The 72,089-nt window shown below is 43.0% G+C and overlaps 1 long non-coding RNA gene across 1 annotated transcript; it reads right to left on the bottom strand.

Moving 5' to 3' along the window:
* Nucleotides 1–29,061: 29,061 nt before the first annotated feature.
* Nucleotides 29,062–32,794, bottom strand: LOC140219331 (uncharacterized). Its single transcript, XR_011895529.1, has 3 exons — nt 32,647–32,794; nt 29,287–29,376; nt 29,062–29,199 (listed from the first exon to the last, which is right to left on the bottom strand). It is a non-coding gene; the product is annotated as an uncharacterized lncRNA (long non-coding RNA).
* Nucleotides 32,795–72,089: the final 39,295 nt, after the last annotated feature.

Here is a 72,089-nt window from a genome sequence, read left to right as displayed (position 1 = left end):
CCCTGCCTCCGCCCTTAAAAGAAACAATAACAATACTTAACGGATCACAAATTACGCAAAAAAGCGTCCATGAAATGAAAGCAGAAACAGGAGCGTAGTCTAGCGTAGCGAGCGTAGCGGAGAAGTGATTCCTCATCTTGTAAATATATGAACACGTTTTGATGGTGTTGGCATTGTTCAGACACAATTTTTTGAAACCAATGATTATTCAAACAAGGCATATAATCTGAAAAAAGTGTAGAGGATTCTATAACGCCTTGCGGCTACGAGTGCAGGCGGAAATACTTGACCCACATTTGACACGCCAACGAGACACCTCAGAGAAACCACCTGAGAAAACAAAGCAATTAATTGGAGAGGTTATAGAACCGATGGTAGCATATGCTTTCTACACTTTATCTTATAACTCGGAGATCACTCAACTAGCCTAGAACAAACGGTGTAGTGACAGGGAAGCACTTCTTCATTCGCTCTTAATTCTCAAGACTTGCTGAAGTAAGCTTGAGTTCCTTATATGTGTGTGCAGAAGTGCGGTAAATGAAAATGCTTTCATCGAAACGTATAACATTGCAGAGCGTTGTCCTCAAGAACAACAGTCGACTTGCATGTTGTTATTGTGCCATCAAGCCTACTTCCCGATTTAGAGTATAAAAGACGTACAACAAGAAACGCGATTCATGATGGATAATGAGCATTAAAAAGCTTCTCCGCCATACCTATATGTACGGCGGCGACATTGTATAGAAAGCGAAAAGAATTATTCCGGAAGACGAATAGCCTAAGGTGCACACCTGAGATAATAATAAAGACTAGAAACGTGGCCCAGGGGGGTTTCTAGTTTTTTAACAATTTCGCTCTTCGCTTCACTGCAATGCACTGTATGCTTCAGCGCAAAGGCCTCAGCTCAGCATCTGAGATAATAATAAAGGCTAGAAGCGCGGCCGAGTGAGGTTTACAGTTATATATGCGTTGCTTACACTGCGTAGGCGCGCAAATTCTCGCTCGCTTCACTGCAATACAATAAATGCTTCGCCGAATTACAGTGTGCCGCGGGTTGAAGCTACCAGCGACTCCCCTTTTTTTCTTCTTAGCTGAAGAATTGTTAGAAGCTCGGTGTTTTAGTATACTTTCCCCCTTCATCTACGCTTTATTCCAATAAGAGACGAGACAATTACGTGTTGGCCACGCACTTCTCTTCACGCATAATGGGTATAAGAAAATCATATCCCAGGTAGAATGGGGGGGGGGGGGGGGGCGTCAGAGTTAAGCCGCACGCGCGGCAGCAGGAAAGTGTTTATGGTTTGACGCATGCTCTGAAGGCTTACGAAGGCACATTGGCAAATATATGCGCGCGTCTCATTCCGCGTGGCATACACTCAGTCTCTCTGTGGGGCGTCGAATTATTTTGGACAAGTGGGCGCTCGACGTAACGTATGCGGCGTTAAGTCTTACCTGATCGTACTAGCGTTCTCGGAAATATGCTCTCTGAACTGCAACAAAAACTTACCGTGTCGTCGTTATTGCTGTGGCCTCAACACATGGTTCCGTGATATGTCGCCACTGTCGTCTTCCTTTTCGATGGGGCGCGTGTCCACGTTCCCCATGAATGTTTTTCAGCATCGGTGAAAACGGAGTGACGCGGCTTTCGCAGGGAGGCGGGGTGTTGTCAAAGGCCTGCACGCAACCATTTCGAAACGTTGCACAGGCGTTTCCTGAAGCATTTCAAGTTGTTTCACGTGCCTCGGATACACCACAATGCAAGTGATGTGTGCTCCTGTCGCCAAATGGGCGTCAGTGTCCATTGCTGCATCGCGTTCACTGCGGCGGCAGCCCAGCGTCGAGCGTAAACACTCTTAAATCTCGGAGGCAACTTCAGCGGCCGTGACCGTGGTGTGGCTAGCGGATGTGGCCTGTGACGAGAGCCAATAGGCGCGCAGATCTGACTCCCCCCCCCCCCCCCCCCCCTTGCGCCCAGGGGATATGTTTTCCGTATACACAGCCCGGTCAAAGCTATGGCTCCGGCGAAGTCTATTGAGCGGAGCGTTTAAGTGCGTGTACTGAGTTGGGTCGTATTTGCAGCGAAACGGACTGGGCGTCTCGCAACCGTTCACACGTGGGCCGCTATTGCACGTTCTTACCATGATAGTATGCACACACGGGCAATAGCGCCAACGGTGACTGTCTCCAGCGTCAATGTCATTGTTGTCGCATTATCAAGTTGGTGTACATGCACGTATTTTGTCTGTCTGTTCGTCCGTCCGTTCGTCTGTCTGTCTCTCTGTGAGTCTGTTCATGCACCCGAGCGTCCATCAGTGCGTTCGTCTGTCCGTTCGTCCATCCATTCGTTTGTCCGTCCATCCATCTGTACTTGTATGTATGTATGTATGTATGTATGTATGTATGTATGTATGTATGTATGTATGTATGTATGTATGTATGTATGTATGTGCGTCCGTCCGTCCGTCCCTGTCCGTCCGTCCCTGTCCGTCCGTCCGTCCGTCCGTCCGTCCGTCCGTCCGTGCCACCTTTCGTTTGTTCGTTCATTCGTTTTTTCGTCCATCCTTCCACCAGTCCTTCCGTCTTTCTTTCTGTCTGTCTGTCTTAATGTGGAGACTGTGACGCTGAAAAAATACATCTCTTCGTAAGCATTCGCTCTCTTCTTGCATACAGAAACCACTGTTAAAAGAAAGCTGCTTTCCTTTCGGGGAAAAAGTCACGTGTCAAGTAAAATAGCAATAGCCTTTCCATGGAACAACATTAGATGTAGTTCCGACGCACCATCCATTAGGTGTGCACTCCCGCTCATTCTGTGCAGCATATTGTATTTCACCTTTGCCAAATTATTTTCTTCTTCCTTCATGATCGTGGCAGCGCAAGGCAATATGCTTTCGTCTGTGGTACGGTAATAATAGCAAATTGCATGATGGAACAAAAAAAGCAAATGCAGCGGACGAAAGTGATTGCACTAGCGTTTGTTAAACACAAATATTTCTCGTCCCCCCCACTTGTTATATTGATAACGAACAGGGAGAGGGGGGAGGTGTTGAGTCCGCGCTTCAACACGGAGCATAATTCATATTTGAGCCACACATCACGGCCAAACAGTTTGGACAGCTTCAGCGCATATGATAATGCGGTTTGGCTGATGCATGCGGAAACCATAGCGCACTCTATACGCCACAGTGAATTTCACTCGCTTGGTGGCCCGCCTTACGCCGCCGATAAGCGAAAGTCGACGCATTGCTCTTTTTATCCTCGAAGGAAATAAAGTGAAATAATATGTCTGCAGAACCAGGTTTTTAATATTGGCATTCCTTAGGCATTATTTTGGCCCATCAGCGATGTTCCCGAATTGGTCGATTCATTCTAACATCCCCAAGTAGAACGGCAGAGGCTGAAGTGTCTTCGTAGTCGACAGCATCTAATCAAGTTAGGCCACGCAAGGTCTAACTTGATTTAACCTTCCCCCCGTACTGCTGGTAGTAGTGTGTGTGTGTGTGTCTGTGTGTGTGAGAGAGAGAGAGAGAGAAACATCATTACGCTACTGTCATATTGCATCACATTGCGTAGCGCATAAAAGCGAATCACTATGGGGCGGCTAAACGCTAATGACGCTTACAGAGCACGCAAATTACCAGTTGTTGCCAACGGTTGTGCCTGCTACAGACGATGCAGAATTCACCTGTATCCAAATCAGTCAAAATAGCATAGCTGATGAAGCTGTTAAACTGACCTTGTGCTTTGCAAAAACTATCCATGTTCGCCGACTTATCTAAGAATCTACGGCACTCCTTGTCTCGCCAGGTCAGTGACTATGATTTCTTCTGCTGCCGTTCACATTGTTTCGGGATCTATTCGACGTTGTAGTGGCTGTATTCGGGTGGAACAGTATTGAAAAAAAAAAAAAGGTTCATGTGCTGAGCGAACTTTGGGTAAACGATCAGGAACCACACGTGGTCAAAAATAACTTGAAGCCGTCCACTACAGCGCCTCTCGTACCCACTGTGTGAATCAGGAACAAGGGGGTCCCTAAACACTGCCAAAAGTGTGAATTAAGAACCTAACATTTTAGAGAGGGCAATTGTGCCTCCTTCCCTCCTGTCTCAAAAAAGTAACAGTCAAAAAACAATTACAGCGGCGAGTACAGTCGTCGGTCATCGAAATCTGAACTTGTAGATTATGTACGTTCGGTATACGTGTATCACGGTGCATCCCAGAGTAATCGCTCGTGCTCGCGTGCATTCTCGTTTGCTCAAGAGCATTCGACGTTCGTTCGCAATCTGGTTCTACAAGACGCCTTCGCTATAAGCAACAGCATTTCAGAATTTTCGAAAGGAGTAAGCGTGCCTATGCCTATACGCTAATACGAATCAGGCAGAACACATCCTTCGGATATCATTACCTATGTTGCGATTAGCATTCTAGTTGTATTCTTGCTTTGTAGCGCGATGTGACACAGCCGCAGTGTGGATGAAAGCAGTACGAGCGCTTCTAGTCTGCGTCTGTGTCACTTCGCGGTAAAACCAAGAATATGTTACCGTAACAACTCGCCCAACTGTCCATCCTTTTGCATTACATACCACTTGCCTTGCACGGGTGTAACATGTTGATGAGAAATTAATTATTTTTAGCTATCTTATTCATTGTGTTTACGTAACTTAATTATGACAGTGTAAGTTGTCTGTTGAGCCAAAGGATGTTGCCTGTTGTAAGTTGAGGCATCATACCCTGTGACTGACGTTGTGTACTAGGCCTAACCCAGCAACGAATGGTCTATTCGGGCGCGTACATACCGAGCGGCCCGTGTTGTAGGCTCGGCAGGACACCAGCCAGCGCAGGTTTAAGCTACGCTAGACGAGTTTGGTCACTAGGAAGGGCAGCATTGAGAGGACGGACTGACGGACAGACGGACACAAATTCGCCAAGAAGGTAAAGATTGCTAATAGCTGTAACAACAATAATCTGGTGAAAAAAAAATCACGTGGATTCCACGCATTGTGGGAATGAATTTAAGCCAAGTTTGCGTTCCTTAGTGCAATCGGGGGGATGTTGACGTCATACGGCAGTCGCGGTATGATCGTAAACCTTAACTTACATGCTTTCTTGTAGTTTTTTTATATGTAATACGAAGAACACATAGTGGAGACGTGTTCCCTTGAGGCATTGTAGTGGACCATTGTTCATAACCTGCGATGCGGTTAGCACTCTCATTGCCTCCCACGGCGCATCAGATCACTGCAAAAATCTTAAAATGAAATAAATAATGAGGTCTTACATGCTGAAACCATAATCTGATTATGAGGCACGCAGTAGCAGCGGGCTCTGGGTTAACTTTGACCACCTGTGTTTCTTTAACGGGTCATCATCATCATCATCAGCCTAGTTACGCCCACTGCAGGGCAAAGGCCTCTCCCATACTTCTCCAACTGCCCCGGTCATGTACTAATTGTGGCCATGTTGTCCCTGCAAACGTCTTAATGTCATCTGCCCACCTAACTTTCTGCCGCCCCCTGCTACGCTTCCCTTCTCTTGGAATCCAGTCCGTAGCTCTTAGTGACCATCGGTTATCTTCCCTCCTCATTACATGTCCGGCCCATGCCCATTTCTTTTTCTTGATTTCAACTAAGATGTCGTTTACCCGCGTTTGTTGCCTCACCCAATCTGCTCTTTTCTTATCCCTTAACGTTACACCCATCATTCTTCTTTCCATAGCTCGTTGCGTCGTTCTCAATTTCAGCAGAACCCTTTTCGTAAGCCTCCAGGTTTCTGCCCCATATGTGAGTACTGGTAACACACAGCTGTTGTACACTTTCCTTTTGAGGGATAGTGGCAACCTACTGTTCATGATTTGAGAATGCCTGCCAAACGCACCCCAACCCATTCTTATTCTTCTGGTTATTTCAGTCTCATGATCCGGATCCGTGGTCACTACCTGCCCTAAGTAGATGTATTCCCTTACCACTTCCAGTGTTTCGCTACCTATCGTAAACTGCTGTTCTCTTCCGAGACTGTTAAACAGTACTTTAGTTTTCTGCAGATTAATTTTCAGACCCACCCTTCTGCTTTGTCTCTCTAGGTCAGTGAGCATGCATTGCAATTGGTCTCCTGAGTTACTAAGCAAGGCAATATCATCAGCGAATCGCAAGTTGCTAAGGTATTCTCCATCAACTTTTATCCCCAATTCTTCCCACTCCAGGCCTCTGAATACCTCTTGTAAACATGCTGTGAATAGCATTGGAGATATCGTATCTCCCTGTCTGACGCCTTTCTTTATAGGGATTTTGTTGCTTTCTTTGTGGAGGACTACGGTGGCTGTGGAGCCGCTATAGATATCTTCCAGTATTTTTACATATGGCTCATCTACACCCTGATTCCGTAATGCCTCCATGACTGCTGAGGTTTCGACTGAATCAAACGCTTTCTCGTAATCAATGAAAGCTATATATAAGGGTTGGTTATATTCTGCACATTTCTCTATCACTTGATTGATAGTGTGAATATGGTCTATTGTTGAGTAGCCTTTACGGAATCCTGCCTGGTCCTTTGGTTGACAGAAGTCTAAGGTGTTCCTGATTCTATTTGCGATTACCTTAGTAAATACTTTGTAGGCAACGGACAGTAAGCTGATCGGTCTATAATTTTTCAAGTCTTTGGCGTCCCCTTTCTTATGGATTAGGATTATGTTAGCGTTCTTCCAAGATTCCGGTACGCTCGAGGTTATGAGGCATTGCGTATACAGGGTGGCCAGTTTCTCTAGAACAATCTGACCACCATCCTTCAACAAATCTGCTGTTACCTGATCCTCCCCAGCTGCCTTCCCCTTTTGCATAGCTCCTAAGGCTTTCTTCACTTCTTCTGGCGTTACCTGTGGGATTTCGAATTCCTCTAGGCTATTCTCTCTTCCACTATCGTCGTGGGTGCCACTGGTACTGTATAAATCTCTATAGAACTCCTCAGCCACTTGAACTATCTCGTCCATATTAGTAACGATATTGCCGGCTTTGTCTCTTAACGCACACATCTGATTCTTGCCTATTCCTAGTTTCTTCTTCACTGTTTTTAGGCTTCCTCCTTTCCTGAGAGCCTGTTCAATTCTATCCATATTATAGTTCCTGATGTCCGCTGTCTTACGCTTGTTGATTAACTTAGAAAGTTCTGCCAGTTCTATTCTAGCTGTAGGATTAGAGGCTTTCATACATTGGCGTTTCTTGATCAGATCTTTCGTCTCCTGCGATAGCTTACTGGTTTCCTGTCTAACGGCGTTACCACCGACTTCTATTGCGCACTCCTTGATGATGCCCATGAGATTGTCGTTCATTGCTTCAACACTAAGGTCCTCTTCCTGAGTTAAAGCCGAATACCTGTTCTGTAGTTTGATCCGGAATTCCTCTAGTTTCCCTCTTACCGCTAACTCATTGATTGGCTTCTTGTGTGCCAGTTTCTTTCGTTCCCTCCTCAAGTCTAGGCTAATTCGAGTTCTTACCATCCTGTGGTCACTGCAGCGTACCTTGCCGAGCACGTCTACATCTTGAATGATGCCAGGGTTCGCGCAGAGTATGAAGTCGATTTCATTTCTAGTCTCCCCATTCGGGCTCCTCCACGTCCATTTTCGGCTAACCCGCTTGCGGAAAAAGGTATTCATTATACGCATATTATTCTGTTCTGCAAACTCTACTAATAATTCTCCTCTGCTATTCCTAGAGCCTATGCCATATTCCCCCACTGACTTGTCTCCAGCCTGCTTCTTGCCTACCCTGGCATCGAAGTCGCCCATCAGTATAGTGTATTTTGTTTTGACTTTACCCATCGCCGATTCTACGTCTTCATAAAAGCTTTCGACTTCCTGGTCATCATGACTAGATGTAGGAGCGTAGACCTGTACAACCTTCATTTTGCACCTCTTATTAAGTTTCACAACAAGACATGCCACCCTCTCGTTAATGCTATAGAATTCCTGTATGTTACCAGCTATTTCCTTATTAATCAGGAATCCGACTCCTAGTTCTCGTCTCTCCGCTAAGCCCCGGTAACACAGTACATGCCCGCTTTTTAGCACTGTATATGCTTCTTTTGTCCTCCTAACCTCACTGAGTCCTATTATATCCCATTTACTACCCTCTAATTCCTCCAATAACACTGCTAGACTCGCCTCACTAGATAGCGTTCTAACGTTAAACGTTGCCAGGTTCAGATTCCAATGGCGGCCTGTCCGGAGCCAGGTATTCTTAGCACCCTCTGCAGCGTCACAGATCTGACCGCCGCCGTGGTCAGTTGCTTCGCGGCTGCTGGGGACTGAGGGCCGGGGTTCGATTGTTGTATTCATATAGGAGGTTGTGGCCAAGTACTGCACCAGGGTGGCCAATCCTGCTCTGGTGAGAGAGTGCGTTACCGGTTCTGGTCACCGGGATCAGGCCGCACTCCAGGCCTGTTTGTGCAATTTTCTCAACACACGTTTTTTTTTTTTTTTTTGTATTTTCCGGTGGAGAATAGCGCGGCACCGGGATTTGAATCACGGTCCTCTTGCACTGGAGACGGATACTCTACCGTCCCCGTAGGAGTTAAATTAAAAATTAATTTATGGGGTTTTACGTGACAAAACCACTTTCTGATTATGCACGCCGTAGTGGAGGACTCCGAAAATTTCGACCACCTGGGGTTCTTTAACGTGCACTTAATTCTAAGTACACGGGTGTTTTCGCATTTCGCCCCCATCGAAAATGCGGCCGCCGTGGTCGGGGTCCGATCCCGCGACCTCGTGCTCAGCAGTCTAACACCATAACCACTGAGCAACCACGGCGGGTCCCGCAGGAGTTGTACGCCTCATTTAACCTACAGTGGTGCCCTACTTGGTCAGTCAAGGTGGACCAATCTGAGCTCGGTTATACCGCATGGATGGCACTCGGCTAGAGAACCTCGTATTTATGACCTGCACATGTGAGGCCTTACATATTTGAAGATATATATCTATTCTTTCTTTTTTTTAGGAGGGTTCCCGTACAGTGATAAAATAAAGGAAAAGACATTAAAAGAAAGAAAAAAAAAAAAGAAAGAAAAAGGGGCGGAAAAAAAAAAAAAAACGGAACATAACAGGTGATTTGAACTCGTGACCCTTCGATGTTGCCCGGAAAGATAGCTCAGTCGGTTGGTTCGTCAGGCCCCAGGCTACTTTCAAGCGCCACAGCTCCTCCTCCGAGCCTCACACTTACGTGGAAAGAGACTCATGTTGTCCGCGATAGTAGTTGGAAGGCATACTTTCTAGGAAAAATGGCCGCTCAAGGAGAAGAGCGAACTCGAGCGGCTTTAGAGGCTAGGAAAACTGCCTTAAAATATTTAGACTTGAGGGAAAGCTTCGTTAACAAACTATAACACGGCAATCAGCACTCGAATACGACGAGAGAAATTACTGAGACGTGGAAAATTCCCTTGAAAAAAATCTGGTTTGCTAGACAAATGCTCGTATGTATTGAACCTCTTAAAAGATGAGGGGTGAAATATGCGCTCACCGAGAGGGCATCTTCAGCGCGAGACATCCACAAGGCACCTTACAGAGATGTGGAGAGCTTCGCGGCCGGAACGAAGCATCCCTTCTCCGCCGGCCAAGAGGGGGAAACGTGCTTTCCGATCGCTCAAGGTTGCGCGGACAACGCATAGCTCTAGCGTCTAGGAAAAGCTTAACCAGGTGCGATGGCGGCACGCATAGCGTGGGAAGCTAGCCGCCAGAATAACTATACCAAGGACTGCTGCTGATGAGGGCGAAGTACCTTCGTGTAATTATAATAACCCTAATAGGACTACTTTCGAAAAAAAAAAAAAGGAAACGGCCCAGAGGGCTATACTACGAGAGCTATGACTGATAGTTTTCTATATATATATATATATATATATATATATATTCATCTCATCTATGGGATCGCATTCGCGCGCTGTTTCTTTGTCTCTGCGTGTAGTACAGTTAAGAGAGCCAGTTTAAGGGCGGAGAAGAAGAAAGAAGAGAAAAGCAAAAACTGCAGCGCCGTGGTTTTAAAGCGCACCCGTGGTAGAGAAACGGAATGCGATATAAGCGTGCGTAGCCATGATACGCACACGACAAACTGCCTTAAAATATTTAGACTTGAGGGAAAGCTTCGTTAGCAAACGATAGCACGGCAATCAGCACTCGAATATAATTATAACCCTAATACTAATTGTAAATATTCATCTCATCTATGGGATCTAATGCGCGCGCTGTTTCTTTGTCTCTGCGTGTAGTAGTTGAGAGAGCCAGTTTAAGGGCGGAGAAGAAGAAAGAAGAGAAAAGCAAAAACTGCAGCGCCGTGGTTTTAAAGCGCACCCGTGGTAGAGAAACGGAATGCGATATAAGCGTGCGTAGCCACGATACGCACACGACAAACTGCCTTAAAATATTTAGACTTGAGGGAAAGCTTCGTTAGCAAACGATAGCACGGCAATCAGCACTCGAATATAATTATAACCCTAATACTAATTGTAAATATTCATCTCATCTATGGGATCTAATGCGCGCGCTGTTTCTTTGTCTCTGCGTGTAGTAGTTGAGAGAGCCAGTTTAAGGGCGGAAAAGAAGAAAGAAGAGAAAAGCAAAAACTGCAGCGCCGTGGTTTTAAAGCGCACCCGTGGTAGAGAAACGGAATGCGATATAAGCGTGCGTAGCCACGATACGCACACGACAAACTGCCTTAAAATATTTAGACTTGAGGGAAAGCTTCGTTAGCAAACGATAGCACGGCAATCAGCACTCGAATATAATTTTAACCTTAATACTAATTGTAAATATTCATCTCATCTATGGGATCTAATGCGCGCGCTGTTGCTTTGTCTCTGCGTGTAGTAGTTGAGAGAGCCAGTTTAAGGGCAGAGTAGTTGGAAGGCATACTTTCTAGGAAAAATGGCCGCTCAAGGAGAAGAGCGAACTCGAGCGGCTTTAGAGGCTAGGAAAACTGCCTTAAAATATTTAGACTTGAGGGAAAGCTTCGTTAACAAACTATAACACGGCAATCAGCACTCGAATACGACGAGAGAAATTACTGAGACGTGGAAAATTCCCTTGAAAAAAAATCTGGTTTGCTAGACAAATGCTCGTATGTATTGAACCTCTTAAAAGATGAGGGGTGAAATATGCGCTCACCGAGAGGGCATCTTCAGCGCGAGACATCCACAAGGCACCTTACAGAGATGTGGAGAGCTTCGCGGCCGGAACGAAGCATCCCTTCTCCGCCGGCCAAGAGGGGGAAACGTGCTTTCCGATCGCTCAAGGTTGCGCGGACAACGCATAGCTCTAGCGTCTAGGAAAAGCTTAACCAGGTGCGATGGCGGCACGCATAGCGTGGGAAGCTAGCCGCCAGAATAACTATACCAAGGACTGCTGCTGATGAGGGCGAAGTACCTTCGTGTAATTATAATAACCCTAATAGGACTACTTTCGAAAAAAAAAAAAAAAAAAAAAAAAAAAGGAAGCGGCCCAGAGGGCTATACTACGAGAGCTATGACTGATAGTTTTCTATATATATATATATATATATATATATATATATATATATATATATATATATATATATTCATCTCATCTATGGGATCGCATTCGCGCGCTGTTTCTTTGTCTCTGCGTGTAGTACAGTTAAGAGAGCCAGTTTAAGGGCGGAGAAGAAGAAAGAAGAGAAAAGCAAAAACTGCAGCGCCGTGGTTTTAAAGCGCACCCGTGGTAGAGAAACGGAATGCGATATAAGCGTGCGTAGCCATGATACGCACACGACAAACTGCCTTAAAATATTTAGACTTGAGGGAAAGCTTCGTTAGCAAACGATAGCACGGCAATCAGCACTCGAATATAATTATAACCCTAATACTAATTGTAAATATTCATCTCATCTATGGGATCTAATGCGCGCGCTGTTTCTTTGTCTAAATATAATCTAAAATAAATATAATATAATATAATATAAATAATATAATATAATATAAATATAATCCTAAATCTAAATACACCAGACTTAATGTGTTTCACCCCCGAGCCGCAGTCGGGATCGAACCCGTGACCTCGCGCAAGGCAATCGCCAGAAAGATAGGGTGGCGGGTAAAGAATTGTCCTTTTTTTTTTTTGCTGGGGCGGCCGCTTGCGTAGTGCTGTCTTGGCGCTGCGGCACTTCAATGTGGCTTTGCGTCTGTACGCACTGCGTCAGTTGTCCACCGGACAAACTCGTCGACCCATCGTCTGCCTGCTCTCTCTATATATACTCTCAACCATTGCATTGGCCTCCCTTCTGGGCTTTTGGGCGTGAGTATAAAGATGAGAGCTGCCGCTTCTGCAATGTTTCGGCAGGAGCTTCATTCATATTCACAACCGTCCAGAGGGTATTGTAAGACGCCCAGGGAGCTCGAGAAAGCATTGTTGTGGCAACGCCTTGCAAATGTAATTTGTCCCCTGTGCGTCGCTCCTGTCATGTATACGCACGGTCGCCACCACCCCCTGATGCGGAGTGCCAGACAACAACAATAACAGCAGCAGCAGCAGTAGTAGTAACAGTAGTGGTGATGGTTAGTATATAGTTGTGGTAGTAGTACTAGTAGTAGTAGTAGCGGGAAAATCGAAGGAAGAGGCAAGAAAACCTTTGTTTTAGAACACTGTGGTATAAAGTTTGTAAACAGGGATGAAGTGCCTCAGACAGGCTGGCCAACGTTTCGATAGGAGGACCTATCTTCGTCAAAGGCCTTTGACGAAGATAGGTCACCGGTGGACCGAAGAAAGACACCGGTGGCGGTGGTGATGGCGGACAACATCGCCCGCCGAAATGGCTATTCGAATGAGCCCATGGGAGCTTGCGCTGTAAAAACAGAAGAGAAAGTGCTCAATAAAAAAGTTAACCATTGATACATCTCTGTATACTTTCCCGTTCGAGATCAGCTGAAGCAGTGGAGCATCTTTGTTAGTTGGCTAATGCTTCTGAACGTTCTGCAGATTTGTTAATATTTATGTTCTGCATTTTCCGAGTTCACTTGAAAAAGTTCCATTTTTGCTTTAAGCGGGTCTAAGTGTAAATAATTACGACATTTTGGCATAAAAAAATAACCTCTTAATGCCACTTTTTCTGAAAACTGCGAAATAGCTTTTTTCCGGCAACCTCTTATATAGCTCTACAGTTACCCATAGCTTCCCAGCTTTTTTTGTGTCCGTTTGACAAATTTAATTACAGAAAATGCATCGTAGTATGCCGCCTGAACCGTTGAGTATAAGATATTGGGACGTGTGTCGGGGTCCTCGTTTTCGAGCACATATTCAATACTTGTGTTCACTATTTATTGAAAAAAATTGGAAATGTCGGCATCCATAATACCCTGCGAGATTGAAACGTATGCTTCTACGCTGTACAGCTCAATAAGGTTTTCGGCAAAGCAAAAACAAATAGACAACGTACGTTCTTCACTCAAGTCGCATGAAACAGCACCTGCCACAGCGTCTTCTCTGTTGTAATTTTCGACCCATAAGTCGAAAACTCTATTAGAATACTCTCAAAGTCTCGTTGTTAGAGCGTTAATGATTTCCAAACAACCTAACAATATGAGTGAAGAGCAGCAAGCAACTCTGCAGTGTTTTAATCACGGTAACGCAATTTAATGTCAAACTATTCTTGCATCCGTGTATATATATATGTATAAACATTTATCTACACACACACACACTGCTGTCTCCATAGAAGACATAGCAAGCGAATCCGTAGAAAGCTTGTAGATAAATGAAAACGTTTACAGAATTATATATCATCGCGAGACGAGACAAACAAAGAAAATGCGCAGGAAATACTAACAATATTAGTTTTCAATATAGTTCCGGATATTTACTTCAATATATTTCCAATATCGTCCGTATTTATTATCCGACATTAACCTGCGCGTCAAGTTGCGGCTACATCTACGTGACAGAAGCGTGCATACATGCGCGGTAATCACTTCTAAATTTTACGGAATTTTTAAAAATCTTGTGTGGCAGATAAGATAATTCTTGTCCTTGAGCTAGAATACTCGAATGGGTGGATACTTCTAGCACTAGGAACTGAAACACATATTTAATTAACAGAAATACACTAGTTCATTTATTAGTTGTTACATTACGGCACATTGCAATCTCTGAATTGTAGCTGGTGAGTTTTCAAGGCGTATCTTGTCAAAGGCCTTTGACGAAGATAGGTCCTCCTATCGAAACGTTGGCCAGCCTGTCTGAGGCACTTCATCCCTGTTTACAAACTTTATACCACAGTGTGCTATTCCATCTGTCAGCCCCTTTCTTGTTTTTGGACTTGTTTTAGAACAGTCACAGGCAGAAGGCACAATAATGCATGCGCGGCACTATACGACGGACAAGCCGTTAATCTCACTCACTCACTCACTCACTCACTCACTCACTCACTCACTCACTCACTCACTCACTCACTCACTCACTCACTCACTCACTCACTCACTCACTCACTCACTCACTCACTCACTCACTCACTCACTCACTCACTCACTCACTCACTCACTCACTCACTCACTCAATCAATCAATCAATCAATCAATCAATCAATCAATCAATCAATCAATCAATCAATCAATCAATCAATCAATCAATCAATCAATCAATCAATCAATCAATCAATCAAGATAAGAGAGCCTCCACATGCAACCCTTCGTGAACACGGTCGTATCGAACCGAATATGTGCAGTCAGTCCAGTATCGCTAATTGGAACCGTACGCCACGACTGCGCGCGATCGAGCACCGAGTAAAGCGAGGCGGAGTTCGCGCACTGTCATTAGCGGTCCTTCGCCGAGTGGCCAAATGATCGGGACCCAGATAGTCAATGGGCAGCGAAGCGCTTGAGAGGTAGTGCGTCTGGCTCGGAACGCTCGCAATGCGAGAGCACTTTGCATGCCTGTAAAACGCACCGATTGTTTCAGGGCACACATCTACGGGAATTCCGGGTAACTCCGACTGACGCGTCGCAGAAGACCTCGTGGTATGTTCACCGAAGTAGTCGCTCAGAGGGGCGCCTGCAAATGAACGGATGTGTTCTTTATTTATTTACTGTAGCTTTTACAGAACCATTCGGCGCATTGAGCAAGGGGGTTCACAATATCAAATGGGGAGCGCAAGCGAGACTCGAGAGCACTCTATAGTTGGTATTCCATAACTAATAAACCTGAACGACAAATTAGAGAACTGTTTTCTTCTTAGCGCTTGAAGTCTTGCGGTTGACGAAAACATACAATGGAATCAGAATAACAATACATTGCCTAATAAATGGTAGCACATACTGTTTATTTTACATAAGTTAATTTATTTGACAATTTTGCCGACCTATTTGGACCATGCAGGAGTCAATACGCAGGTATGAAGTATGCAGCGATTGCAGTTGGAACAAAATGATTAATTTTTTTCGCCGGAATAACGAACAGTTGCATAGACGAGAAAAAGAAACAGAACAAGAATTTAGATCATCTGAGCCGTTTAACAAAGCACATGCTCTTAAAGAGACCCAACAAAATTTTCGCACTCTCAGATTGTTTCTGGAAGTCCGTTTCAATAGTGCCCAGGTGGAAAAGAGATTATGTAATGCTTTTGTTCAAGCAAACATTATTGCAACGAATGAGTGCCTATGTTTCCTGGCTTTTAATTATATGCGGATTGACCATTTTAACGTGTTAAGGTATTCTTTAAAGAATTCCCTGTTGCAGATGACATTATTCTAGACCTTGAGCTAGTTTATTTAGAAAGGCGAACATTGCTTGCAAGAGTAATCGAAACAGATATTGACCTATTTAACAATTATTCACTAGATGCCTTCTTGATTAAATATATTATGGCACAGAACCCAACTTAGGGAATTCTAGTCGATGAGCCTTCAAGGTGTATCCGCTAGGAATGGGTTTTAAGAATAACATTAGTTCGGAGATATGCGCTCTCAGGCTCACAATAAGATTCCACTGTTGTTACACTTACTTTTCCTTAACAAAAGGCTCTCTTATGCATCGAAGCACAAAAGTAACTGGAATGCACATATATTTCTTCCCTCTATTTCAGAAATAATATCTCTAAACTGGTGCCCTCCTGGGAACTTGATTTCTAGTGAATACGCCTTGAAAACTCACCAGCTACAATTCAGAGATTGCAATGTGCCGTAATGTAACAACTAATAAATGAACTAGTGTATTTCTGTTAATTAAATATGTGTTTCAGTTCCTAGTGCTAGAAATATCCACCCATTCGAGTATTCTAGCTCAAGGACAAGAATTATCTTATCTGCCACACAAGATTTTTAAATATTCCGTAAAATTTAGAAGTGATTACCGCGCATGTATGCACGCTTCTGTCACGTAGATGTAGCCGCAACTTGACGCGCAGGTTAATGTCGGATAATAAATACTGACGATATTGGAAATATATTGAAGTAAATATCCGGAAGTATATTGAAAGCTAATATTGTTAGTATTTCCTGCGCATTTTCTTTGTTTGTCTCGTTTCGCGATGATATATAATTCGGCAAACGTTTTCATTTATCTACAAGCTTTCTGCGGATTCGCTTGCTATGTCTTCTATGGAGACAGCAGTGTGTGTAGATAAACGTTTATATATATATATATAATATATATATATATATATATATATATATATATATATATATATATATATATATATGCACGGGTGCAAGAATAGTTTGGCATGAAATTGCTTTAGCGTACTTAAAACACTGCAGAGTTGCTTGATGATGCTCTTCACTCATATTGTTAGGTTGTTGGGCAATCATTAACGCTCTAACAACGAGACTTTGAGAGTATTCTAATAGACTTTTCGACATATGGGTCGGAAATTACAAGAGAGAAGACGCTGTGGCAGGTGCTGTTTCATGCGACTTGAGTGAAGAACGTACGTTTTCTATTTGTTTTTGCTTTGCCGAAAACCTTATTGAGCTGTACAGCGTAGAAGCATACGTTTCAATCTCGCAGGGTATTATGGATGCCAACATTTCCAATTTTTTAAAATAAATAGTGAACACAAGTATTGAATATGTGCTCGAAAACGACGACCCCGACACACGTCACAATATCTTATACTCAGCGGTTCAGGCGGCATACTACGATGCATTTTCTGTAATTAAATTTGTCAAACGGACACAAAAAAAGCTGGGAAGCTATGGATAACTGTAGAGCTATATAAGAGGTTGCCGGAAAAAAGATATTTCGCAGTTTTCAGAAAAAGTGGCATTAAGAGTTTTTTTTATGCAAAAAGGTCGTAATTATTTACACTTAGACCAGCTTAAAGCAAAAATGGAACTTTTTCAAGTGAACTCGCAAAATGCAGGAAATAAATATCAACAAATCTGCACAACGTTCAGAAGCCTTAGCCAACTAACAAAGATGCTCCACTGCCTCAGCTGATCTCGAACGGGAAAGTATACAGAGATGTATCAATGGTTAACTTTTTTATTGAGCACTTTCTGTTCTGTTTTTACAGTGCAAGCTCCTATGGGCTCATTCGAATAACCATTTCGGCGGGCGATGTTGTCCGCCATCACCACCGCCACCGGTGTCTTTCGCAGCTATCGCCAGGCTCCTACCCGCTATTGGGGATTACCCAAGAAATAGATGTATTGCGTTGAGGAAGTAAAATAAGATAGGGAAGACGTAGAGAAAAGCGTAGACTGAAAAACATTTACACAATACCTGCCTAGATCATATAGGCTAGTTGACTGTTTGTCATCCCCTTGTTTCAAAAGGGATGCCAATAAATCATCACCATCAGCAGCATCGTCAACATCGACTCCTACCACTTGGGACACGTTGTGAGATGCGGGCTGCGTAGAGTCTCTACGAGTGCACTTTGCAGTGCGGTTGCGTTGGACTGCACCGGGTGTCCCCACATGTACCAGACGCATGTAGCTGGACATGGTTAACTCGAGCAGGCTAGGTGACTATTTGTCACCATCCCGTGTCAAAGAGGATGAAAATCAGTCATCATCAACAGCACGATATCGTGCCACGGGGTAAGGGATGTGTCATGTGTACCGCGTAGTCTCGACACCTGTGTTCACTCTTTGGTACACGTTACGGCGCCTCCTCGGAAGGTACGAAGCGCTACTAAAGAAGCGAATCATAGAGTTAGCGCAGGCAAAGTCGGGGTCAGCCGACCGCTGTGAAGAGAGCTGCACAAGCCGCAGCTCACCGTCGACGCCGGACGGACAGTTCAAATCGTTCTCGTGAAAAGAACGCAAAAAAAAAAAGACTTCGCCGCGAATACCGACTAGTGCGTGCTTCCCAAAACGGAGCTCCTATGGAGCCGCTCCTCCTCCCGCTTACACTGTGACAGTGCTGGGTGTGCCGCGCAGGCTTGTGACTTGTTTTTTTGGCAACTCCTCCTTCAATATCTGAAACACTTCTTTAGGTCTACCTAACAAAAAGCGTGGCACCTGCGATTTGCGTCGACCCTACACATTTTATTGATGTCTGGAAGTGAATTACATCTATGAACTCTAATCACTTCAATGGTTTGGGCAACATCAGTGCCATTCCATAAATGTTGTAGCGGCATTCCTTATCGTCTCTTTAGCAAGCGTATGCAACTGCATACTGACAACGGGTGTTTTTACAGACGCTACGAAAACTGCGCGACTAAATTATTGCTAACTCATAAAAAGCAAGACCTTAACGACCTTAATAACTACACTCCTATTTCCCTATTCTCTTTTTCCTCCAAAGTCCTAGACCACGTCGCGAGATTATCAATTTTTGTCTGAAGCAGGGAGTAATTTTCGACCAGCAGTATGGCTTGCAAAAAGGCAAAACAGTAGAAGAAGCGCTTCTGCAGGCAAAATACATCATTGCAAGTAACTTATATTAGCGGATTTCAAACTGAAGGTATATTTCTGGATTTAAAGAGAGCGTTTAACATTATTGGGCCTTATATTTTATTACTGAGAACAGCACGATATCCTGTTCGAGGAAAAGCTCAGGTGCTGGGTTAGTTGTCGGATAACCAACTGCTGGGCTAGTTGGTTATCCGACATAATAAACTAGTTTGGGTCAAAACCAGGCACACAAGAAAGGAGAGAACACAAGCGCTTACTTGAAACAGTTGAAGTGAACAGTTGAAGCAAGCGCCCGTGTTGTCTCTTTTCTTGCATGCATGGTTTTGGCGCCAAACTTGTTTATTATGTAAGTACCGTAAGATACGGTGTACCACGAGGTTTGAACCTGGAACCCTTATTATACTTGCTTTAAGTAAGTGACTCCAATACCATTGCTTTAACACAGCAAGCCATTCAAACCGCAGACGAAATACAGTTTTCGGGGGGAAAACAGTCATAGCTTCGAAATAAAGCGAAACTCCTGGCGCGTGCACCTATCTGCACGAATGAATGCAAACAAACTGCACTTGGAGACTCGTAAAACAAATAATGTTTTGGAGTTTCTGGAGTTACGCGTGCTAAAACCACGATTTGATTATGAGTCATGCCGTAGTGGGGGATCCCGGAATAATTTTCACAACCAGAGGAGCCTTCACAAGCAATCAATGCAGGGGACACGGGCATTCTTGCACTTCGCCCGAGTCGAAATGGGGCCGCCGCGGCCGAAATTTGACACCGCGACCTCGTGCTTAGCAGTGCAACACCCGATTCGCTAAGCCAGAGCGGCGAGTCCATTTCAGTGCTATTGTGTTGAGGCAATGTAACCCGCATATACAGCATGGCATATAGCAAAGCGTGGCATGCACATATACATAAATATATGTGGGAATTTTAGATTACGAGGACGCCGACGCCGGACTTCGACACCGGAATTTCTTCGACATGGGGCGCTTAACGCTATCGCGTTATTACAGTGTTTTCGTGCTGCTGTTTTAGGGCGAATGGAGGACAGAGCTTTCCCAGAGCAAAAAAATAAAGGTGTTTCGCAACTATGTAGACTCGACTACCTCAGAAAGTACACAGAGCTCAGCTAAACCTTTAAAGCGAATTCTTCTTTGCCAACTGCCACTGTATTTGAGTATCGGTCGTCGGTGGCAATGGTCATCGACTTACTGTTGGTTTCTCGCCTGATAATAAGAAAATCTACAAAAGGCAAATCGACTTATAAGCCACATCATGTTCAAAGACAAGACAGTGTGAGTGAGCGCTGAACGTTTTTGTGTAATCAGTAAATAAACCTTAGCATAAAACCTCTACATGTAATATCGTCCCATATTTATCTCTATAGCACACAGACATTTCAAATAAAGCAAAAAGAAGGGCATGATGTTCATGAACTTCTTGACTTTATTGTGCTATCCCCGTGGTTGCATAGTAGATACGGTGCTGCGCTCTTAGGCCCGAAGTTGCTGAATCGGATCCCAGCCCCGGCGGTCGCATTTCGATGATGGGCGAAGTTCGAAAACGCCCGTGTGCTTAGATTTAGGTGGGCGTTAAAGTACCTCAGGTGGTTCATATTAGTCCGAAGTCTCCCACTACGGCGAACCTCATAATCAGATTGTGTTTTCGGCACGTAAAATCCGATAACCTAAATTTCACGTTACTGCAAAACATTCTTGACGAGCTTAGTCCAGCTTTCTGTAACGGGCACATGGCCGTTCTCGTGGGCCGTTTTCGAAGATAGCGCAGCCTAAAGAAATTTAAGTAGAGTCAATTGCAGTTGACACCTACGCAGTGAGAATGCAGAACACCGATATGGTAATGCGAAGCGCTACGTAGATTGCAATGTCTTCGCGACTGCGCAATCATAGACTACACAATCTTATGGATCAGCCCGCGAAACTAGCCAAATACCGGCCCTACACTCATTAAAGAAAACTGGAATGAACTCACATAGAATGCTTTGCATTGAAATGTCTACCAAACTCGAAGGTAGTGTCGTCTAAAGTTATGCACCGTTCCTTTGTTTATATCACAATCGCTAGGTGCCACTTTTCAGTGAACCTCTCTGACGACAACCTGAGTTACTCGCCATCACAACAACAACAAAAGACACACCGTAGGGCAGCTACCTAATGGAATTTCGTAGATGTCAATTTGATTCGACAAAACTTACATATTTCCTAAAGTTATTAGATTTGCATGTCCCCATTTTTTGGCTACTTCGTATGTGGTCATTTGTGGTCAAGTTTCGAGAATGCGTTCTGGCAGAAGGGGTATATAATCCTGAAATATATTTTAACATGTAGAACTTTCGTCAGAAAGTGAACCACTGCAAACCGCACAATATAAGCAATTAGTTTCAAGTTTAAAGAAAATTTACAAGAATACTCTCTACCACAATAAAAAAAAGAATCCGTGAATGATCCATGAGCAGAAGTGTTAAGAGAAAAAGGAGACATTTTCTGTTCACCTTGATCTCTAGCCCCTAAATCGAGTCAAAACTAAGATATAATAGCTCTAAGTTATATGCAAGTGTATAAAAAGATATAAAACATCATTTTTAGAAATTCTTTCTTTTCAGACACGGCGCTTTTGCATGCATCATGCATGACGCGCTGTCTGCGGCACTGCTTTGATGTCCCACGCCATATTCAAGGTGGTTGCCTTCTGACTCAGCGCATGGTTGAAATGTACCCTCTCTTCTTTCACCAATCTTAGGAGGGGATTCGCTTTCTTTTCAACTATATTACAAAGAGTGCACGTTGTATTCTTTTACCCGATACTTTCCGTGCGCTCATGACAAAGAAGACGGCAAAACCTACAAGCTAAATGTAGGCGAACTGTGATAAAATTTAGCAACTACGTGTTACGGCCTGACAGCGTACGCTGCGCTTTGTGAAACCGGGTGGTATTACTGAAACGACGTGTTAGTCATGGGGAAGAAACCAGTAGTAAATCTGTCAATCCCGAAACCAACTTTTCATTACTGGCGTCTGTGCCAAGAAAACAATGTGACACTTGAACGACAACGACAGCGGCGACCAAAGTCGACGACCGTAGAAATCTGGCTTGCGAATCACACGCACCTGCTATTTGTGAATGGCACCATGTACCTTCTAGCGTAATTGTTGGCGCTCGCGTAAGTTACAGAATGTAAACCATTATTCCCGTCACGCAAGGACTCGAGACTCGGCGACAACAGACACAACTGATGGGACGATCGATAAAATTCGAGACACATCTGTTACAAAAAGGCGCATCTTGCGCTGAAGCGACAACCTCTGACATATCTTTGTCCGTGAAAGAGGCTCACCAGATAAAAATAGAGTAGTATGCGTGTCAGTATTATTAATTTGGAGCCGAGACGTACTTATATAGGCGCTTTAAGTATGGCGTTTTCGTTACATACTGTTTTAGCAACCAACCACCTATGATCAGCGTCGAAACATATAGTTTCACGCGTGTTTGCTTTCCCTGCGGATGCGTTTTATTTAGAGGATATGAAGAAAGCTTGAAGATTACTTTCGGCACATGTTTACATTAGTGTTGTTTATATTGCAAATTAGATATGAAGGCAAAATCGGCCTACTAGTCAGAACAAGTCTTGGGGTTTTCCAATATATCCCATGTTGGCATTCACAGCTCAGTTGGCTCTAATGACGGTCGCACGGTGCACCTACTTGTGCGCGGTAATGTTTCCACTGCAACGCCTATTTCAGTGGGCACCACATGCTTAGAAATAAGCATCCCTTTCCGTCTGTTCTGTGTGACACTTGAACCTGCTTGCCAATATGCTAAACTGCATGAGTTGCGCACGTGCTCTTTTTGACACGTGTCAGCGCGACGGTAGTTGGTGTACCTAAATACTGCGGAGCACCCGAACGCAGAAATTAGACAAACATCTTTCGCAGATGTATGCCAATGATAACTGATGCAGAAAAGCGAAGCTGTATAAGTACACTTAATGCGCTCTTCTCTAGTAATAGGCTTCTATTAGTAGTTCCTATGATGATTCAACACCTGACGCCGCCCGCCCGTTATTAGCGGTTCAGTGCTCCTACGGTCGCTTCGAGGATTCCACGCAGGCAGCTTTGCTGAACAACGCCAGCGGCTTTCACTTCCGTAGCCCTACAGTGTCCTAGATGAGCTCCGACGTGAACGCGATAAAATGTTATGGAAGAAGCCACAAATACGTGTTACTGGGGGAAAAGAAACTAGCAAAGAAGTCATTGTATATAACAGCGAAGTATACGCTAGATAACTATTATGGCCTTGATATTATTTTACGACTATTTCACAATTAGGCTTTAAAGCCAGCTGGTAGCGACGGCTCCCGCATAATCTGCCGTGGCAGCGTCATGGCGTCAACGTTCACCGTCGTTGAGCGCTTCTGCGCAGTCGCCGTCGCTGTGCCATCGTGATGCCATTGTTGCGCCCATTTGTGCGAAGCCGCGGCAACGACAACCAAAGGACCACGACGAAACAAAGATTACGGTGTGATGGCGTAGGTATGAGGACAATTGAATCACCCCGACAAAATGAAACCCACGGAACGACTACGACAAAATGATGGTGACTCTGCGGCAACGGCACAATGATCGCAACTGGAAGATGGCGGGGTGATGGTTCGGCGAAGACAATGGAGTGGCAGTGACAGAGTGAAAACAGCGGATTTTCTGACAACGAAGGAAGAAGGAGGGAGAGAAAAGAATAGGTGAAAGGCCAAGGACAGCCACAATAAGTATCCGGTTGGGCGCTCTCCATAGGAAGATGGAGTAAGCGCAGAAAGGATAAGAAAATAAGGAAAGAATAAAAAGAATGAAGGAATGAAGACAATATCATCAAGGCGCAGAAAGGATGATGCAACGACGACGACGGCATGACATTGATGGCATGTGGGTGTTGGAGCCACGTGTTCCACTGTGCGATATGCGTATGTCCTGACACCTCCCTACCGTAAGATTTGGGTGCGGAGTTCCAGACTATCATCATCATCATCACCATCATCATTATCATCATCAGTCTGGTTACGCCCACTGCAGGGCAAAGGCCTCCCCCATACTTCTCCAACTACCCCATCTCATCCGCCCACCTAACCTTCTGCCGCCCCCTGCTATGCTTCCCGTCCGATGGAATCCAGTCCGTAACCTTTAATGACCATCGGTTATCTTCCCTCCTCATTACATGTCCTGCCCATGCCCATTTCTTTTTCTTGATTTCAACTAAGATATCATTCACTCGCGTTTGTTTCCTCACCAAATCTGCTCTTTCCTTATCCCTTAACGTTACACCTATCATTCTTCTTTCCAAAGCTCGCTGCGCCGTCCTCAACTTAAGTAGAACCCTTTTCGTAAGCCTCCAGGTTTCTGCCTCGTACGTGAGTACCGGTAAGACACAGCTGTTATACACTTTTCTCTTGAGGAATAATGGCAACCTGCTGTTCATGATCTGAGAATGCCTGCCAAACGCACAGTAGCCCATTCTTATTCTTCTGATTATTTCAGTCTCATGATCCGGATCCGCGCTCACTACCTGCCATATGTAGATGTATTCCCTTACCCCTTCCAATGCCTCGCTACCTATCGTAAACAGCTGTTCTCTTCCGAGACTGTTAAACATTACTTTAGTTTCCTGCAGATTAATTTTTAGACCCACTCTTCTGCTTTGCCTCTTCAGGTCAGTGAGCATGCATTGCAATTGGTCCCCTGAGTTACTAAGCACGGCAATATAATCAGCGAATCGCAAGTTACTAAGCTATTCTCTATTAACTCTTATCCCAAATTCTTCCCAATCCAGGTCTCTGAATACCTCCTGCAAACACGCCGTGAATAGCATTGGAGAGATCGTATCTCCCAGCCTGACACCTTTCTTTATTGGGATTTTGTTGCTTTTTTATAGAGGACTATGGAGGCTGTGGAGCCGCTATAGATATCTTTCAGTATTTTTACATACAGCTCGTCTACACCCTGATTCCGTAATGCATCGATGACTGCTGTGGTTATGACTGAATAAACGGTTTCTCGTAATCAAAGAAAGCTATATATAAGGGTTGGTTATATTCCGCACATTTCTCTATCACCTGATTCCTGATTGATAGTGTGAATATGGTCTATTGTTGAGTAGCCTTTACGGAATCCTGCCTGGTCCTTTGGTTGACAGAAGACTAAGGTGTTCCTGATTCTATTTGCGATTACCTTTGTAAATATATTGTAGGCAACGGACGCTAACCTGATCGGTCCATAATTTTTCAAGTCTTTGGCGTCCCCTTTCTTGTGGATTAAGATTATGTTAGCGTTCTTCCAAGATTCCGGTGCGCTCGAAGCCATGAGGCATTGCGTATAAAGGGTGGCCAGTTTTTCTAGCACAATCTGCCCACCATCCTTCAACAAATCTGCTGTTACCTGATCCTACCCAGCTGCCCTCCCCGTTCGCATAGCTCCCAAGGCTTTCTTTACTTCTTCCGGCATTACCTGTGGTATTTCAAATTCCTCTAGACAACTCTTTCTTCCATTATCGTCGTGGGTGCAACTGGTACTGTACAAATTTCTATAGAACCCCTCAGCCACTCGAACTATCTCATCTATATTAGTAATGATATTGCTGGATTTGCCTCTTAACGCATACATCTGATTCGGTAATTTGGGCCAGTTGGCAGGAATTCGTTTTTACTAAGGCGCACTGAACGAAGACGAAAGGCAGGCACGAAATCGGACAACCACTCGCATCTGGTCGCACACTATAAGACCTACACGCGCCAAGCGCAGTTCTTATCACATACCAGTAGTGTTCCGTGACAATGATGTGACAGCAAAGGAATTAATGGAGGCACTGTACATACCAAAAAAACAAAGGAGGAGCGCCTTCATAAGCCAGCCACCGCTGTCCCTTTTAGATAATGAACTTGCTCCTTTAGATATCTGACTGTTATGTTGATGTTGGTGTGTTTCATTTGATAGTGCTCTGAAGGCGTCAAATTCTGGCGATCCTTCACGAGAAGGAGCTTACCGTCTCTATCGAATGATTGTTTCCAATAAAACAATGGCAGCAAATCTGACGCGTCCTGTTGGATTATACAAACAGCAACGCTTACGAGGAATTTTCAAAACGTACTTTCTTATTTGGATCAAGGATGCACCGAACGAGAAGCTCTGCAATGAAACGCCGCTTGGAACGACACCCCTGTTGTAGTGATTGAAAGGGGCAAGATGGCTTTCTGTGCCGTTTGTTTACAGTACCGTACTTCCCCTAGGAGGCGCAGATGAGTCCGTCCACAATGTTGCCAGGCAACGCAAGGTATGCGCAACGTGAGTCCATCTTCTCCGGTGGACTGCCTGCCCTCTCATTACGGCTCACCGTGTCGCTGCTCCTTCGTCCCTCTCCACCAACTGTCAAGGAACCTTATGCGCAGACCCATTCCCCCCCCCCCCCCTCCTGCACCTTCTACTCCTTCGCATGACGTATTGCGAGCCACCACTTCAAGATGGCACCGAAGTCCTGCCACCGAGCTTCAGGTATTCGGCGATAAAGCACGAGCGGCAGCAGTAGGTGGCAGCCACGGTCACGAAAGTCCAAGATGGTTTGAAAAGAAAGCTCGATTTAAAATTGAGGGCGAACACATGTCATGATGACTGTCGACGGTAATACATCACCATTCATTCAATTTACCAAAGCAGCGCACTGCCACCGTCGTAACGAGCTAGGTATCGAGGTGTGTGTTCCTGCCGGACTTCTCTGTCGTGCTTCCCTAAGAACACTCGGCGCCATCTAGAGCCGCCGCCACGAAGCATGCGCATGGCATCCGAAATGCGTGGCGTGGTCATATTGAATGCGTATATTCGAATCTTTCAAACGACGACTCGAAAAGTGTCCTTTTCGATTTGGCCTTCGCATCGTCAATTCGTTATTAGAATTGAATATTAACTACCCGTAAAAGCGACAATCTTTTGGATACGTTTCGAACATTACAACACGTCAACAGCACTAAAGTAAGTATAAAATTTGAGCAAAAGTACGATACGTTTTCAATCCCATCGGCAACGCACAGAGGTAAAACATGTGAACTTCTCTAGTAGAACAGGCTGCGTCGTTTAGGTGTCCATACTTAAGAGTCTACACAGCGATCATTCGCGCTTACTTTGCGCTCCTGCTCTTGTGAACAAAGCACTTGTTTGCACCTAATGATCCATTTGTGCTTTTAATGAACAGCGCTAACTAACTTACTCTACATTGACAGGAACTTGGTAACCTTAAGAATACTACACTTCAAAAAATAGCTATAAATTTAAAGGCAGTTTGAAGAAAGTTGCAGTGAATAAGCTATGAGAGTAACATTCAAAAAAAAAAGGAAAGACAGGCGTTTTTTGTTCATCTTCATGTCTAGCATATAAATCGTTTTAAATTACTTTAAATGCCTAAATCATATAATGAGAAGCCAACAAATAAAGACACCAACGAAAACATGTACAAATTAGTAAGTAAATACTTGTGCTTATTAATTGCAATAATGAAATTATAAATTAATGGCAATGAAAATGGATGAAAAAGCAACATGCCGCAGGTGGGGCACAATCGAACGTCTTCGCAATTCTTGTTGTGGCTGCGAGAAAAAAAAAAGGCGTGCGTGAGTTCTGAACATAACTTACTCTTAGCTTGATCTTGCGATGAACAAATGTTTAATTTCTTGAAGTGACCGGAAGGTAGGCCTTTTCTGTTGCCTAATATTTTATTTTATTTTTTTGCAGATATGTGCTGGAACATGAATGCCCCATAGATGAGGGCACAAAGCGCCCAGTGTTGGGACCGTACTGATAGACCATTAGCGTCGAAACAAATAGTTTCAGGCATATTTGCCTTCTTGGGGAATTGTTTTTTAACGGTTATGACGGAAATGGGAAATCTATTTTCTGCGCATTTTTACATTCTAGTTGTTTATAATAGAAATTAATCATGCAGGTGAAATTGGCACACTAGGCAGCGCATGTGCGGTGGGTTTTCAATATATCGTAGGTTGACAATCTGCATATATTTGGCCGTGCCTGCACACTTGTGCATGTATCCGAGCAACCATTCCGCTGGATTACCGAATTTAGTGGGGACCCGTCAGTGGTATGTAATATATGAACCTGTTTGCCAATATGCTAAAGTGCATGAGTTACGCACGTGCTATATTTCACACGTGGTAGCACGGCGGTAGTTTTTCTCTTAAAAAAATATCTGAATGCCCTACGACAGAAAACTGTTAAAGGATAAACGCGAGATTTTCTGTTCACCTTGATCTCTAACCTCTAAATGGAATCAAAACGAAAATATAACAGTTCTATGCTGTTGTAAGTGCACAAAATAGCTATAAAAGAACATATTTTAGACACGTTTTTGCTTCACATATGGCGTATTTTTTTGCATGCATCGTTCATGACGCGCTGTCTGCAGTGATGCTTTGATGCTCCGCGCCATATTCAACATGGCTGCGCTTTGAGTCAATACACGGCTTAAATACCACGTCTCTTCTTTCACGATTCTTAAGGAGTGCTTTTCTTTTAAAGTACATCAAAAAGAGTGCACGACGTATTCTTGTACACGATACTTTCTGCCTGCTCATGACATAGAACAAGACGTCAATATCCGCAAGGACAATTTAGGCGAACCGCGACAAAATTTAACAACTACGTGTTTTGTCGTGTCAGCGTACATTTCACTTTGTGAAACCAGGTGTTATTATTGAAACCTAGTTTTTGTGATGGTGAAGTACCGAGTCGCAAATCTGTGAATCAGGAACCTAACCTTTTATTAGGAGTGTCTATGCCCGCAAAAGCAACTGACACTTGAACGAGGATGATGCCGGCGACCGCAATCAACGATCGTCGAAATCTGTTCTGCGAATCACACGCACCTGCTATTCATATATTGCTCAATGTACCTACCAGCGTAATCGTCGGTGCTCGCGCAAATTCTAGAATGTACAGCAGTATTACCGTCGCGCAAAGAATATAATCAGTCGAGTCTTGGCGACAATAGTGACAACAGATGGGACCATCGATAAAATTCGAAAAACTTCCGGTACTTACAGGCGCGTTTTCGCTGAATGATAACCTCTAACATTTGCTTGCCTGCGAAATGCTTTCACAGTAGGCCTGTCAATATCATTGATATGGAGCCAATACTTACATGTATAGGGACCTAAATATTTCGTATTCGTTACATGTGGTTTTAGCAAGCGACCACCTAGCCTGACCATACTTATAGACGGCTTGCGTCAAGAAATTTAGTTTCAGGCGTATTTACTTTGTCTGTAGAGATCTCCGTCACCATCTGCGGAATTCAAAATATAACGTGTTTCAAAAAGGAATGCATGGCTTACCAACATTTTGACGGACATGCAAAATAGTGGAGGCTTACGAATCAAAACGGTCCAATACATCCGGAGCATGAGAAAGTCAAAAGGAAAGGCTTGTTCCTTGTGTCGAAAGCTCCACGTATTATTTGCTCCTGTCATAAGAAATAAATGATCCGTTATAGAAACATTACTGGGACTTAATAAAACTGGCTTAAAAGATTGAGATGTATAGCCTCGTAAACTTCTAAAGCAATGGTTCTTATTAAACATTTTCGCGCACAAAGACAGGATGACGAACGAAGAAGGGACTCACAACATGTTGCGCATGTCATGTGTCCCTTCTTCGTTCGACGTCCTGTCTTTGTGCGCGCAAAAGTTTAATAGGAACCATGTACAACCAACTCGCCCAAAAGGTAACGCTTCTAAAGCAATCGCAGTTTCGTACAGGCTTCGAAGCATCGATATCAATATCACGGTTTAGCGCAGCGTTTAAACTCTTTGGCTGTTCTGAATATGTGAAGGCGCGACTATATGTGGATGTTAGATAGCCAGGCGCCCCGAAATTAATGACAAGTTTAAAAGCTTTAGCATATTGTGTAGGGCACGCTTCTCTGTACTGTGCTTAATGGAAATAAGCCGTAATCTAACAGTTGGCATTGCAATATGCAGGCACCACTGGCGCTGTCCAAGAGCCGCGCCAGTGAAATTACATCACATTTTGATTGCAATTGTAGTGCCGTCGCTTTTCGTATGTTTTATTTTGCAGTATTTCGAAAGTTACTATAAAATGCATGCGCTCTGACCTTAATGTCTCATGCCTTTTCGCGCTGTACTTCTCATCAGTTTTGAGAAAGAATATAGTCAAAAACATAAAACCTAGTTTGAGCAACTGTCATGGTTGAATAGTACAGCATCTATTTTGCATATGCGGCGTAGAAATGCATATAGCTTACATATACATAAACGCATACAAAACATTACGGAAAAGGTGGCGACGATGCGGACGGCGAAAATTCATCTACTGTGTCCAAAACATATGGATATTATGCGCTACACAACATATCCCATAGAAAGGCTACGCGTAACAAAGGCAAGGCACAACGCTTTCATTTTTCAGCAGATTATGGGAGAACTCCAGGGACATCAGAACAGCTAGAAACTGAGATAACAGTACTTGAAGTAGAGATGAGCAATTTATTTTAAATGCTAATACTTTCAGCAGATAGCTCCAGTCGTGCTATTTGTCCCGTCTTAAGGCGTTTAAGCTAGGTGATTTAGACAGTGTGCGCAAAAAAAAAAAACGCCCTTCGTAAGCGGACCGATGAGAAAGTGGGCCTCGTACATTGTGGAGCTGTGCACATGTTGAATGCACTTTGGCAATTTATTTTCATCATAATACGTATCCAGCAGCCACCTGTTGCGTTTGGAGCCAAATCCCCACGCTAAGCGAACAGGGATTCGATGAATAAACGGTATTGCAAGGTTGTTTTTTTCTGTCTTTCATTTTTGCATGGCTCAGCATACTAGAGAAGGTACTTGCTAATTTGGTGCTGCAAATTATATTCGTGATAAAAGCTATTTAACTAAAGCGTTACTTCAAGTTTGCTTGCCCTATTTAAGGGAGAAATAAAAATAACCTTGCAAGACAACTTTACGCATGAGAAGGAAAGAACGAAAGAAATTGCCGTTATGAGCTGGTTGAAATTTGTTTCTGTCTGCTCAACAAGCGCAAGCGTTGCGCTCGTATTTATATGCAAGCAAAATAAATGCGCGCGAGGATAATGCTCCGAGTAGACGAAGTGATTTACAAGAATTCAAGCGGCATTGAACGTCAACCAACTTCAATTTTCGTCGACGCTTTTGCTCGTGGCTTTCATCTTTTCCAGGCACGAGTGAAGTTATTGCACAAGGACGGTGACTTTATCACACTACAAGCGCATATCTCTGGGAAAACTGATTAGTTTCCCGTTAGTGAGAAAACGCAGGAAAAAGGACGAAGCAGGCTGTACATTGACAAGGACACTCTCGCACACACCGACTGCTATTAGCTGCATTCACGCACGTAAAAGTTCTCGTAAATCTACCAAATGGGGCCTATCTGCTTGCCGGCCTATTTCTGGTAGGCCGAGCGTAGAAGTAAAAGCTAGAAATATACTTGAGAAGCATACGCGCAGTATATACTATAATAAATTAAACTATATGCGGCACGAGTATTGGGTGACGAATTTTCTGGATGACCAATCATCTGGGTGTCTCGGTTCATGTGTGTGTCTGTGTTTTTGTGTGTCTCAATCCTCTATGTGTCTCGGTTAATAAATGTTGCAAAACCCTTTACGTTAGGCAAGTATGTAGAACAGTGAGTTTTGCAGCGCGAGAAAACCCTGTCCCATACACATCTTACATGGTCCTTGGCCGTACGACTTTCATGAAAGTCATTCAACATAAAATTGATTTTTCAAGCTTCCCACCTACACTGAATATTTTGCCTCAGCAAATCTATACACGTGAACATTGTCTCTTTTAGACCACATTTATGTGGACTCTCGAATAACCAAGGAATCGCTACATATTTAGAACACCCATGCTTACCGTACCCACATAATAAGAGCATCTCCTATTTTCAGAAACGCTGAGGGTTTCCATTGAACGTTTTATGCCCTCTACCCAGCAATGCTTCTGCAATGCCTACATTTATTCGGGGAAATAGCACCTGGAGATCTGCACAGTGTGTTTTTTAAGCACATTGTTTCATGCGCCACGAATTCAACAGCTCGTGTTTTTCGAAAACGCTCTTGAATTTCCGGAACTGGCCACTATTGTCGCAACAGCAATGTTTCCACAATGCAGAACAAAATAGAAGCTCTAAAAGTATAATTTCGGTATCCGGAAACTATCTGCACTGTGGTATTCAATACTGCTTGCGCTTGTGGCGACATTTCGAGCTTGTTCAAGCTTTACGTGCGAACCAGACATCTTTTTCTCTTTCAGTAAAGAAAGAACTGCAGGTGCCGGACGGTTCAAATTGCTTGGAGGGAGATTCCAGTAGAAATATATACGTAACAACAAAAACAAAGCTAGTTTTAAAGTTTGTCCGTTGATTTTCTAAATGTTTACAATGAAGCTTCCACTAGGCACCATCATGGTGTATATCTTCATCTGCCATATCACCGCTGACGGTAAGCCTGTTCTGCCCTATTTCCTGCCCTGTAAAATTGTGCATTTTTTCTTACTTCCTTGTGTATACGTAACACTTCTTTATCACAGTTCTAAACGAACAATTTAGGTGAATTCTAGCAGAGTTACATTAGGAACACCATCGCATTAGCTAAATATGTGAAGATCAAAACAGAATGGCGTTGCCAAAGGCGTTGTGGCATTCACCACCCCCCACCGCAAAACAGGCCACAGTACACTCAACTTACATGGATTGGTTTGTAACGAGAGTGCAATACGAGAAAATGAGCACAGTGCGAGCGATCAAGCCTGTTCACCTTCTATGGCAAAAGCGTGCTTTTATGACTAGGTGTGACTCCTTTTGGTAGGCTTCAAGCAGTGGGTTACTGTTGTGGTGGGCGATTTCCACAAGTGGAGGTCAGATTTGTGCTTTTCTTGACATATTACGAATCTTTCATCGATAAAAAGCGTCGAACAATATGCGATACAGCCGTCAGCAAAATTTACGGCCTAAGTGCGCGTTCGCAATATCACTACTGTTGGGTCTGAGTGACTGGCCAGATGCAATGCGCAAGAATTTAACAACTCGTGCTATGAATGAAAGCAAATTCGGAGACGCTTTTAGAGGTGCAGTGGTATGATATATATATATATATATATATATATATATATATATATATATATATATATATATATATATATATATATATATATATATATATATATATACATATATAGTAAATCATATCTGGGGAAGACCGCAAGGTGGACAAAAGTACATAATAGGATACATTGCAGCTTGATGATACCATTCGGGCGGATTAAAAGTTTTACTTTTCCTGGCACACAGTGGTTATGGTAAAGGTGGTTACGTTTTGAATTGGGCGAGTGCATAGGGCTCATATTTGGGAGAGTGCCCTTTTCATTACTTCCAGTGTGGCCAATTCCTCTAGTGAGTACGTGCAATGTTCTGAGGCAACATCAATAGTTGTACGATTTGGCAAATTTCCAGTGCGCGTATAAATATTCAATCTCGCTGTGTCGGGCTGGGAACAACCACCAGATTAAAGAAGAGATTTTAAATGCCGGTTGTATTGTTAGTCCAGCGAAGTTCCGTTGCCTGAGGGATGGTCACCGATGCTAACGGGACATTTGACCAGTAATAATTTACGAATCTGAAACTTGGAGAATAAAAAAGAATGTCTAGCGCTCGTCCTGTCTTTTTTCTTGTCTTCGTCTATGTCCCTTCGCCTTTTAAACTAAAGGAAAACAAGAAGCTTGAAATGAGAGGTTATCCGGATGGAGACTTAGTAAACACCGTACAAGATATCTTAAGAAGAGGCGTTATGTCGAATGTACAGAACATAAAATAAACCGAAGCGTGCTGTGTTCTTGGCATCTGTGTTTAGGGGCATTATGAGGTTAAATCACGAGCTAGATAACTGTCCTAAATGTGCGAAAGTGACGCATTCCTATGCTAACGAAAACTTCGTTCTAGGGCCCCTATCCAATATCTGATTATACAACACGAGGGCTTGAGACAAGTATACAAACGCACCGACAGGGTGCTATTTGTGCGTCTGCATGTTCATGCGCTCCTCTATGTCTCATTTGCCTTACATTGGTAATCTGAATTAGTTCACAAATTGCAGGTAAACTGTAATAACTGTATTAATTCTCACCGTCCTGATAATCAATTTTGTTCACTTTTTAGTATCACCTTTCATTTATTTGTACGTCTACATTGCATTTTTTTTAAAAAAAGGTTTGGTTATAGCAACGCTTCTGATTGCAATCGGTTAAGTGCGTACGTGGTGTTACGTTGTATCTCTTTATTGCAAAAGCCTAGACCAAACTTGCGTTGTGCACACGGACAGCAACGAGGGTTTATTTTATTGTGCATTCGTGGTGAAAGGCACGACTCTTCAGTGTTGCAAATAGCTAAAGAAGTCAATTTTGAAAACTGAATTGATTTGCATACGGGGACGATTGCCACTGTCAACATCTACAAACTTGAAGACAATGAAATTTTGATCAAGATATTTTGAATTATGATTAACCATACGAGTAGTGATGACATATATGTATGAAGCACATTGCACTACACATAGTGCGTTCGTTTGCTCGCAGATATGAAGTACACTTCAATATATTTTCACAAGCACACTGCATCAGTACTATTGACACCGAAGGCCCTCTTCCGTTGGGAATCTTAGCATGTGTCAAAATACCGCTACTAAATTTTAAAGCTTCGTGTTTTTTGTTTAATATATAGATTACTATGGAACAAAGCAGGCACTTTGGAGAGCGTCTAAAGGTGGGCATTATGGAGCTGCCCGTCTGCCACCAGCACCACCCAGTAAGTTCCATATGGTCCGTGCCATCAATAACATCGTTATTGATTACTATAAATTTGCCTGCAAAGCATTTATTGCCTTATTTAATAATCCACAAAACTACAAAGTGTGGCATTACACAAGTGCCCCACACATATACAGGGCTCAACTGTAATAATGAGTTGATGATGATCAAATAGGTGGTAACTGGCAAATTGAAGCACATACAACGAGTAAAACAATTTGCAGCGGTATTTCAGGCCGAAAGATTATTTCCGTCGCCAGCTGTCTGTCCAAAGGTGCATGTTAGCAACAAATGTCTCACTCAAGAGTTGCTTATCGCATGCTTATGTACAGCTCTATTATATAAACACAGAACGCAAGTCTCGAGTAAAATGATTTAACAGAGCATCTATCATTTAAGAGGAATGTGGCCAAACATACGTTGTTAATACTGCTAGGAGATACCACCAGTAGTGAATACGTGCTGATGTGCTTGAAAAAAAAAAGCAGAAAGTTTTCAGCGCAATCCAAGGCGGTTTCGTTTAAGGCGATCTGTAAATATTCAAGAGCGAGAAGGCATGCTCGGTAGTCACTGCTTCTCAAAAAACCTCAAAACTTCTCGTTAGATATGACCCCATGTACAATACGGCAACATTCGTTTCGTAATGAACGACAAATCTATGTTTTAAGGAAACGTATGAAGTATGACCGCAGTGTCATATTCATTCTAACAATGCGGAATCTATAGACTTCCCCCCGTCGCTGACGTCACCATTGTCGTAGCCGGCAAAAAAGAAGCAGAAATGTTGGGACTAGCTCTGTAATGGCGCTTGTCGACAATGCAGAAATAGGAGAAAATTTTTGCCTTTCAGCTCTGCATGTCGAAGTCGCGTGTTCCCTGACAGGTACAGAACACCTCAAACAAAAATGCGAAGTAGGCAGTAGATCGAAACTGTGCGCGGCAAAACTGTCTCCATCAAATGAAGTTTACCATCAGTGATTGTGGCATCATCTCTTTCTGTAGCACCCGGTTTGTTCTTGCTTTTGTTTATCGTGGATTTCCTTTTGTCGACTTGACTTTCGCAAATGTTCTATTTCATGTAGTCTAAGCAATGTGGCCTACTTCTTTAAGTCAAATTACCATAAACTCTATGTTGATTATAGATTATACGTTTACTTCACTTACAAAAACAGGGCGTAGAATAAGCAACCTTGCAGATGAAGAATATGGGAGCCCGGTAAAGACGGCTGCGAAAAGAGGTAAGCGCCCACATTATCTTTTGGTGAAAGAAAACGTTCTTGCTCTAGAACAAACACATTTCACGCCACTTTAGCACGTCGTAGCCATCATAATTATCATTCAAGTGTTTGTTGCTCATTGCCAAATGTACAATTCAGCATTGGTCTTCTAATAATTACGTACTCCAGGAAGGCAAGAGAGGAGTGTGGTACGGGTTACAAGAGTTGGAAAGAGTGCGAAATTTAGGTGAATATTTGAAGTGGCAGTTCGTACTGCTTAATGTCGTTAGGTGCGCTAATTCTGGATACCACTAGAAAATTTCTCCGTCAGTAAGCATAAGTGATTATGGATAAAAAACAACCTTACACATCATGGGTCATCATATTGCTCACATATGTGAGCAATACTATAGCCTATATTTACAAGGTAATTATGAATGCGGAAGCGCGCAGCCTTTGTTTCAAAACACCTTTCATTAGCACAACTCAAGAAGAGGGTGGAAGAGTCGCTGATACATCGTGGCATGCCGTTTAAAGAGCCCGACACTAGGTTTAGACATTGCAAAAAGAAAAAAAATAGGCGCGGGCAGCGCGGGCTCATTATCTTTCCTGGAAATTGTGAAATCTACGTACGGTCTAAAAACAGCCCAGTTTAAAGTGCGGACCAGCACGGCCTTCCCCTAGAGACGGCACCACTTCCAGCCACACGATCAAGGACGCTCGCACAAATGCGTTTAACAAAGAACGCACAGCCTGTACGATCACCGAACATGGGACGTGGCTTCGGTAATCCAGCCAAAGAGTAACAGCCAACGATGCGCCGCGCAACACAAAATGTGAAATGAAAATGAAAAAAAGATGGCAGGTCCCGCGCCCTGAGGCAGTCGATGTCATGCGAAGCAGTGTGCTGAGAGTTTACCAAGTTAACAAAACGACCATGAGAGCGCCAAGGTGTAGGCGGCTGTTTCGAGACCTGCAAGACACGCATGTTAGGACATTCATGTCATGACCTATTATTTATGTTCGTTATACACTCTTGTCATACTATTCGAATTTTTGTACATACCAAGACGTAGGTGGCTGGTTCAGGACCTACATGACACGCATGTCATCAAATTCATGTCATGACCAATCGTTTATGGTAATCTTACACTCTCGCCATACTATGTCTCTTTTGGCACATAAGTTAACGAAATGACCATAAGAGCATCAAGGCGCAGGTGGTTGGACAGGTAGATATACTGTCGAAGCGGCCAATATTTACCAGGAAATGGTTCGAATTTAATAAAGAGAAAACGGGCGCGTAAAGTAAACGTGACATGGTCCATCGTAGTTGATATATAAGAAAGCAGGGAAGATGCTTACGGACGCTTGTCGAGGCAGAATCAGAGAATGTCTATGTTGGCCGTGAAGCTCGCCTCGGGGCAGCACGTTAGCAAGATACTTGAAGTTTTTGCATATTCACTAATATTGAACCTACCTTTACAACGTTATTTCTCTAAAGGGCTCCCTAGGCGGCGCCTTGCAACTTGATGTTCATTCTTACGGCAACACAAAAGAGACGGCAACACACAGATACACCCTGCTCGCATAATTTTACACCCAATTGCATATCACCCCTTTGTTATATGAAAATAATCGGTGTGTTGGTTTTCTGCATTTAGTTAAGAGTATACGAATATGTTGCAGCACGCTGAGTTTTGCAGAAAAGATTGTGTTCATGCGGCAGCTACGGCAACGTCAACAGCTGCGCCCGCTTAACCCATTTATCGACGGTGTCTATTGGAGAGTGGCGCATCAGCAGAGGCGCATACTCAGTAACACAAGTTGGCATGAAATGAGTAATCTTATGAGTGGCACATATGCATTGTGACCCGTGACCTAACTTCGCACTACGATTGCTTTCGAACCCGGTTTCCTTATTCCAGCAGCCCGATGCTGTACCCTACAGAACGTGGACAACCAAGCGAAAACAAAGTTTGCTTTGTGCTCGTGACTTCACATGAGACCTGCTTTGATTCTGGAGAAATCGTTTTCCTTTCTTTAAGCCTTTCATGCCCCTGCTTTGCCTGCATTACTATCACAAAAAATCCCTTGCTCCATTGCAAGCGATGCATGACTGTGTCAAGCAGCAGAAATGCGCAGATAAAATAGAGGCAACAAGTGCAACATTGTTGAGTTAGGTCAGTGAATGTCATTGTGGAAAGGCAAATTTTCCTTAATTTCAGTTACTTCGTGCTTCTTTTTTTATCTTTGATGAAAACAAATGCGTGTGCTAAGCATGTTGCAATTTTCACAGTGCACGACAACGAGTAATGCAGTTTCTCGTATATTCTAGGTCGTGGTTTGCTAGGCTTACGCTGCGGGGCCGAACCTCCAAGCCCCGACTGCAGCAATGGCGTTACTATGTGGTATTATGATCCGGCAAATGACACATGTGTTGCTCATGACGTGGGAAACTGCATCACATTTGGTTTTCTCATATGTCGAATATGTGTGACGACATGCATGGGTAACAAACTTTTACTTTCATTTTAACTTACTGTCCGAAATACCACTTCTACGTAAAGGCAAAGGTAGAGGCGAGATAGAATAGTTCATAGAGTAGTTCCATGAACTGCCGGCGTAAATAATAAAGCATTCATTATTACTATTATTATTACATAACGCCCTTTTTGAAGGTAGTGTCCTTTATTCCTCGGAGCAATCTCCTCATTACCTTTAACTCAGTAAATTTCTAAAGGACATAGCAAGGCTTCGCTTTGCCGGAAAACCTGAATCTAGAAACGTTTCGTCCCCTTGAACCGCCGCAACTCTACTGATGTTCGTGGAGCATGTAAAATTCCTAAGGTAGAACCAGGGTCGTTAGGTAACTTACCACATAAATGCAGCTTTTTGTGTTGTGCGTTTAATTTAGGCACAATAATATATAAACTGTTTTAGCGTTCTGTCACTTCTCTGGCAAAAATGTTCATTCATTGTGTTGCTGGCAATTATTACCATGTTAGGACATCGCTACTGGGGATATTTCCGTCAAGTACATATTACGCAAAGTACAAGTGCTGGAATTCACTGCAGACGTTCAAGGAGGCGGATGCCTTCAGTCTAAGTTCGACATTGCTTCTGGATTTTTTCGAAGGATCTTCTAAAACAAGTGGCGATTGTACTCCACGGTAGCTCAACAGTACTAGGTGCGCTGTCTTATAGGGGTAACTGTGGTGCTACGGTAATGTTATCACGTGCTTTCTTTAGAATGGCAAGTTAACTACTCGTAAATTGATATCACAGATGAGTCGCAACAATCTGCGAAGCTACACTGTAAACGAAAATAACTCCCAGGTGGGAGTAAACAGCTTGTCCTATAGGGACCCCCCGGTTGGGAGTTTATTATACTCCGTATGATCGGAGTAGAATTTTTACTCCGAGCGGGCGGAGTTCTTCCGTGGTGAATTCGGAGTGTTTTTTACTCCGACTGGACGGAGTTATAGCGTGGCGCACTGGGAGTATTTTTTTCACTTTTTTACTCCGGCTGGCCGGAATTCTTTTGTGGCGCACTGGGAGTATTTTTTTTGCTTTTTTACTCCGGCTGGGCGGAGTTCTTCCGTGGTGCATTGGGAGTATTTTTTCGCTTCTTTACTCCGGTTGGGCGGAGTTCTTCCATGGTAAAATCGGAGTTTGTTCTCGTTTTTTTACTCCGGTCGGGCGGAGTTCTTACGTGGTAAAATCGGAGTACGTTCTCGTTTTTTTACTCCGGTCGGGCGGAGTTCTTACGTGGTAAAATCGGAGTATTTTTTCGCTTATTTACTCCGGTTGGGCGGAGTTCTTACGTGTTACAATGGGAGTATGTTCTTGTTTTTTACTCCGGCTGGGCGGAGTTTTTTCGTGGTGCATTGGGAGTATCATTTCGCTGTTTTACTCCGGCTGGGCGGAGTTCTTACGTGGTAAAATCGGAGTATGTTCTCGTTTTTTTACTCCAGCTGGGCGGAATATTTGCGGGGTACATTGGGAATATTTTCTCGTTTTTTTACTTCGCCTGGCCGGAATTCGTGAGTAATGTTTGGAGCATTTTTAATTACACTTCGTGCTTCATGGAGACTCTGGAGGAGCCACTGGTAATAGCTGTTTATTAACCATTGATAAGACCATTAGCATTGGCCAGTGGTAGCATATGTTATTTCCAGGAAGAGACTTCGAAACCAGAAGGCTGCTTTCTGCTGGAAAGGGCAGTAAGACCAAACACATCTTTTCTATCACAGAAACACATACCACTATAGGAAAAATAAAACAATGTTCAGTATTTCACACACACGTTACAAAAAATGCAGTCAACAGTCGGCTAAAGAAACTGACTTGAGGGCAAAAGTTATGGTGCTAAGCAAACGAAGATGAACTGAGACACAAACAGCATATGCAGGCGCCAACTGATTATTAACCAAAAACCGTGCAATTTTATAGATGAAACCTGAGTGCAAAGTAATCACACCAATGATGAACAAGTGTGGTGGAAGCTAACAGCGCACATAAGCCAGTGATTGGAACTTAAATGTCACGGCAGGTACACAAACACACATGCATTGCAGGTGCAAGCGGAGTAGCACTCCAAATAGGGCAGCCGCACGCGTGTCTTCTTGACAATTACAGGCCATCTTTTGTAAATGAAATTTCTTTGTCACTTAATGCTCGTGACGGCGTGATAGCACACTTATTTCATTCTTTTTATTAAGAATGCCTCGACTATCTCTCAGTGCAGTTTTTTGCTTTCCTCAGAAAGGTTGTTTGGTACAGGAATGGCACACAATCACCTAGCTTGTAGTGGTCTGCCAAGTGCCCGTCCATGTTGCTGTTGACCGCCAACCGGTGCTCTCTCGATCGTTTAAGCATCGTCCCATGTGTCCAATATACACTCCGCCGCAGCATGGGAATATTGCAAACTGCATCACTAACACAATCGGTGCAGCATGTTAGCGATGTGGTTCACAATATTACCCTAAGCTCCGGCAGGGTGTATATTGTACAAACAGGACAATGCTTCAACGATCGAGTGTGCCAGTTGGCTGTCAATAGCAGCATGGGTGGGCACTTGGCAGACCACAGCAAGCATTGTGGTGGTGCGCAACTCCTGGGCCAAATATTTCTAAGGAAAACAAAAAACTGCACTGAAAGGGAAATAATCGAGGCATTTTAAATAAAAAGATCAGGAAATAAGTGCATTATAGAATGCTGTCACTAGCATTAAGTGACAAACAAATTTCATACATAAAGGACAGCCTGTAATCACCGCCATGATCAGAATGCACAGCTGCCACATTTGGTTTGCTAATCCACTTGCACCTTTAATGCATGCATGTTCCTGTGTACTTGCCATAATTCAGTTCAGATCACTATTATGAGTGATGTTAGCTCCTATTCCATTTTAGTTTATCATTACTGTGATTACTTTTCACTCAAGTTTCACGTTAGAGTTGCATGGTTTCTGGTGGATAAGCCGTTGGAAGTTGGCAACTGTTTGTGCCCATTTGTCTCATTTTGTCCTCGTCTGCTTAGTGCCACAACCTTGGTCTTTAAGCCACGAACCAACTAGCTCAATAACAAGTTTTGTTTACAAGATTGACTACAAAAAATAAGAGGACGAAATACGTTCCATAAGAAGCAAAAAAGAAGGAAGAGGTAAAGCACGTTCTACAAACACATATTTTAATCTGAATGTGCATATCGCAAAAATCTGATTCAAATAAATTTCTGCAACAAGAAATATTCAAGAACTTCTTTTACATTGTGTCAGGATCGCTGATATTTGCAGGCTACACTTAGTAAATATTGCACTAACGCATTCAAAAGGAAAAATGCAAAATATGTATAAAAGCAAGAAATTACAGAAATTAAGCACCATTCTGCATATAACACAGAAGTTACAGAAGAACAGACACGAAGTAGGCGCTGGCATGTGACAGGGATCTACTGTTGACTACGGTGTCTGGCATTTGGAATGCGAAGTTGCTCGGCAGCTCTGCTGCGACCGCGAAGAGATGTCAGCTACGAGGTGACTTTTCGCCATCGTTGCCGAAGTGTCGACTAGCGACAGTGATGAGGATGACACAAAAAGCAACAGCATGAACGAACGAAACAGGCCCGACAGTGGCACAAACTGCGTGTTACGTCAGCTTCCTGAATGCAATCGTCGTGATGACAACGGCACCCCGCAATGAAAAAGTGCCCCGCAGCTTCTGTAGCGCTACCGCGCCTGTGCACGGAGAATATGCAATGCCAACGAGGAATCTGCCATGCGAGTGTTTGCCAAGAGAGGGCTAGCTGAAAAGCTGGCTCACAGCTTCAGCCAGTTTGAGGCTGCTGTCGTCGCTGCTAGGCCACCACAGCATCAAACGAAAATAACATGTTTGTCATGCGAAGTAAATAAATACTGCATGTTTTTCACTTTCATCGCACTCTCTCCGAGTTTTGTTTTTGACAGGTAAGTAGGCGATCTCAAGCTATTTGGGTTAAGCAGTACTACCATTTAGTACATACTTTTCCTGAGCTCCAGCCAACTACGGTTTATTGAGGTTCCACTGTACCAGAATTTAACAGCTCATACTGAACATCGTGGTTCAGATGTCTTAAATTTTTCGCTAGAGCTAACGAGATCACTGATCCAGGTTTGAAAAGAACCAACCCGGAAACAGTGCGGGGAGCAGACCTACGACAATATGCAGCTTTGAGTAGCCAAGCACTTCAGCAGCCGTTGACATCATGGTGGCACTCCAGCAATACGACCCCCGACCATCAGAAGTCAATAGCCAAGCTTGTTTTTAACATTGGGACCAATTAAATGGCAAAACAGTAAGCACCTACCCAGCGACTCAAGAAGCCTGCTGCAGACTGCAATTTCAAGCTGACCTCGAGGACATAAGCTACCGAGTCAACTTGGACATCAACAGTGAAAAAATGTTTTTGCAGTGCCAGAAGCGAAGTTTCTGGGATACAAAAATTATTCTAAGGGTGTCCATCCTAGTGAAGACAAAGGCACAAGCGTGAACTAACAAGTACGAACTGCAGTAATTTTTAGAGCTATTTGCATTCTATGACCCGTTCTTGGATCAGGCTACTGTTGCTAATAATTCATGCCAACTCTTCCAAAAAGAAGTTCCTTGGACTTGGTTGCCACGCTGTCAAAGTTCATATAAATCCCTAACAGGTCTATTCTGGATGTGCTTTGTCCATGTGAAACAACCGCAGGCATAACAGTATGCATATCACAGAAATACAAAAATGTAATTATTAATTGCACAAAATAATACACAACATTGAATTCGGTAGCAATAAAAAACACCTGAGTAGTACACCTCTCATCTATACTTGGACACAAGTTAAGGACGCAAGGAAAGGACAGCTCATGTCGAGGTGTAAGTGAACACAAGAAAAGCTACTTTGCCCTCCTGAAGAATGGAGGCAAAAAAAAAAACGCCTTATGCTAGCTCAGGCTGCGCTTTTCCTCCCCTACTTGATTTCTATATGACTAGCCACGAGCAAGAATGGGCATTCTTGTTGACTTTGTACGTGTTGACGGCAGAATATTCTGCCCACATAAAAGAGTGCAGGCTACAGCCATAAAAATTGTACATAAGCTGCACTTTTCCTCCCCTACTTGATTTCTATACGACTAGCCACGAGCAAGAATGGGCATTCTTGTTGACTGTACCTGCTGACTGCACAGTATTCTGCCCACACAAAAGGGTGCAGGCTACAGCTATAAAAATTGCACTATGCTCTAAAACATTTAAAAGGCAAAATATAATTGCTAGAACACCAAAATGGAGCACACAAATAAAATTCCACACTGTACACAAATCTGATCCACATGGGCATATATCACAGTTCCTAAAATACATGAAGCATACAAAGTGTCCTTGCAAAATAGCCAGCAGTAGACAAAAACTATATTCACTATAGCATTACAGCTAAACTGCCACGACTGCCTCACGAAGAAACTAACATCAGAAAAAAAAAAGATCAGGTCTAATAATTGTCAATGTGCCTATTCCAGCAGGCCATGCCCCCTGCCTCAAGACTTAATTCTCACTTAAAGAGAACACTCGCATAAGATTCAGTGACTAAAAAGAACACTCGTATCACATTAAACATGACAAGTCACATTTGACAAAATGCAGGAATAGAAGCTAGAATAGAGAAAAATAACACACATATGGCAACATACAACATGGAACAGTACCCAGCCACAGTTGCCTTATACCTAACTGGTTTCGACACTGTGGCATCACTGTTTGTGCGCTTTGAAAAAATTAATTAACTCGAGAGCTTTCACCCGTGGCTTCGTGTGGCTGAGGCCCATAAACCCATGCTCTAAAAATGTGAGCAGCTTGCATGCTTTTTTAGGGTATTCAATGTGGAATACCCAAAATGATGCAAACAGGCATGCCACGCCTTCTAAGAGGTTGGACACTGCGAAAAGCCGCTGGCCATCCACAATGAGGTCCAAAGCTTGATCAGATGACCTCAGCAAGCATGGGGTCAGCTCTGTTGCTTCCTGCATGAAAGTAACAGACAACTATAAGTCATATCACAAGTTATGCACACCAGAGCTGTAAGTCCAGAGCTGTTTGTCATAGTGTGCACGCTGTATGTCACAGTAACATGAAACACCAATTAGGCTGGTCTAAAACCTTGTTGCAGTTAAACCCAAATGAGAAATGCAAACTCGTCTCAACACATTCCGATATAATAATATGGTACGCATAATGCAAGTTCACACAGGAAGCATAAGTTTCCATTGGAACACATCGTTCCAGTCTATGAGCATGTGCAGATCCTTACAACATCGCCAAAATTAAAAATAGAAGGAACAAAAGGGCGGACATTTAAGCCTGCTTCACATGCAAGCGATTGCACGGTCACTAAGTGGCACCGTGAGACACAGACACAGCTAGGTTCACAAGCACCTCTTTGCGCGACGCCTGCTGCTAGTGATATGTCACATGCCACAAGTGCCTGTGATCATTGGGTTTCCGTGAGCCCCAGAAGGCGTTGTGAACAGCATGCACGAAAAATTTCTGAAGCATATAGCATCGCATGTTAGCCAGCCTTCCACACCTTTGCCCAAGGCCGAGGTTGGTTTTATAGCCATTCCATGTACTTTATTTCCTTAAATGTTGCACCCTTTCCCCTTGCATATTCGCTTTTTGCCTCAATCACATGAACCGCTTTCCATTTTTATTTTAGGGCTTCATATTTTCCATTGCTTAAAAACAAAAGCTTGAAAAACCAGTACTTCTCAGGTCCCTTTTTTGATCATTCGTCCACACACTGCTCAAAATGGATCCTTTTGCAGTGTACTGTAGATGCCTACTGCAAGGTCAGAATATTGCAGGTGTGAGCAGTCATGTCCCAAACAAATGCACAATCTATTAAAGATACAGAGGCGGAGGAGGTTAGATTTCTGACCGTATGGGGTTGTCCCATGTTTATCAAAATGAAAGAAAGTCAGTCAGGTTGCTAGACTGGCACATAAATGTCAATACCATAGCACTCACCGTTGTGAGGATGGTGTCGAGCTGCTCCCTACAGCGGGCTGCCACGAATTCCAGTACAGCCAGCACAGGCTCCTCTGCAAGGTGCAATGGTACATTGTTAGATTTCTTAAAATAGCAAATCCATCACTCCCAGCAGCTTTTAACCTTTAAGCTAAGTACACAGTAATATAATGCGGCAAAGCACAACTAGTACTTGTTTTGTACCCATTGCTGAGCAACTGAATTGGGTGAAGTGACTAGACTGGACAAAAATTCACATTTATATCTTAATCTCTGGACCAGCTCCCAAGGCAAAGGGAGACTGAATTTAAAAAAAAAAATATGTAGTATCTACAGTGTAGGTTAGCAAATACCTATCGCTTCCAAAACAGTAACTTTCAAGGCATGCCCATACGCAAAACATATACACCAAGCAGCCATGCATATCCGAGAACAGGAGCAATGCGACAGGGAGTTTCGCATCTGTTTAAATTTGCGAACGTTGTAAGGTTACTGTCAAAGTACCCACGTCTTCGTATCAAGCAAATTAATAAAAAAATTTGAAAAAAGATGACCGAAATTTCAGGTGCCAGTACAGTCTCATCCGATTTCTCGGGATTGATCGGCGTATGCAAGGTGTAAAAACATGCCGACCACAGACCAAACTACCACAATGAGTGTTGTCCGTGCCGGCGCTTTCGTTATCACGGTGATTTCGCCACTTTCCATGTGCCGTACAGCCACTGCAATGCATTCTGTTGACTCTGCACCAAACTACTACTTTGGTCGCCAAGTCGCACTGGTTAGGCCTAGCCAGCGGGACTGCCTAGCCACTGCACTGTAAGCGGTATGCATATACATGGAGTTCTATTGTAGGGTAAACAGGAGTCAGAAAAGGCTGCATTGTAACTAGTTCTGCACTATAAACGGTTATGTTATAAGTTGTCTAAACTATAATCAATTTTTAGCATAAACCATAACACAAATCTTGCCACATCACATCGCTAACTTCCAGTGTGTCATCACAAAATTATAAGAAGCTATATAGATCCTTTCGTACAGTACATTGCTCTATCGGGAAACGAGATGGCACTTTTGGCCTGCGTGAAACACTGTGCCTCAAGCAAAAGAACACGAATGCAAAAACCACTATCGCTTCTACCTTTCTACCATGCAACTGCATGTCGGAAAGGCAGCTGGGTGATCGCTAACATACTGTGTGCTCCATTCATGCTGCAAAATGTGGAACGATAGGAGAAAACATGTGCAATAGTTGGCTGCAAAAAACAGTGGCTTGCGTACTAATGAGAGGAATGAATGTGTGCAAAGTACCTGCAAACCGCTGCTACACTAGGACTGTTTTAGTTGCTCGCTCTTCTTGATGCCCAGCTTTCCTCGACAACCAGAAAATGCAATCATTCACCAGTGTTAGATTGCTTACATCAAAAGAGGACTTTAACCCATAAATGCTGGTAAGAGTGAGTACTGACATTTCCTGGAATAGTATGTTTCTTGCACATATTTACTTATGCACATTCACCCCAACTCATTCACTTATACCCACTCTATCGGCCACACGTCAAGAATAAGTGAATGTGCACACTTTTGAAATCAATGCAATGAAACATGGCTGACAGACCACCCCGACAACAAGGGACTGTTCTAAAGCTGCAAAATGACCAAACAGAACTGTAATTGAAAAGTCTATAAACTGGGGTTATTTAATCCCTAATATTTCGTAGATCTGTGCACTTCATTTTGCCCCATATTCAACATAGCCACCAGAGGTACTTAAAGGTGCAATGTCATGCTTAAAAACAATGCTTCAGGTGCTATGCTACCAAGGGATGTTATGTGAATAAACAAATAAAAACATTGCTGATATGGCGGTTAAGCGAGGCTGCTTTATGCATTAGAAAATGCATTGGAGGGCACAAATTCACGATCGGCATCACCTGCACCTGCAGGAATGACTGTCAACCAAAATAGCTACAGGTCTCTTGCCAACGCTCCCAAAGCAGAGAAGGTAACAATTCATTGAATTACCAGTTGCCACTTCAGAGAAGGCTGCTGCTTCCTCCGAAGTTCCCTTATCAAGGATGACTCTTCCCATTTTCGCGCAGCCATCTTCAACGCAGTCAACGGCTGCCCGCTTGAAAAGAGTTTCGAACTCTACCAGCAGCTGAAAAATGAAGAGCGCAGGGATTACTACATACTGCATGCAAAAGGAAGATGCAGACATACCGAGACTTCCGTCGACAAAAATGGATAAAGCGTTAGTGCCTCCGCCAGTGCCATGCTTTTCAGGCGCTCGTGCCGCTCTTGTGCTGTGGCCAGCAGCCTCGGCCGCAACATATTCTCATCCCTGCATTGAGGATTCTTATGCAGCCACTCATTGTGCCGCATGATTGAGTCACGAGACTCTCCACGCACAACGAGGTGGCTGCAATCCTGTAATACATACAAGAATGTTAGTAACACAGCTTTTACATGATTTTGACAGTTTTGCGTGAAGCCATGGAGTCAGTAAGAAACAATATGATAAACGGCAGAACAGTCTAAACATTCTCAGTAGACACAATAATATGTAACTGGAGCTTTGTGCTCCTTCAAACACAAAGGGAGAGGACAACACTCGCATCACCAAGTCATGTACAAACAAGGCAAGGAGGCGTTTGGCCACCAAGTGTACATTCTTAGGAGGCAAGCCAAATCACTGGAGAAAGTACGAAGTGTGAAGTTACTACAATATGTGCTTGCCAATTTTTACACATGCCCAATATCAAAAATGGTTTGATGCAAAGAAAATATCCCTGTACAGGATCACATTAGCATGTCTTTTAGGCACAAGCAAGACATGTTATATTTCACTGTAATTTTTGCGACCATACCACTGCATCGCTAATTCTTCCGCTCTCACTTCTAGGCGAGTGTTTTTTTTTTCTGCTAAGGAAAAGACTGATTTTGTACTGCTTAGTCACAAATCTTAGCTGCTTACTTGCTGTCTCGTAAACACGAATTCCTAATCATGGGTAACAATCTTGCTAGTAACCGTTCGCATATAGGCACATTCACCTGTTTTCACCACAGAAATGTCTTACCCCAGTAAAATGCTTGCCCCACTTTTCTTTTGTTCTGCCCTGTTCCTCAAGTGTGCTTAATTCTGGCAGCTTGCCTTGTGACAAGGTTGTTGTGCTGTGGTGACGTTGAGCCCAACCCTGGTCCTGGTGATAACAACATCGTTGAGGCTATTCTCACCAAACTAGAAGCTTCAGACGCAAGAAATGTTTACTTCCAAAAGGATACCAAGCATCAGTTGAATGGCATTGCGAAAAAAATTTACGACCTTGCCAAATGCGTGTCCACTCTTGAAACTGCCGTCAGACGTGGACAGGTTGAAAATAATTGTATTGAAATATCTTCGAGGATTAATTCATTGCAAATAAAATAGACCAGCTATCGGGCACCCTGGGTAACCTAGTGAACAGATCTAGGCGAAACAACCTGAGTGTGAAGGGCCTTCCAGAGAGGCAAACAGAGACCTGGTATGAAACCCAAAAAAATTTTTGAACATTTTTTTTCCAAGCAAATTGGGTTTCCAAGTAGGAAACATTGAACACGAGCATCGTCTGGCACATCCGAAAAGTGGTTTCAACAGGCTAATCATTATCCTATTTCTGAACTTCAAAAGCAAACAGGAAGTTTTTGCGAACTCATCATAATTGAAAGACCACAAGGATCACAAAGTGTGATTCACGGACAACTCTGTTAAAATGCATGCAATCGGAGAGCGGCTGTGGGATTTCGGAAAACAATTCCGCAATCGGGCAAAAATTACGACTTAAGTTTCACAAACTTTCAGCTAACGGCCAAACAAACATTTTTGATTCTGCCTCTGGCACTGTCGTCCCCTTGGCAAACATGTTATCTCAATCCATGCAACCCTCTGGCTCGTAATGACATGAGAAGTCGATGACTGAAATCTAAAAACAAGCCGAAAAACATTCTTCCACTCACATTTTTGTTTTCCAACTTCGGCAGTATTTTATCTAAGCAAGATGATCTTGTCTGTTCTATGACCGCGGGTGCAACTGACATTTTATTAGGCACTGAGACATGGCTCAGTAGTGATGCACCAGGCTGTCTACTGACTATTCATTCTGAGTTTAACATATACAGAAAAGACAGAAATACAGCGCGTGGCGGTGGTGTTCTTGTAGCTGTTTGAAAATCAATTAATTTTAAAAGTGTGCTTGTGCCATTATCTTCCATTGAAACCTGCTGGGTCATTGTGCGCTCCTGTTCATCACATTCTTCCTTTCTTATCGGTGTTTGCTATCGTCCTCCAGTCCCCGATACAAATTTCATTCGATGCTTCATCTCTGAATTACAAGTCATTCGAAGCAGGTTTCCTCGAGTCCCTATAATTTTAACACGAGACTTCAACTACCCTGGAATCGATTGGGGCAATAATTCCATTTTCAGCTCTAGCTCGAACAAACAGGAAAGTCACAATTTTCTTCACACTCTGAACCCGTTTCCATTACACCAGATCGTGAAAGAACCTACACACGATACCGCTATTCTTGATCTTGTATGTACCATGCATCCAAGACGTTATTTCTGCTAATGTTCTAGAACAAATCAGCGATTGCAAGCTAATTCAGTTTAATTATCAACTTAGTGCTAATTTCCACAAGTATTACAGCAAACATATATATTAATGACTATTCTAAAGCAAATATATCCACAATCAGTAGGTGTCTTTAACGATTCTTTGTCACCTTTAGAGCATGACTTCAGAAGCCGTTCTGTTGAAGAAAACTGGTCACTATTTAGGCACATAATCTTGTGCATAAGGGGTACGTTTATCTGAAAACTTCATATTTGTCCCAGCCTGAAAAGCCCTTGGTTTAGCTGACATTTGAAATGCTTAATAGGAAGAAAAATAACACGCTTACTGGACTGCTATGCATACTAACAAGGCTGTTGCCTGGGTTAAGTACAGAGATAATGCATGTCTCTGTAAAACCGAAACAAAAACATCTAAGGATTCATTCAATACCACACTACCAGGAATTCTAATTAATCCCAAGCACTTCTGGAAAATAATTAACCGTGGAAATAGATAAATCTGCATTACCATAATGCCATTAGCATTTCAAAATGGTAGCCTCATACGCGCGTAGAGGCTAGCTCGCGTAGCTTACTTCATGTGCTGTAGTATGTGTGCTTAGTCCACCGTCTGCCTTCCCGTTTTCTGCATTTTTCTCTGTGTGAGAATGGAAGTGCCGACTGTGAAAACACACCGAGTTCATCATGATGCCACACTTAAAAGGAAAGTGATCATGTGTGTGGAGACAGAAATCAGGCTGCATCACGGCCGTTTGGAGTTCCCGAAACTTGCGTGCGGGACTGGCTTGCGCAAACAGGAGGTGTTCTACTCTAGCAGCTACTGCATATAGTGCAGCCGTGTGGCCCCTATTTTAATAGCAATATGCGATGGAAACAGAGTCTATGCATCTAGGTGCACCACGCTGTCTTTGTTGCTTAGTTCACGCTGAAGTCAGAAGCCGCACAAAGGTAAATTTGCTCACTCCTGCTACCGCACTTCATCACTCCAGCATTTTGATGAAGTTTGCGCAGTAATTAAGTGAAACGTGTTCATGTTAGTGTGTGTGCGCACATAAAACCATGCTTGTTAATTCAGTTAGTAAGCGAATGTTTAAAAGTTCATACAGCCGATAAAACTACTATCCTTACTTTTCATATAGGTGTCTACTAATTAGCTATAGATGCTTCGCCTTTCGGATGAAGCTGCGACCTTTTTTTATTTATCACAAGTTTAATGCATTGGGAGTAAATCTTTGTTTTACCAAATGAAAGGAAGTTCGATTCCTGTATGAAAGAATAAGGTGCGGGGTACTGTATTCTTTTTTTTTTTGTCACAGCAAACAGGTGTGCCTTACATTCGAGTGCGCATTAGAATCAAGTAAATATAGTACTCCAAATCAAGCAAGCTCAAAGATGACGTGATCTCTTACAGAGGTAAGGTAGTTTCACCTTAGCGAGACTCAGCTTGTCACGGCACTGATATTGATCTTGGCACAGCGCCAAAACACTTGTCGGGGGCACTTTAAGTGGCCAGTCCTGCAAAATATTGCTAAAGTGGAACTGTCTAAGAAAGGGATTGCGCAAGAACGCCACCCAAGGAAAGCTGTCTCCACCTTAGATGACGACAATAAGTGAAGAGAACTTGTTTCTGAATTGTGATTTCTTGAATAAAGGTACCATTTATTCTCCCATTAATCTCGCGTTACATCTGCGGTTTTATTTCTCGTTACTTCGGCGACTGGGAAGTATACGCTCACATTAAATTGCGGTCTTGTTACATCCTAGTAAATACGGCATGTTGAGATCTTCACTTGAGCAATTTTAAATGACCCCACTATTGTAGAGTATAAAGCAAGAGCCTACAAAAGATTTACAAAAAATTTGGAGGACACTTAAGCTTCGCCTTAAAAGTGGAACGCGATAGCATTCAAAGATCCCCGACTGCTTTTCATGCTTCCTGGCAACTGCAGCATATGTGATCATAATGTTTACTGGGAACCGCTCGCAGCAAACGCTGTGCCCGAAGGCAGGCTTTCTGGTAAAAACGCGGCCTCTTGTGTGGGCCGCGATGTGGCGCAGGCAACCGCCATCTGGAAGTGTTTCAAAGAAGTGGGCGCACCACTATGTGGGCTCTCAGATATTCACACGCCGGCGTGCACAAATGGTGGATGCCATCGGCAGTCTATGAATTGCAGAAACGCTGGAAAAGGGGTTTGAGTTTTCGCATAACAGAATTATGTTTTCACGTACAGTAAAACCTCGTTAAACCGTACCTGCTTAAACAGTAGTTTCATTTTAAAAGTAGTAAGGTCGAATCCCCAACTCAGCGGCCATTGAACATAATGTGTTTCGTATCTGCATAAACCACACCAGCTTACTGCGTATGCATCGGTTAAAACTTGGTGTTTCCACTTTTCGTCACACAAACACAGCAGTGCGTCGTATCCATCGGGCGGCCCGACAGAACAAGCCTCAGAGATCGTAACAATGGCCTCCAAGCACCCTGTGCATTTGCGCGTGAAGCCACATCAACATCATTTCGACGCCGTGCCAGAGAGCGTTGTGGCGTCATGCTAGCGAGACTCACGTCATGCCGAAGCTCGGATAAAAAGGATGCCAGGTGCTCAGCATAGAAGAAAAATTACACATCACCTGTGCTATCGAACGTGACACGAAGAAGCCGGCGCTGGCACGCGACAGGGATCTGCTGTTTACTATGGTGTGTGGCGTTTAGAATGCGAAAGAGTTACTCGGCAGCACTGCTGCGACCGCGAATAGATGTCGGCTATGAGGTTCGACTTTTCGCCCTCGTTGCCTCTGTTGTTGCCGAAGTGTCGACTAGTGGCAGTGATGAGGACACGGAAAGCGACAGCATGGGTGATTCAGGCCCGACAGTGGCAGAAGCTGCACATTACGTCAGCGTCATCAATGCAATCGTTGCGACGAGAACAGGGGCGCGATAACGTAACTCTATTCCAAACTCCACCACCCGACAATGAAAAAGGCGCCCTGGGACTTCTGCAGCACTGCTGCGCGCGTGCACGGAGAATACGTAACGCCAACGAGGAACCTGCCATGCGAGTGCTTGCCGAGAAGAGGGGCTAGCTGAAAAGCTGACACGCAGCTTCAGTAAGTTTGAGGCAGCTGTCGTCGTGTTAGGCCGTCGTGGCATCAAACGAAAATAACACTTTTGTCGCAAGGAGTGAATAAATACTGCATGTTTTTCCCTCTTTCATCGCACTTTCTCCGAGTTCTGTTTTCAACAGGCTCGTGGGCGATCTTATGCTATTTTGGTTAAACAGTACTACCGTTTAGTACATACTTTTTCCGAGCTCCGGCCAACTATGGTTTAACAAGGTTTCACTGTATATTCAAATTACAATCCGAGAGCTATCATATCTGTAGGTTGTGTCCTTTACGATTTTTCTACATATTTTAGCTTGAGAAAAACAGTTAGTTCAGTAAGTTCCTTGCGCCACATGGAGGGCCTGGGTATGGGAGGTTTGAAAATATTTTTGCGTAAAGGACATCCAACGCCGACACTGGGTTTTCTCCGACACTTGCTCCTTAACGCTGTCACGTTAAAATAGAATAAAGCTGGGGAGAAGGCGTTCGGATAGTCAGAATGCAGGTGGAGGAAAGGGTCTCTGTGTGTCCTTAATTGGTTCTGCATTAGGAAGAGCCTTTGCCTACTCAAAAGCAATGGCTGGGCACTTGCTATGCCATTTGACCATAAAAATATGAGCCAAAAAGTACAGACGGCCTGCCTTTGAACATTTGTACTTGCTTATTTTGCAGTATCCACACAAATTAGCCTACGCAAAGAACTAACGAGAACTTTCTTATGCTTTTCTACAGCCATAAACCACATAAAATAACTGACAAAATACACATTATAAGTGCCTTCCTAAAGAAAGCTGCATGAAATGCTAAACAAAAGAAATATTTCAAATCCAACTTACAAACAGACGGCACAACTTCTTGTTGGCTGCACTGGACGGGGGCACCTTTGTGCCTGTGTGGTGGGCTTTACGCTTGATTGCCTCCATCTCCTCGGAAGGATGTTCAGTCTTTTTGCGCATGTTCTTAAATTTTGATCGCAGCCCCAGCACCCACGACTCCTGTAAATGATTTTTAATGAGAAGACAAAAGCCAGTTTAATATCACAAGTACCAAAAGGGAACAAACTGAATGGCTACGTGGCAGACATATTCATCAACTTTACCTAAAAGGGCACTACAATGACCTGCTATTACTACTTGTAGATAGGCATGAAGAAAAGGCAATTTGCTTCTACAATCAAAGGAAAATTATTAAATGCTGCCACATGTCACCATGGCTTGAAACAATTGGGCATACAACGTCAAGGAAGACAACCACAAAGTGTCGTGTAGTGTGCATAAAAATGTGTAAAGTTTCTTCTGTTCAGTGGTCCAAAATATTCCTTGCATCAAATGAAGGGGGTGGGAGGCCCTTGTCTTAAAGCTGTGTCCTAAGCAGTTATCTCAAAATGGAAGGACAGAAATGCACTGCTAATGCTTTCCATTTGCACATAGCTTCACCAAGGTTCAGAAAGAAAAACAGGCATGCTGATGCCCCATCATGTAGCTGCATTTACGTTGGGCCAACCTACCGTTACCTCAACGATCTTTCTTGCAATGCACTGCAAGAGATGTGGTTGTCATCTCTTTGATAGCTGCATAATTCTTGGTTGAAGCAAGAATCAGATTTACTAGGGAGATTACCGAAGCATGGAACTGAAAAACTTGGTGGAATATTTCCCGAGACTGCCAACATGGAATACTTAAATTTTGTATGTCAAGTGTTTGCATTTTTTTTTGTATTGCACACTGATATGCTCAGATTACACTGAGGTTGGCAGCGCATAGAGTAGTAACAGGGCCGCAAGAATAAAATGTTGAAAGTAGTGCATGCCCTTTTTCACGTCTGTGTCCAGTTCATGCTTCTTTAGTGATTCTTATCGGATCTGGTTTCTATGGCCAGGCAACTACTTTTGCAAGCAAGCTTTGAAAGGAACATTACCATGTTTCAAAGCATGACATCACATGTCCATGCTGCTCTAAGGGTGAATCAGCATAATGCAGACAATGCAGTAGTCCTAACAAAGCTAGCATTTCAGATGTTTCTCTGAAAAACAAGCAAACCGAGCACACACAATTTTGCGAACTCACTTTGTGTGGCCGAAAGGGGCAAAAAATTTGACATGGTCCGCAGTCTAAAGTTTATGTCACTCTGTGTGATCAGTAATGGCACTGTTATTTTTAGTATCAGTATTGGAGATTTTGGACTGAGTATTCTTCATGAGTAAATTATTAGAAAGCAGTCTGTTTTCACTGCTGAAGATTTCATTAAAGCTATGAGCATTACCAGCTAGATCATTAGGGGGACATTAAAAACAAACACTGTTAGTTTATACTGACAAAGTATTCATGAAAGCTCTAGTTTCATTCATTCTGTGACAATAGGTTTATTATTACAAAAAAATTAAGGTCACAGTTTCATTATATTTTGCAGCGAAATTCTTCCACTGGTACGTTGGTGAGATTTCCAAGTCGTTCCTTGTATTTAGGCTTCGGTGAGGCAGTGAAAGTTCCCAAAAAGTGCCATGTTCAATCTTTGGCTCCAATAAGACATAATGTAATCCATTTTTAATGACAAAGAATTAACTAGAACCTAGCAGATGCTACCAAATCCATGACACTACGGCATCTGGTTTGTAGGAACTCAAAAGCCATTTTTCCCCCACCTTTTATGGGTTACCAAACTGCTTTCAGCAGTAAAAAAGACACTTTTAGTAGCGTAGAAGGCCAATTTACTAATAGGAAACAAATCATTTTTCTCTCTAGCATCCCTTTAAAGACATGATAGGAGGGCAATTGAAAAATCCACATTCGTACTGCGGAAGTCATTTTAATTTCTGATGAACTTTCAGGAAAACATTACCTGCTCAACGGTTTAAATTACCATGGGGTAGTCTAGTAGTTCTGTATTTTTTAAAGAACTTCCATATTTACTAAAAACCTTTTTGGCTGAGCAGTGAGTTATGGATGATGCACTGTTATTGTTGTCTCTTCATCAGAGGCAAAGCTTTTTCTTTTACAAGACTTCATGGCCTTAAAGAAGCAATAATGATGATGTTAGGTCAGGACCACAACGAGGATCTCTCAAGATTCTAATACAAAATTTCTTGTGAAGCTTGTGGGTAGATATGTTGTCATGAAACAGCACAACTACCTCAGGTAGCTGAACTGCAAGCTTGACCTTCTAAACTGTTGTTAAACCCCCACGCCATTTTTTCTAGTAACATTCCAATAGTAACCTTCCAAAGTCGCAGTAAATTGAACGTAGCAATTTTAGGAGTGCAGATAACTTATAAAACCCATCATTCACTACTGGCACATTATAGCTATACTATGAAAACAAACAGACCTACATTATGTACAACATAAAATGAAGAGCACTAAGTATTACACAGAAAGATAAAGACAAATCACCATTCCACTCTGGTCCTCGATGTCGTCCTTCAAGTGAGGATACCTTGTCAGTAGCCTCTCTACTGCAGTGCGGTAAAGAAGCTTACTGGGCAGCCTGTACGGGAATAAAGGAATAGTCATGGCATTAGCAAGATATTATTAATGCATCCAATATATTATCAAAAAGTGCATAATATTTCCCTATTGTATTCAAAAAGATATCCGCAGAGCCTTTAATGAATAATTGCTACCCTCTAACACGAACAAAACAGGTCAAAGATAGTACAGATAACATGACTGGAAGTTAAATAGTAAACACATTATTGCAAAAGCTCAGATAACAAGCTTTGCTTAAGCACCAATTGAAATGAAAGCCTTGGAACACATACCAAAATGCACAATTTACCAAAGGGCATCAATTCATTATTTAAGCGGCCCCTGAACAGGTGCTGCCATTTTAAATGAACAAGCACAGCTAATAAATCGCGCTCAAGTGTGTCTGCAAAGCATTAGTCGAAAACAGCAAAAATTTAGACCAAACACTACGCACACTCCCTTTCAAAAAGCTCTGCTCCCAGCCGGAGAGACAAAGTCGCACATACAAATGCCTGTTCGTAAAACGCATTACTAGCTACACCACTCATCATGACACAAGACTTTGGTTAATAATCCAATGTGGAAGGTGCACTGAACTGTAATTGTGCCACGCAACGACGAAGAGAAGTAAAAAAATTATGCACATCCCACACACTGTGGGAATTGATGTAACCAAAGTTTTCTGTGCTATTTGCATCAATTGATGATCATTGGTGAAGTTTACGGTGAATATGCAGTTTCTGTAATGCTTTTGCGGGGGGGGGGGTGATGGATAATTACAGCAATCTAGAAGGTATTGTGACGACGCTCAGGGAGCTGCAGAGGAAAATGCTGCGACACGATGACAAGTTCCAAACGAGTTTCTCACATCAACCTTTCTTTTCTGCCACGCTCATGTCATGGCAAGAGTTAGTGGGACAGATACCCAGTACCTCCACCAAGTTTGTCACGAAATGACACTTGAGGATGTGCAGACTGCTCAGACTGCTCTACAATATGGCATGAATACCCCCATCCCCAGTCTCTACTTCCTTTCTTTCAGCACCCGCATCCTGCAGAGCGCGTCACAGTCGTAACTTCTTAGTGCTGGCTCGTGACACCTTGTGGCAATGTACATGCTTCGAACCACCCTCTGATGCAGCATGCAAGGCTGCAACAGCAGCATCAGCAGTGGAAAATTCGGAGGAAGAGGCAATGAAAGCTTTGCTTTAAATAACAGGCAGCAGTGCTCAAAGCATGAACATGACAGGGTCCCTCTGCTCCGGTATTGGAGGCAGGAAAGAAACACTGCCCGTGGACGCTAGTCAGGCAAAAGGAGAGGCAGTGTTAAGGCAGTGTCTGCCTTAACACTGATGTTCACCCCCTGGTGGCATGGTAACAGGATGCTGAATTACTTCTATTTGGTTCAATAATGATATTAAAGTTATTTTGTTAAAATGCTCCCTGGATGTTTTACAACTCTCTGTGAAGAAACAAAATTTGAAATGGGGACATGATGAGGGTGCCTTTAAATTGACAGCAAGGATAAAATTGTGATGCCACCATGAGTAAAATTTTGGCATCATAATAGGCAAGACACATGCACTCACGGTACGGTATGCATCATACATAAATGTACCATGAACTCACTAAATGGCACTAAAAAATTTGAAGCTCACACCAATGCTACATTCAGCAATGACACCAACTAAAATATGCATGCAATAATGACAGAATCCACATAAAAGCACTGCTTACCACACTATCTTTACACAGGCTTGAAAGAGCCTGTCAATGACAGCCCTTCGAACTCGGCCGTTTATGGGCACTTTCCGTTCCAATATGTCCTCATATGGGGCAAACGACGGCAGAATGAAGTGCAGGTAATCATTCTTGTTCTGCAGTGGCACAGCCTCTGTCACTGTCTCCAGTCCCGAGGTGCTGACACAAAAGAAAAGTATATATATTAGTTTGCAGCATTAAAAATCACAACAGACAGTAATAAGCTACATAGGCTTGGTATTTAATCATGACACGGGCATTTTTACCTGGGAGTGCTGCTGTCACTGCGTGGGCTGGCACCCGCATCTACACTCACCACAGCAGGTCTTGCACTCTGCAAGACCAAGAGGCATGCTTATAGAATACATGGCTACAATTTCACTTAAGCAGAAACTTTTCTCTATAACTAACAGTGGGGGAAATGGGATTCAGTTTACTTGCCACACAATATAAATACCAACTGTTTCCTAATGTTCACGCTGATAAAACGGTAACACCTGTATGAGTAGCAGCTCTGTTTATCTGTGTCCAGAAGTTATGTGCACACTTGGGAGCATGTGCTGGCATGGTCACACTTAGCGTGAACATATATACACTGCTTTTTGGTTCACCTTGAAGAAGAAATCATAAGTTCCAAGTGAGGGAACGCTGAAAGAAGCAGCCCGTTAGATTTTGTTCCTCAAGCCCAACCTAGTTTCTGAAATACATTCCTCTTATGAAGCGAGCCACTGTGAATCCTGACGCATGCATGTTCAGGTTAAGTGTGAGAGCAGCAGGATATGTGCTAAGACGAATTATTCTTCTTATATTGTGTGCTGCCAATCTACATCAGCTCTACTTTTAGGAGCATGCTGTGTATGAGCCCTGCATTTGCTATGCACCTGGTCTGGTAAACTGCTAAATAAACAAAAAATAATGATGGAATCTATTCGTGTCTTTTAATGCGACTGTCTACTTTAGCGGTGGGTTTTCTTCGGAAGCGGGAGAGAATCGGTTTTACTTTTCAACACACAGAAGTGCCAGACAAATTACTCACGTCGTCCGATTGCAGTACCAGCTTTCTGGCCACCTTCAATTTGCCCTTGTGTTGAACAAAAGCATCTTTTTCCATATCGATGAAATCTTCAAGGATTTCATCGTAAATCTGGATCTAAAACCGATTACAAACAGAATGAACATAAATAATCTGCACGGTGGTCACAAACACAAAGACCTCGCATAGCCCTAGTTGCAGTTACGACCAATACAAAAAAAAATCATTTTCCCACGACGCCAGTGCTAACGGAACACAAATGACTCGGATTACATTATTAGAAACATTTTTTTTTTAAGAACGCGTGAGCACCCCTAGACAGAACCCAAGGCTTGACGGCGAACAAAAACAGCTTACTGCACTGTTCAAGCACGACACCAACCACACTATGCTGTCTCGTTCCTTCATAGGTACTTCAAATATATCGTTTTTGTTTTTTTGTATTACTCCTTGGAAAGAGTCGAAATCATTGCAAGCAATAAAAAGTTTACACGGCACTTACCAAGGTGCTGTCTGTCACGCTGGTTATTGCAGACAAAGCTGCAACAACTTCGTCGTAGTCGCCAGTTCGTAAGGTGATCTTCTTCCGTTCTCCCGACTCCAGAATCGCGAGGCACACAATATCTTCAGCCATCGCAATTCGTTCAGCCGGTATGGCACGGCACGTGTGTCGATGCCCACTGAAAAATGCCGCCACACACTGCGCGATCGCAACGCGGGAAATGGCGGGAACTCGAGTGTGCGAGACGGGATGAGAGAAACGAGAACGATCACAGTCGCAACGCACGTCAAATTGAGACATACATCTTTCAAGTTGTTCGAACATCTTAGCATGCCAATATGAGGAATTAGTAGCTGAGTGCGTCATTAATGGACGAGTAGAAAAAAGTTTTTCTATTCTGTATTACAAGTTTTTTTTGTCTTAAGCTTATAATTTCTCTCCTAGATGGCAGTGTAATACGTAAGGTCTTTTTTTTTTTGACCTAGGTAGGACATTAAGCAGTATAATAGCAAGGGCTTGGTGGCGCAACCCACAACCCCGTTCCAAAGGGGACGCTCATAACATCCCTCCACTTATCTTACTACTGTACACATTTGTTTCAGAGAGTAGTGTCACAGAGCGTCGTCATAGTTTTTGTCTTGTTTTCAACAGCCAGTGCGGCGGTACATAGCTTCATTTCACGGTGCGCCCTTTCTTCAAGACGATTCGTTCCACACAACACTACGATTACCACCTCCAAGGCTTACAAACACCCAAGTGTCTGCCTTGCCAGAGCATGCTGACTTGAGCCGAAAATGGTGGAGCCACATCATCTGCTGCGCTCGTAGACGTGAAGGTAAGACGTATCCCTTTTCGGGTAAAGGTTATTAGTTTACATTTATCTGTATTAATAGACGTGCCAGCGTGGGCCTCAGTTAGGTAGGTTGTAATGTTACCGCTCATGGCGGCCGACTGCTATGCCCTAAAAGTTGTGTAGTTAGGGCGTATGTCATCAGTACGTCCAACAAGACGACAGTGCTGTGCGCGCTGTGCTGTCGCAGGATCGTCGCTCCGTTTAGGGAGAGAATAAACTTTATTGAAAATCGCTCGCTTACCAGGCTTGTTTCACAGCATTAAAAGCTCGGTCAGCTGAGAGGGTGGCTAGGCAAGCGTCAGTATTCCTGGAAGTATAAAAGCCCGACCCTATGCTGTCATTTCTTCTAGTATCACTAATGCCGGTGTCACACCGGCACTTGGATCGCAATGCTCAGATCACAGTCAACTGGATCCGAATCGAACGAAATCGCGGTCGAAAAGGCCCTCGTAGCAGCACCCACTCCGGATTACCCTCAATAGTGATCCAAAATGCCCCTGTGACAAGGCTTTTAAACAGCTTTGAGACGACGTTTTCAGTTTTCCATTCGGTGTTTTTATTCAAATCACATTGTCACTCACTTATTGGTCTTAAAGTTGATTCTCTGTGGTGTGAGGCAATAGTAGGTACTAATAAATGTAAAGCTATCCGCATTTCCCATTGTTGCACAGCTTTGCTTGGGAAAACAGCTTGAAACAACAAAGGTCGAAGAGGACTAGTCCACGCACAGCACTAGTCCTTTCTTTGTTTTTTGTGATTTTCTACTTTTTTCGCATGTATGAAATAGCAACACATTTGCCTAGCATATCTTTTTGTGACTGGTGCAGCTATGACCAACTGAGGTGTCGTAATGCCCATGGAAAGCATACCACAATCAGTTAAACACTGTTGCAGCAGCGCACAACCAATAAGAACAATGAATATACTCTGCAGCGGCCACTACGGAGGTTCTAGCTTCTTGCCTCTAGCAAGATTGTGGCGACCGGCTTCACTTTTGCAGAGCCACCTCCACATGACGTCCTTTGGCTAAACCCGCCTTTGGCAACAACCCACCACTACGAATACCATTCTGAAGTCGAACATATAATGATTAACTTTCCTCTGTAATTTGTAACATCATACCATTACCTGGGCATCCATATAATTAACTGTCTTGGAAATAACATGTGAAACACACAATATTTAAGGCAAACTGTACCTCAGGTTATTTTTAAAAACTTCACCATGCCTCATCTATATTAAAGGTGTAGTTATGCACTACATTTGTCCATCTGTATTTGAATACGCTTCATCTAATTGGGATCCATACCAGGCTGCATTAATATAATTTATAGACACTTGCAAAGCCACACAGACTCCATCCACTTCTTGATGTCTAATTACCATCTAACAGCATCACACATTTCTCTTTCCCATAAAACATACTATCATAACACAGCACTTAATTTTAATTCACCCAGCATTTTCTCAGTCTCTATCCTGGCCACCACCATAAGGTCAGCATGCATGCCCATAACACTGTCCTGTCATTACAGTCATTCAAAAACATCCAACTAGAATATGTTGCACCTGGATAGTATTAGTTAACCTTTGTGACCTCGTCGTTAAAAATGCATTGAGTGATCCAATGTAACATTGCTCATCCTGCTGTTCCGTTTGGTGTTAGAATTTATTGTTTGTTTTGTAATATTGCCTTTTCTATGTTCTCTATATATTGTGTATTTTACTTTTAGCCTTTAAACTCTTGCTTTTTCTGTTTTGCTTGCCACTATAATCTATTAATGGTAAAAATGCTTCATTATTGGCGGTACATTTTCACCCCTTCCCTAATGCAGTTGCATGCCATGAACATATAACAAATCAATAAAGTAATCCATATCAATGGCGTACTGGCTATTGCTGTTAAAGTGTAGCAATATTCATTGTATCACTTATTTTCCTGTACATTTGTATTCCAGATGGAGCATCGAAATATCTTCAAGTGCAATCGATGTCACCAAAGGGCATATTCTTTGGCTAACCTGTTTCGCCACTTTTATGCTTGGCATAGTACAGAAACTGATTGGAACTGCAATTTGGAAAGCTGTGCCAAGACGTACCGAATCTACAGCTCGTTTCGAAAACATGTTGACCGGCACCACAGTCATTTGTTTCTTGCCAAGACAAGTGAAGACCAGGTGGTGGTGCCAGTAACCGACAACATTGATGACACAGTGGACGAGTTATCCAGTGACCCCTGTGACGAGGAGCCTCAACAAGCATGTAGCCCGGGTGTTGCTCATGACCTTAGTGACCAGTGTGCCAGGCAGCTTAGCTCTCTCTTGCTTAAGTGGCAAGAAGGCCGACAGTTGCCAGAGAGCACAGTTAACGAAATCGCAAATGATGTCATAAATTTCGCTACTGAGTATAAAGCCACTTTGCAGTCAGTTGACATGGAAAAATTCGAACATCTCAGGACTAAGTTGGGTAGAGAAAACGAATGGAAAAGTATATTTAGATTTGTTTCACCTCAGACCATCCATCTTTCAAATCAAGGTGACAGTGAGTGCTTTGAATACATCCCGCTCTTGGAAACCCTGAGTGCTGTAGCAGCAGTGCGCAATCTTTTTGAGGAAACTGAAGAACCCAGCTCAACTTTGCTGCGGGACATATGTGATGGCACATATTTTAAACAGCATAGCATATTCAAAAATGCAAGCACTCAGAAGCTGTTGGCTCTCCAGCTCTATTTTGATGAATTTGAGATTTGCAACCCCTTGGGGAGCAAGCGAGGAAAGCACAAAGTTCTGGCTGGATATTTGACAATCCTGAACTTGCCACCAAAGTCCCGATCGAAACTGGATGATAAATACCTTGTTCTCCTAGCTAAAACATCCACTGTATCGAAGTTCACTCTGCACGAAGTTCTTCAGCCACTTGTTAATGACATCCGTCAACTTGAAACAAATGGTATCAACCTTAATGGAGCAATTATTAAAGGGTCACTATTGCTTGTGAGTGGTGACAATTTGTCAAGCCACCAGCTTGGTGGTTTCCGTGAATGCTTCTCGTCCGGCCGCATTTGCCGCTTTTGCATGGCTTCGAAAGAAGAGATCAATGAAAAGTGGCATGAAAGAGACTTCACAATCAGAACAAGGCAAATGCATGCACGTCATGTTGAGCTAACAAAGCAGGATCCAAGTCTTTCCAACGCATATGGTATCACGGGTGAAAGCTGTCTGAGTTCACTTCACTCGTTCGATGTAACCAAAGGCTTGCCACCAGATGTAATGCATGATCTATTTGAAGGCATCATTCCATTTGTCATGAAGTATGTTGTTAGACACTTGATCTCAAATCGTGTTATCATACTAGATCAGTTGAATAACAGTCTTGCTACGTTTGCTTTTCAAGGAGCAGATAAAAAGTCCAGGATACCCCCTTTGTCACGCCAGGCAATATTTGGAACCTCCGTCATAAAGGGCTCCGCAGCTGAGAAGCTCTGTTTCTTTCGTTTTTTTTCTCTTCTTGTCGGTGACAGTGTCCAAAAGGGAAATTCTGCTTATGAGGTGTACCTCATGTTGCGCAGCGCAGTGGACATAGTTCTTGCACCACAAGTGAGCCGCAGTGCAGCTGCGTATTTGAAAGTTCTGATAGAGGATTTCTATGATGCATTTAGAGAAACATTTCCAGATGTAAACATAATTCCGAAAATGCACTACTTAATCCACTACCCGAGGCTTCTACTTATGTATGGCCCCCTTTCTAAATTGTCATGCATGCGTTTCGAAGCTAAGCATCAATTTTTTAAATCACTTGCTAAGAGAATTCACAACTTCAAGAACATATGTTCAACACTAAGTCGCCGGCATCAGATGCACTTGATGTATGCCTTAGCTCAGCCCCAAGATATATATGTCACTGTAGGGAGCAAGAGCATTGACCCAAGCTCACTACCTGATCTCTTAAAGGATAGGTTTCACGAGCTGGGACTGCTTACTACAAGCATGCACTCTGTAGCTTCAGTTACCATCTCTGAAAGGGAAGTGAATGTGGGCTGCGTGCTACCTATATTTATACCAAATGATGGCCTCCCACACTTTGCTGAAGTAACACTGATTGCAATGTGTGGCTCAGAGTTGTTTGTTCTTGCAACACTTCTCAACACAAAATACTTTGATAACCACATTCATGCCTTTATTGTAGAACGGACGAGTCACAGTATTGTAATTGAGAGCATTGCACACTATGGAGAGTTTTTTTACCTCTTGTACATGTACAAACACGGAAACCATTGCTGTGTCAGTCCTCGTTTTGCCTTCTTCGTTGACTCAGATGACAAACATACTGTATATATTAATAATAGCCAAACTGACTTTCATTAAGGATAAGCACCAAGTCCTTGCGTCTGCTCCAAAACTGAAGGGATTTAAATATTCAATCGGCAAAGATTTTTCACTGGCTACACGACAGGCAAGGAAAATACTGATAAACTTTGCTAAAGCACAAAAGAAAACATTTAATCTCGATTGGCAGGATGCGCGTGTATGGCAAAACTTATATACTCGACTGTGTCAGCAAAGCTGTTGTTTTATCATAAAGACAGCTAGCAACTAAGGCATGTGCATGAAAGCACCACCAAAAGCCCACACCACCTCTGGTCCCTCCTTTTCTGATATCATTTACTAACATTTGAAGCGTAATGCCCAAGCACAACACTATCTGCTCTTTACTAGAAGACAATGATTCAGATATTCTTGTGCTCACAGAAACTTGGTTGTACCCTGCAATCGCAAGTAATGAGATTCTTGCTGATAGTGAACGCTGTAATATACTGTATAATGCATAGATCGCATCAACAAAACAACGGCAAAAAGCAGCGGTGTCCTTGGTGTAAAAAATACGCTCACTTCGTACATGTTAAATCTTGACAAGTACGTCTGCAGCAATGAAATAGCCTCGTTACGTATTGAACACCCCCTTTTCACGTCATGCAACCTACATAACCACTTCAGCTTCACACGCATCTTTGGTAACACGAACGCTTTTAAGCCATCCGCACGTGCAATGATCTTCCCGACCATATCGCCTCTGATAACCTGTATACATTCTGTCACAAGCTTGAGGTGAATTTTTTCCAATAGTGCTGTATCATAGATTAGTCGTTAAGTTTGTAATGTGTTGCATTTTCTTCACTTGTACCCAAATGCTCTTTTAGTGCTTACTTTGCAAACATATTTTGTTGTGTTGCATTTTTTTTTCTTTTTCACTTGCGTCGGAACCTTTTGCATTGCAATTTACTTTGTTGTGTTACGTTTCAATGTTAACTTGCTTAGTAACCCTGTTCCTTACAAGTTTGCTTGTACTTTCATTGTAATAACTAAACCCCCTTACTCAATGCACTTTGGGCCTGTGAGGTATTTTAAATTAATAACATACTGTATACATAGTGTCAAACCCTGTATTTCTCATGTTTTCATCTTTATTACCATCCTCCCTATGTCTTGCTTATTTGTAATAAATTTTCTTCTGTGCGTGTCATTATCATGCAAGGCAGTTCATTGCCTGCAGCGGTTAGAAATGTGAAACTTCATTGGCTGAGCCACTCCTTTTTTTTCCGCCACCTTCCTTTTTGAACACTCCTTTCATTTTCTGTGTGAACACAGCTTTGTTTTTCAGTTGTCTAGATATTCAGGTCAAGCTCAGTCCAAAAAAGGGACCAATGTCTTCACATATCTCCAAAAACAAGGTGGGAAAGGAATTTCACAGTAATTTGGAGGCTGACCAAGATGCGCAAAAGAGTATTATTGGGGCACCATGAGTGACCACATGCCCTACCAGCCTGACGTGTTCGTATTTAACGATTGAACCTAGTAAATGGTCCTTTCAAGGAGCAGGAACTGTAATACAAGTTTGCTGAGCAAGTAACTCTAGTACTAGAAAAATACTCTAGAAAGGAAGGTGCGGGGAAACTATGAAGGTTAAGAATGTATCATGTTTTTCTGACTCTAAGTCACTTTTCTTTTTCTATAATTTGCGTCGATGCATCTTGTGCAATGGTAATATGCGCAAGGAATGTCGCTGAAGCCTACTTTTTTACAAGGGGACGTCTTCATCAGGGCAACAGCTGCTTTACAACGGCGTGACTGATATATTCATATATATGCATGAAACTATTATGCATGCTGGCATGTCTAAAAGGAGCATTTCTTTTCCTCGAGCACACTGTGGCAGAAGTACTGCCGGTGACATGTCTACAAGGTCTCAAATGTTAATCAGAAGCAGATGACCGTGACCTAGCGATACCACCGGTTGAAGCAGCTGAACTTTTTGACAGCATTGGCGGACGAGGCCTCCGATGACTTCGATTGAAATGCAGTAATAAAGAGTTTGTTATATGCACCTAAATGGAGTTTTTGTGGATTGTAAAAAAATTTGTTTACAAAAAATTTACTGCCCTAAAATGGGCAAATACTGCATTTTGAGGCGAGTGTATGAGTGTGCACAATTGCGTTTCATCATGTCGACTGAGTTAAAATAGGTGCATCTTATGCAGCGTTATGAATTTTATATTTTTGTCTAAACTCGTGAGAATGGGGCGGTATGCTACTTGAAGTCCAGGAAATGCAGTAGTCCGCGATTCAAATCAACCGAGCTCATAAGGCATCATGGACACATTCATGGGTCAGTGCATCATTTACTGGGTACAATGACATTTCTAGCTGGGTGCAGGCATTATCCTTAGTGCGGGTTACAGGCATCTCAAACAGTTCTGTTGTGCAAAGCAGGCTTGTCTGGGAGCTGGATGTGTAGAATTGATTTTCACCATAGAATGTGCCCTCTACATGGGTGTGTTGTGGCTGCACGGAGGATTGGTCACTTTTTTTTTTCATTTGGATGTCAATTGCTCACAAAAAGTGTATAAATGTGTGTAGAGAAGTATGTTCAAGTGTAGACAGATGTTCAAAGCTTCCTGTGTGTGATTTCACCTCGAGTGTCACTGCAATAAAAACTAAGATGACTGTCGTCCATGTTGTGGTTGAATTTTTGTTGCACTTTATTAACCCATTATGAATGAGGCATACTGCCATGCATGGCAAAAAGGTGTAACATTGGCGCAACACAGAAGTCTGCACTACTGTGTACCAAAAAAGGTTCAACCTATTTCTTTTTTTTTGTATTTCTGTGGTCAGCTCGATACAAAGTGTCGTATTACTGCACTTTTGAAATAAAAACCTTTTCCAGCTCGCTAGACACTTATATTTGACAAGCAGCAGCACTAACTAGATGGGGGCAAAGAAAATACGATTGCAACACACGAGCTGGCTCTCAACTACACGTTTATTCAAAGAAAACAAGTGTAAACAATACTGACTACATATCTATGGAAAAGCTTGCGTGGCATGTAAGCATGCTTCGAAAGTGTGTTCTGAACTAAAATCCTGTGATGAAGCGTAGGTAGCAAAAGTTTGAGGCATACCACATGCTTTCAAGAAGGCTAGGCATAAGTGCTTGTGAAATCATTTACAAGTTTGTTTCTGCAGACTAGTTAACGCTTCGCAAGTTATATGTGACAGTAGGGAAGGGTATGGGCAGACTTGTTCATAACATGCTACAAGTTATGAAATAACCTTGTAATCATTCCCTTTTGTGTACCAGCAATTATGTACAGAAGTTTTATGTTACATATGTTAACAGGCAAGTTAAGTAATTCTGTTACATACTGAATTACATTTTTGGTGACTTTTCCTTATGCAAACACTAAATAGTCATTGATGGTAGAATGCCTTGTGAGAGCATGCCTTTTCATTTGGAAGTTTCACTTCAGGAGTTAGCATCTAGAATGAAGTAATTAGCTATTTAACTCAAAGATTACATGGTAGGATTATTTTATGCATTAGATTGTGTCTTTTTAACAATGACTTGGCTCAAACTACTGCTTTTGCAACTGCCTAGCATAAGAAGGGATGAGTGGAGAGGTTAGCTCATTTCTCCATTCGTTCACATATCCATTGCAACACGTCTGAACACCATGGACTCCTGCACTGAGAACAGAAGGGGTGCAAAAAAAAAAACTTTTTTCGGCACACTTCTAAATGAATGTTTCTTTATAAAGCTTTGTTGAGACTAGCAAGAGACTCTACTAAAGTATGTTCAACAAAGCAAAATATATAGAGACAGTTGTCTCTGCTCTCTATATCAGAACTTTTAAACTCGTAATGTTGGGCTGCTTTCACATAATTTACCCCTGCAGGGAAAGATTGGAAGGAACTGTTAAAATTGCATGTGACGGTACTTAACTGATGCTCCTCAATTGTTTATATTTCGTCAAAAGAACTTCGCATTCTTTTCCTGAAACTAGAATAAACCAACCAAGCTGACCTTACAAATGATTGTATGGCCAGGTAGCGCTTGTCCTGTCTTGACCTGTCCTTTGTCTTTACTGCGCTGTGTATTCTGCTTAATGATGAATTACATAGCAACATGCCCAAACCTATTCAGTTGAGAGAGATTCTTGGGTATTTCTTTTCTTCTACTTTGGTAAAAGAATACGTTGATGCAGATCGCAGCCATAGATATGTAAGTTGGAGGCTAAGTATGATGAAAGCAAACACACACCCTGGGGTGTTTAGTGTTGCATCATACATGGAAGCAAGGGAAGCTGTAGCAACACTTCTTAAACTCCAGGCCCTGTGGAAGCATTTAACGGTTATGATGTGCAAGACTTAAGCTTTGCCAAACATCTTTATTTTTTCTGTATTCTATCATCAGGAACTTCAAGTAAAAAACAATGCTCAAAAATTTATACTTTTTAATGTAACGGTCAGTTACTTTTTCAAACCTTTATAGCTTATAGTGTTAATTAGTTCCTTAACAGTTGTAAATAAATGTGTTCCTTTCTATTATTAGCAACAAGCACAAGTCTGTGTAAGAGTGATGCTTTCAAGTCGCAACCAAATGCTCCTGTCAACGTTGGCAGTCTAAAGAAAAAGCATGGGAGTCTTACTCAAAAACTTTAAACGTACTTAGTGTCCCTTTGGTGTGTTGCAGTCATTTAAAACTAACGCTTGCCAAAAAACATGGAAAGAACATGTGGGTGATTCATTTGGAAAATGTACAAATGTGGAAAGTTAAAGCACTCATTCATATCTTCCTTCATTCCTTCTTTTTAAATTTTTTTTTATCTACATCACACATTTGTTTGGGTGAGCATCAGTAATCCTATTAGCCTCCGGCCTCCTTCGTTTCAGGGTGTGTATGTGTGGTTTAGAGAAGCGTGGGTTAGCAAATTCAGCACACTTAGAGGAAACCTTACATGGTGCCTTTTCCCTGTCCTTATATTGAGGGTGACAAAAATGTCTCACTACACGAGTAAAGGTTATACACTAACAGTATTCAGAACAAGCAAACACGTCAGGGCTGCTGCTGAAATTAACAGTTGCAGCAGACTGCTACACAGTGCTACGATTAAGAGCTAATGCTCAAATGCATAACCAGGGTGCATGCGTGAATGGCTTGTAAATGTATTTGCGCGTAAATAACTGGACCACGAATCTCTATTGCAAAAACCAGTGTCTTCCAGTGTGAAACCAGCGCGTTTTTGGCACTGGATCGCACTGCATGAGTACGCTGGGTCACACTGGTTTTTGCTACAGGCGCTGGTTCTCGCTGCAGTTTGCTGGTTCGCACTAGAAACTGTGCTGGTTGTGTTTTTGCCGCGCTGGTTCCAGTACGCAAAGACGAGCGCTGTTGAATATTAAATGCTTTAAACTATTTCATCGCTTGATACAAGTCTCTTGTCCTAAATAACGCTATATCTTGGTGCCATAAACTCTATTTCGTGTCGCAACCTAATTGGAATAAAGGTGCTTGACCTGCCCTATTTATTCATGCACATTTGACACTGAAGATAACTTTCGTTTTTTTGCATTTTCCCTTTTGACTGGGCGGATAGCCAAATTCTTGAACGAAACCACGCAAACGCAAAGGGCGCCGCGTTTTTTAGTAGTTCCCACGTAACATCTGACTGGGAGTTGTCGCCGTTGTCGCAGTGTTGTGGAGAAGTCGTTCAAACGCGCCCGAACGGGCCCCGAGTTTGAAGCCTACCGCTAATTCATATTGTCGCACCGATAACAAAGCTGAGGCGATTCGTACGCTTCCGCATTCCCTATTGTACTAAAAAAAGTTCTCAGGCTCAAAGACACACATCTTCTTTCGCCAGCTACCCGCGCCGAGATCGGTCCCCACCGAAGCTTAGGCTTAGCGTATCCGCCGAGTCCGTCTGCGCGCTATCGGCACGTCTGGGCTCAGGAATCAAGAAGTCTAACAAGGATAAATCACTTTATATTTCAGCTATCGCATCGGTGTTCTTAATTAAACATTTTTTTCATGTCTACAGTGCCAGCACAAGAAGCGATGAGCGCCGATGTGATGCGTCATAAGCACAGGCATATGTAATGTCGCCGAAGGCTCCCAGAACTAGCCTGAACTGTCGACTGAAAGACATCACTGAACTAAGAAAACGTTGCATATCGATCGCGTGAAGAACAAGAAACGGCTATCGAAATCGGCAGTAACAGCCCATACAGCGTTCAGGGTTCATTTAGCACTTTTTTCGAAGTTAAAATACCAATGCAAGTCAAAATCGATGTTCTGGCACTTCCGAGACACCAGGAAATTGTTGAGATCCTCGACTACAAACGGGGGGGGTAATGGGTGACAGAAGACCCATGGGCCCCGGGTGCCAGACGACCTAGCTACGCCACTGGTCAAATTATCCGTTGATGTTAATTTGCTGGCGTGGTGTATTTTTCCAATTTTTTTACTTATTGCTTGATTTTGGTACATAGCTTTTCACAAGAGACAACAATCACCATAACGAAAACCAAAGTATAATACGCATTTCTGAGGGAGCACGTATTTAACCAGCATCGTGCTGGCTCAGTCTAATCAAAATTCGCGCAAATCCACCAACGGCTCTACTCTTGGGAGCCACTCAAGTGGTTCCTCTGTCGCTTTATGGAGAGCGATAAACCAGTGCATCTGTTCCCTGAAATACATTCGTGCAGACCGCGCATCTTTATCAACATGGCATCCTGCCATTCTCGTGCGCCAAATACAGTGGAGGCCCAAGAGCATAATTAGATCAAAAGGCACCCCATCCTCATTATCTATGCTTAAGTAACGAATACCATATGGGTCTAGTAGAATTTCTTTAGTGTCCTCTGCAATACATCCCAGAAAAACACGCCTTCCC

This window comes from Dermacentor andersoni, chromosome 7 (assembly GCF_023375885.2).
Source record: "Dermacentor andersoni chromosome 7, qqDerAnde1_hic_scaffold, whole genome shotgun sequence".
Lineage (NCBI taxonomy): Eukaryota > Metazoa > Arthropoda > Arachnida > Ixodida > Ixodidae > Dermacentor > Dermacentor andersoni.
The sequence above is the reverse complement of the archived record's forward strand: the minus strand, read 5'-3'. Positions and strand labels throughout refer to the sequence as shown.